Source organism: Pygocentrus nattereri, chromosome 24 (assembly GCF_015220715.1).
Source record: "Pygocentrus nattereri isolate fPygNat1 chromosome 24, fPygNat1.pri, whole genome shotgun sequence".
Lineage (NCBI taxonomy): Eukaryota > Metazoa > Chordata > Actinopteri > Characiformes > Serrasalmidae > Pygocentrus > Pygocentrus nattereri.
In genome coordinates, this window is record NC_051234.1 from 24902579 (window position 1) to 24974667 (window position 72089).

The 72089-nt window shown below is 39.2% G+C and overlaps 2 protein-coding genes across 3 annotated transcripts; one reads left to right on the top strand and one right to left on the bottom strand.

Moving 5' to 3' along the window:
• Positions 1-26691: 26691 nt before the first annotated feature.
• Positions 26692-41659, bottom strand: armc1 (armadillo repeat containing 1). Its single transcript, XM_017716864.2, has 7 exons — positions 41457-41659; positions 40035-40242; positions 37682-37773; positions 34502-34691; positions 34034-34150; positions 33880-33954; positions 26692-30121 (listed from the first exon to the last, which is right to left on the bottom strand). The coding sequence occupies exons 2-7, from the start codon at positions 40194-40196 to the stop codon at positions 29930-29932; spliced, it is 828 nt and encodes a 275-aa protein (XP_017572353.1). The 5' UTR covers positions 40197-40242; positions 41457-41659; the 3' UTR covers positions 26692-29929.
• A 352-nt stretch (positions 41660-42011) lies between these two features.
• Positions 42012-53731, top strand: mtfr1 (mitochondrial fission regulator 1). 2 transcript variants are annotated; one of them, XM_037533819.1, is made up of 9 exons: positions 42012-42138; positions 42604-42708; positions 42841-42939; positions 44707-44740; positions 46204-46334; positions 46464-46690; positions 47869-48124; positions 48831-48999; positions 52169-53731. In XM_037533819.1, exons 3-9 carry the CDS (start codon positions 42863-42865, stop codon positions 52214-52216), a joined length of 942 nt encoding a protein of 313 aa, XP_037389716.1. In that variant the 5' UTR covers positions 42012-42138; positions 42604-42708; positions 42841-42862; the 3' UTR covers positions 52217-53731. The 2 variants fall into 2 exon arrangements, with proteins under 2 accessions (XP_037389716.1, XP_017572341.1); XM_017716852.2 differs by lacking the exon at positions 44707-44740.
• Positions 53732-72089: the final 18358 nt, after the last annotated feature.

Sequence of the window (72089 nt, forward strand, 5' to 3'; positions counted from 1 at the left end):
AGCAAATGTACAAATGTACATGACATGCTGTTATCTATAAAAATGAACAAAAGCCAGCTTTAAGTCTAAATTTTATCTACATTTGCACATTTTTATGTTTTATTGAAACTGATTGTTAAATGAGAAAATGGGATTCCAAAGAACCATGTAGGACCTGGTAGACCACCAACACTGTCCCCTTCAGAAGAAAGAAAATTAGCGTCAAAGAAGCTGCTGGTGTTCTCAAAACAAAGGAACTGACCACTCCAGAGTCCTGACCTCAACATCATTGAATGTATTTGGGACTGCATAAATTGTGAGAAGCAGAAAATGCAACAACTCCTAAGACTGATCTGTGGAGGTGTGGATAAACATCCCTGTAAATGTCTATGAAAATTGAAAGCAAGGGCCAAACCCATTTCACCCCCCTGCCCCTTTCACTTAGCCCTTACTCCTGCATTTTGCGTCCTTATTTTTGTTGGGATAGAGGGGTAGGCGAGGTGTCACTCTACACTTAATAAGTGTTAGGTTTTTCAGAGGCACACACCAAACAGAGTTTTATGAGCCATTGTATTATCTTAGTTTAATGTCTTTTCAATGTTTTATCTTCTTCATTACAAACTTAACAAATCAGTACTATGTGCTATGCTAATGTCTCAGTAGCTAGCTGGCTAAATTTCCTGTTCCACCTTAAATGGTACAGCAGTTACAGTCTCGTGCTTCAGGAATCAGAACTGCTGCACCATTTAAGGTGGAACAGGAGAATTCAAACAAGAAGCTGGCGAATAGTTGACATTAGCTTAAGATCACTGAAGAAATAGGGGTGGGCGATAAATAAATAAATAACAGTCACCTCCCCCTCTTTGAAGGCATAAGATTCCTTAAATGTAACTAAAGCCCAGCAGTGAGGTTGCCAAACTGTACCCTCCTCTGCTATCACTGCAGACTGGCAGGGTCGTCTACAGAGCAGCGCTAGTAGCTGTTAACGAAGTAATGTTCTCCTATACTTTAGGGTCCCACTTCATAGGGAAGGATTTTAACCACTACCCCCTGTAATTTAGTTCCAAGAGGCAAGGTGACACTTGAAAACAAGGGGTAGAGGTACAAATAACAAATGGGAGTGGGCCAGAGTCTTCTGAAAAGAATGGATGCTGTAATAAAGGCAGAGTGGACAACAAATACTGACAAAAACTCACATTATATTTAGCTGTTGAGGCTTTTATGTGATTTTCTGAAGCTAAAAAATGAATAACATGGAAATTACATAAAGAAAGGTGGTCTCTGACTTTACTGCACAGTACAGTACATTAGCCTGGCAGCCCTAGTGAAAAATTAAAGAAGCAAACTTCAGACACCAAACATGTCTTGTCTGTTTGACCACATTTGGGCCGAGGCAAAAATTGCTTCAATTTATTTTCCAAACTAAAGAGGCTTCTTTGCAATGTTTGGGTCCATTTGGTTCACAGGGGGGGAGGCAGCATGACCCCAATGAGACGCCTGCTTTAGCTCAGTGGCATTGACTGATTCCCCTGAGTCCATGAACCGAGCTGTTTAAAGGCTTCTATTCAGTGGATGAGCACGAAGAAACTCACACACAAATGCACCCACTCCCCCCAGGCCCTTAGTAAAATTTGACATGAGCAATTATTGGGACTTTTATGATGACAGGTCTATTCCAGGTCTGAGCCCTGAGAACGGAGAAGAGAAGCGTGCTGACAATCGTGTGGAAAGATGGAATTACTGCTGTTCATGGCTGCTCTCTCTGTCTCTCTCTCTCTCTCTCTGTCTCTCTCTCTCCCTCTCTCTCTCCCCTGAGGGCTGCTCCCCGGATGTTTACACATCATTAATGGCCTCTCCTCGGCTCTCCTTAGGAAATATGGATGTGCATCAGGGGCCGAGAGAAAGAGGCAGCCCCGGCCAAGCGTGAGGGAGCAGGGAGCTAGTGGTGTAACATTTGATTATTGCAGAGATGATACGCTCCCCTGACAGCGCGACAGAGAGAGATCCAATGTCAAAGAGCCATTGCAGTGCAGTTTTACACAAAGCGTTGTGTTTTAGATCAGATGTGTTCATTGGTACATCTCAAAGCAGATAACGTTAAGACACTCATCTTATTGTAAGACTGGCTATTCTATTTTTAGAAAAGAAAACATTTACTGTAGTCGTCGTGGACAGGAACTCCAAACCTGAATGAAGGAACGATGATTAGACTCTGTTTTGCCATAGATGGGAAATGTTTTATCTCTGAATTGAGAAGTAATTGGACAGCTATGTAGATTCTTTCACTGGCTTCTTCCTGCATAACACAAACAATGGATTTAGTGTATTAGCATGTCCAGTGGCAGTGCCATCTTTTATATACAGTCATATGCAAACGTTTGAACACTTTTTGTTGAAACTTAAATATGGCTTTTGTGGCAAACTTTGCTGCACAATCTCTATTTATTTGCTGAGTGTTACACATTGGGAAAAAATGAAACATAAAATATATGCGCCATAACTGTTTCACAGGCCTCATTTTATGCTTTTTTTCCAATATGATCAGCAATAAAGAGTAATTGTGCATTAAAATGAGAAGTGTGTAGAGGGTGTGTTAACTTATTTTCACTTAGAAAATCTCTCAATTGACCAGGGAAACATAAAATTTTGTAGTTTTTTGTAGACAGCATTTTGTCTTCATTCTTGTCTTTTTGTTAATGTTATCAGTTCATTCATTTCTTACACTTACACTTGCCGCCAGCTGAAAGCAGCCTGTAGATTTACCAAAACAGGACATAGTCACTGATTTAGGGGCTAATCTACTAAGAACATCCATGTACATATACCCTTAAATAGATGGTTCTTCAAGGGTTCTTCAGTAAAGAAAATGGTTCTATATGTAATGGGGAGTGATGAGGAGGCGGACGAATGTGCGGAGAAAAGCAAGATTTATTCGGGGCAAACCCATAATCAGGGTCAAAGCCGTCGAGGTTCAGGTAGCCAACATGGACAGATTGGGGTACAGTCATGGCAACACAGGATAAACAGACTACGGAGGCCGGAGGAAACACCAAACGAAACAATTCAAACATAAACCAAACAGCACGGGAATACAATACATCCAACAAAGACCAGCAAACACACAGGGGAAAACACAGGGCTTAAATACAACAGGAATAACAATGGTTCACAAGACACAGGTGGAAAACAGGTGGAACAAGTCAGGGGCGAAGTGAAGAAAACAAGGGGGCCGGACTGGAAGGAATCAAAACAAAGAAGCACATGGACAAGACTGGGAGGTTAACCCAAGCAAGACTGGGAGCCAATCATGACACTATATAGAACCATGAACACTAAAAGAACACTTTGCATGATAAAGGGTTCTTTGCATCATGAAAGTGTTCTTCAGATTGATGAAGAATGTGTTGCATATGTTTCTACATAGCACCAAAAAGGGTTCTGATATTGTTATGATGTCAAGCTTGTAACTCATTTTTTATGCTATTTATATCCATCATAAAGGTTCTATGTAGAATCATATATAACACATTTCAAAATCCAACCTGAAGAACCATTTCACCATTCAAAAACGCATTTATTGGATGAAATAGTTCTGCTTAGAACTTACATGTGTCAGGCTCCAGTCCTTGTGGGCCAAAACACTGCAGACTTCAACACACAAGGTGTTGCTAGGCAGTTGCTATGGTATCCCAGGTGGTAGCTAAGGTGTTGTAAGGTGGTTGCTATGTTATCCCAGATGGTTGCTAAGGTGTTGCTAGGCTGTTGCTACTGTATGTTTTTTAAGCCACTAACAAATCATATGTTGTACAGCCCTAATATTAATATTTTAAACATTTATACTTTATCTTATTGCACAAATAAACAGGAAATTGTATACAAAAAGGATATGTGTGTATGTTGTATAGAATAACATGACAGTCCATGCATAATATTACCTACTAATTCTGTCCCTTCAAAAGAAGAAGAAGGCAGCAGAGTGGGAGAAAGTCTGGTGTGCCATAGCCACATTAGACGACAGTGGTAATGAAGCATTGGCAGAAAGTGATAATTATTTTAATTAATGATAATGGTTTTAATGATTCAACATTTTGGCTAATTGATTATGATTGATTGCACATTACCAAACATGGAAAGTGAATCAGGGGGGTAATCAGGGAGATGACAGCACAGGTCAACACTGCAGCATGACGGAACATACAGTACACATGCAAATCAGGCCCAGAGAGACAGCGGAGAGGGGAGAACTCTGTCTGGTGTGTCTTCAAAACGAACATTTGACCAAATCAGCTTGTGCAAGGCTATCAGTAATTTTATCTGAAATGCAAAGTGTAGGGCTACTTTGCTATAATTGCATTTATATAAATATTATCAGGACTGAAGTAACTCAGTGTTTGGATGTATTTTTAGATGCTAACAACTTGGCTTTACAAATTAGATGCTCAGTATGATAAATGTGATACTGCTGCCAAATATCCTTAGGTGTTAGTATTTGGAAGATTATTACATATTTTTTTGACCAAATGAGTGTGTATAAATACTCCAAAAACATTTTGGCAAATGCTCAACATCACTTTTTTCATCTCCAGTCCTCATTCTCATTCCATTTTTTTTTTGTACAATCACTTGTGGCTAAGACACAAGTTGATGCATCAAACTGAAGGTGCTGAATCAATGGTTTGATTGAAATATAGCATTTAAAACATAAATGTTCAGAGAATGTAAAGCTTAGTGAAGTGTTTTTATTGTCTATATTGTATGTTGTGAGTGAAAGATAGTGAGTGAGTGAATGACTGAGTGAAAGATGTAGGAGGGAAAAAGTGAATGAGTAAAAGAGACAGTAAATGAATGAGTGAAAGAGAAAGTGTGTAAAGAAACAGGGAGTGAAGGAAGTAATGAGTTAGTGAGTGAGTGAAATAGATAATGAGTGAGTAAGTGAATGAGAGTAAAAGAGACTGTAAGCAGTGATTGAAAGAGACAGTGAGTGAATGAATGAAAGAGATAGTGAATTAGTGAGTGAGTGAACGATAGTGAGCGAGTGAGTGAATGAAATGGAGTTTGGGTGGATGAGTGAGTGAAAGTAAACGAGTAAGTGAGAAATAGTGAGTGAGTGAAAGTCATAGCGAGTGAATGACTGACTGACAGAGTGAGTGAAAGAGAGAGTGTTTGTGAGAGCGAGTGAATGAAAAAGATAGCAAGCGATCGAGTGAATGAAATGTGAGTGTTTGAATGAGTGAGTGAAAGAGATAGTAAGTTAGTGAGCGAGTGAAAGAAATAGCAAGTGAGTGAACAAAGTGGAGAGTGGGTGAATGAAAGTGAAATATAGTGAGTGAAAGATAGTAAATGAATGAGTGAACATCATAGTGAGTGAGTGAGTGAGTGAGTGAGTGAGTGAGTGAGTGAGTGAGTGAGTGAGTGAGTGAGTGAGTGAGTGAGTGAGTGAGTGAGTGAACCAAACATGGTTTACAGAAGATAAAGTGATTAGCCTGCATCACAAACACTAATCTTGTAACACACATCCTTGAGCTTTCCTACTCAAAGCAGACACTGGTATAGATTTAAGAGTAAAATGAAAGAGTAATGTTACTCTTTAAGAATAGTATCATATACAATGTTAACTAGATCACTTGAATTAATACCTTTACAGTTGTAAACACACTTCGGCACATTTTTGTGCCTTATGCATCTCATCAAACATTACAGACACAAATGGCACCTGAATCATAGAATGACCCAGAACCCTTTTCACCAAGACCATGTAAACAAGCTGCATAATTACTTGATATGGACTCAATGTTTTTGGTGTTCATCAGTATCAGAGCAGCTTTATTCTACTCTACTAATACACGGCAGCCATGGCCTCTTCAGCGGTTAAGTGAGGTGTTATCTGCTCTTGGTAATTGCTCGTGAGGTAATGGTGGGCTTGTTGCAGTAAGTGGGGGCGCAGTGAGTGCTCCCATTTATGCACACTTTTAAGATTCATCACAAGGGTGTCCATGACAGGCGCCACTCATCTAGGCCACTCCAGTGTTACGTGGCCGGCCAATGAGAAGCAGCGGTGTTTCCGGAGCCTCGTTGGCCTCTGCCACGCCTGACCTGGGATCTAATTGTCCGTTCGCCCTTATTGCCCGCCCAGCGTGTTTACAGCACTAAAAGAACACTCGTCAGCCAATGGGCTCCATCACAGACACCCTGGCCCAAAAACCTCACACATGCAAATCCACTCCTCCTTTTTATTTCACTTTGGAGAGAGATAGGAGAGTGAGTAGAGTGCCCCTGCCCTATGCCCTCCTCTCACAACCACTCATCCCTCCAGCTTTTACCCCCTCAGAGGTGGACCTCCTAGAATAGATTGACTAGGTTAGACTTTAATTAATGAAATGTATGATAATGTGATTTCTTTAATAGAATGACATAGTCTAATGGTGTTGTGTGATTATGATTAATGCAGTGCTTTACAACATGAAAACCCTAGCCAAAGGCTTAATGAAGTCCCTTCCCTCTTTGATTCTCAACCCTGTGCACATTTCATCCTGTCTACAACATGTAGATCCGCTGCCTTTGGGCAAAATATTAAGTGGGTTAATTATAAAGGTCACAATATTCTAGTTAGATCTGTTCAGTTTCACCAGAGCAGTCTTATGGTATTGTCTGTTTACTTAGACCTTAAATCTAAGTACAGTATTGTCTATGTGTGCAATCTTACCTACCTTAAAAAGGTCACAATGTAGACCTAATATATATATAATGTCCTGTCCTGGGTGTATCCTGACTTCCGCCCGATGACCGCTGGGATAGGCTCCAGCACCCCCTCCCGCGACCCTGAGGGAGGAGCGGTTTAGAAAATGGATGGATGGATGGATGGATGGATGGATGGATACATATCTGGATTAATATTAATATACTATATTCATTCCATAAATTTCAGTCAATCACATATGAAATGCTATATATATAAACGTCAAATTACAAGGGTCACAATGCTCTTCTTAGGTTAGGATGCACTGAGTTGCTTCTCACAGAATCATGCTCGAAGTCATTGTGAGGTCAGAGATTCATTAGGCAACTAAATGCCCAAAACTTTTGAGTAATGAAGGCATCGTTCCACAAAGACAGCGCAATTCTGACTCCAGATTTTTGAGGGTCACCTCAAGGAGAACGGCAAGCATCTTCAAGAAGAGCAGGCGGCTTGTACGGAGCGTTAGTCACTCAGATAGCTAGCGAATTTGATAATTAATGCCGTAATTCAACTAAATCCACTCTGTGAGAGCTGTAATGAAAACTGATGTAGCTACTTAGCACACTGAGCATCACAGGTGGGCCCAAATTAATGTGCAAATAGAGCTAAATTGCCTGTGCTCAGTGTTTTCGTCAGCGTCATTTTGGTTCAGGCGAAATATTGGTAATTAATTCTGATATAACAAAGTCGTAAATTTAAGGTTAAACGCGCGTGTTACCTCCAGACATGGTGACGGGGGGAGACCTCATTGAAGAGTCCCAGCTGGGACCCAACTCTCAACTGTTTCAGCAAAGCTCAGCTGAGCCCATGGAGCGACAGAGCTAGCGCCATATAAGCTGTCAACTTCAGTTAGTCCTCCAGCAGAGAAGCCAGGGATACCTATATACCAAAACACTGCTCAGAATCTATTAGCGTTACTTTTGCAGTCATCGTCAGATAAGTGCATATGATTACAAACTTAAAACGAAGTGACACTATCTCTAATTGTGGCATGAACTCTCAAAGTGAGTACAATCAAACTAGACAGTAAGTTTAAGGATGAGGGTATTATGGGGCTCGTGATGAGTAGTCCAAATAGGAACACTGAAAGATATCAATGTGCAGCCATAGTCAGAAGTCAGTCTTTTGTGGTTGTACGGGGTTTCGTGAATTCACAATGATGCTGTTTGGATGCACTCGTTCAACAAAGTAATTCGGAACGTCTCCATTCAGCCTGTTGTGTTTCATTCGCGTCACACACTGTGCAGCTTGGCTTTCCTTTAATGAACACGGTGCTGAGACCAAACCCCAGACAAATCAGAGAAATAATCACACATTTATGAATATTTAATATCATAGTCATGGCAAATAAGGGGAGTAATTAGTGGTTTCCATAAATTTGCAAATTGTTATTTCATGTAAATGAAAGAGCTGCAGTTTCGCTCATAAATTATTCATGTGTCAACAAAAGTTTGACTGAAAGAAGCGGAAAGGAATGAAAAGGGGAAATTGAGTCCACAACATGAGCATGCAGCGGCGCATAAACAAAGTAACGTTTAAATCGATAAACAAATAATCTTTTGGATATTTAGCATGCAAAATAAACATAAATACAAACATAAATAGTATTGGTAAAATTATATAAATGATATTTAAACAATTGGATTGAATGTGGAAGCCATAATACAACCTTATGAACAAAGTATTATGAATCCAATTAGTGTCAGGGCATTTATGCTTTTTCATCAGTTGCTGTAGTGAATGTACAAACATTGCTAAGCATGTATAGACTTATGTTTATTCATGGAGCATTTACATGTGACCAAAAATGGCATGGCTTTAACCCTTAACCTCTGATGTAGTCAGGAATTTTACTGCGCACATCCATAACCTAAGGCTAAACCAGCACTGAAGTCCCTGTAGTTACTGAATAATAAGCCTGAGTACATAATAAGCCTGGGATTTTAAAAGGTTAATTCGTACTGTAAATATTACAACAGAAGATATACGGCAAGTGCACATGTACAGCATACATCATCGCATTATATTTAATATGCAGATATAAGAGCCCAAACAATACATCACTTAGTTGATCATATCAGCCGATATCCATAATCACCAGTTTTATTGCTATTGGAAAAATATCATGTATAATGTGTCAAATGTTAACCCCTTAAAATCACAGGCTTATTAAATACAAAGGCTTATTATTCAGTAACCACAAAGACTTTAATGCAAAATAATTGAGCTATTGTTGTGTTATAGAAGTGTGTAATAAAACTTTGGCCCTGAAGGTGGGTCCTGGACATTTAAGGAGTTAAAAGCTGGTAAAAACAAGAACATAAACTTAAGTGCTGTACTTATTCATTCATTCTCACTTGTAGCTCAAGTGGATAATATAACTTACTATCATTTGGATTTTCATGTCTTGTTTTGTGTTTTATTTAAAACATAAATAAAAACAGAATACAATGATTTGCAAATCCTTTTCAACCTATATTCAATTGAATACACTACAAAGACAAGATATTTGATGTTCAAACGGATAAACTTTATTGTTTTTTGCAAATATTCACTCATTTTGAATTTGATGCCTGCAACACATTCCAAATAAGTTGAGACAGGCATGTTTACCACTGTGTTACATCACCTTTCCTTTTAACATCACTCAATAAGCATTTGGGAACCTAGTATCTAGTACCCGCACTCTTTTACTATGAAACCACACTGTTGTAACATGTGCAGAATGTGGCTTGGCATTGTCTTGCTGAAATAAGCAGGACGTCCCTGAAAAAGACGTTGCTTGGATGGCAGCATATGTTGCTCCAAAAACTGTATATAGCTTTCAGCATTAATGGTGCCTTCACAGATGTGCAAGTTACCCATGCCATGGGCACTAACACACCCCCACACCATCAGAGACGCTGGCTTTTGAACTTTGTGCTGATAACAATCCGGACAGTGCTTTTCCTTTTTGGCCCGGAGGACACGACGTCCATGATTTCCAAAAACAGTTTGAAATGTGGACTCGTCAGACCACAGGACACTTTTCCACTTTGCGTCAGTCCATCTCAGATGAGCTCGCGCCCAGAGAAGATGGTGCCATTTCTGGGTGTTGTTGATATCTGGCTTTCGCTTTGCATGGCAGAGTTTTAACTTGCACTTGTAGATGGAGCGACGAACTGTGTTCACTGACAGTGGTTTTCTGAAGTGTTCCTGAGCCCATGTGGTAATATCCATTACAGAATGATGTCGGCTTTTAATGCAGTGCCGCCTGTTGATGTGTTGCAGGCATCAAATACAAAAAGAGTGAATATTTGCTAAAAAACAATAAAGTTTATCCATTTGAACATTAAATATCTTGTCTTTGTAGTGTATTCAATTGAATATAGGTTGAAAAGGATTTGCAAATCATCGTATTCTGTTTTTATTTATGTTTTACACAACGTCCCAACTTCATTGGAATTGGGGTTGTACATCTGTTGTAGACATGCTTACTGGCCTCTTTCCGTGGTGCCAGTTGTCTCTAAGGCAAGATTTAAAGTCTCTAAAGTGAGACTTTTACAGTTTAAAGACCAGGTAAACCCCTCCAGATGATGCATCTTGAACAGAGAAGTCAATTTTGAAAGGGTGCAAATGTTTTCAGGAGAATTCTTGAGGGATTCTTTATAATTCTCTTCTCAAAGACAAATGACTGAAGACCAGTCGAGGTTAGTGCTATATTAATAATGCTTGCACAATTGATGTGTTTATCAGCCTTTAGATCAGTGGCTAGCAGTCATGAATTGTTGAGCATTATAGGGTTTCACAATAATGGATTTGCGCAATGCATGCTGGGTTTTGTAGTGACAGAACACCAATGGACATGGCCCACAAAAGGATACAAATCTGTGAATCCTGTCAAACTTAGCTGAAGGTTGTAGTGCTGTTCTAGGAAATATTACATGACAACATTAAATGCTAGTTTTAGACTGGAATGAACCGTTAACATAATAATATATTTTATCATTCCAAATCTCACAAACACTACATCTTTTTTATCATACACTCTCAGAAAAAAAGGTGTGAAGCTGTGACTGGGACAGCAGCCCTCTTGTCACTGGGGTGGTACCCATCTCAGTACCTTTAGTCAGGGAACATAATTGTACCATAATCCATTCAAATGATATATTAGTTATACTCCACACATCCCGTCTCATCTCCAGGCTTTTAATTTTATTATTCGGTTTAAACATTAGGTTACGGAAAAGGACAAATATGTACTTTTCACCTGGGAAAAAATATTTAAGGTACACAATTGGAACTTAAAACCGCTGTTGAGCCTTTGGTACATTTACACTGTTTGTAACTTGACAAACAAGAAACATCCCTGCACAGAACCTTTATTTCTAACAGTGTATGCCTTGATTTCTGGTCATAATTCACTTACAACTGGTTGAAGCACCTATTTCTTTTTGTGTTGAGGTAAAATGTGACTTTGGACAGTGAGGCAAATCTAATGCTAAACCCTGCATTTGTCATCATTACCTTCAGTTCTATCTAACGTGCATAGTGGCAGTAACTCACCAGTAAAACACCAGGCACTGCTGAAACCAGGCAGAGTGAGGCTGGAGGGAGGGCTGAGGTGGGGCAAAGGGGGGCCAGTGATGGGGTAGAGAGCAAGGGTTAATGTGTCGGTGAAGGAGGGGGGAGTTAGTGAGTCAGAAAACAGGGCAAAACAAATCTGTGATCTGGAACTTCCTAAGCACCCACTCAGGAGGGATTAATGAGGAGTACACTGGTGTGAAATTATGTGCCCTTTGAGTCAGGAAAATGGTCCTAGTGGTGCATGACCTTGAAATGAGGTGAAACAAACTTCACCTGATCCACAATTAACAACGTTACATGAGGAGGGGGCGACAAGAAAAGGCAGAGAAATTGCAATACTTGGCGTTGCTAATCGGCAGCGGAGAAAAAAATGGCAATTTTTCTCGCAAGGAAAGAAAAAAATGTTTTGTTTTTCATGCATTTTTAAAAAATCTATATGAAAGTACCCCAATACTACACATGATTAAAAGGTATTACAGCCGTGGAACACTTGCTCACCATGCCAATCTTTGTGTGCCTTTGTTGTCTGGTGGCCGCCTTCATCTTTGTGTAATTCTCTGTCTGATGAAATGTGTTTAAAGAGATGAATTGGGATCGGAGGAGCCGTCCTGACATGATTATGAAGGATTCATCGGGAGCCATCTGCCATCGTTATGAAAGGGGGTGAGGGTGGGTTAGCCGAGAGAGCGTACAGAGACAGCAGACCTTCTGTTCAGCAGCCCTGCCACTAGCACACAATAGGCAGGCCTGTAGCACACGGAATTAAAGCGATATTCCAGCAAAAAGTCAAATTTACACAATTCCTCCCCCAAATATAGTCCGTCAGCCAAGACGTGTTTGCTTTCTGAAAGTTTGCTTCTGTAGTTTTACACTGGTGCTATGAAGCTAATGAGGTTAACAAATAATGGATGTTTATATCTACTTGTAATTATGTAAACTGCATATATGGTTTGTAGTTTTAACACAGTGTTAAGTGTTAATAAGCCTGTCATAGTAAACAATGTGAGAAGTATTCCCTCATATTCTGTCATATATAACATACAAACACACACACACACACACACACACACACACACACACATTCTAAGATGCTTATCCTTCTGGGTCGCGGGGTGAGCTGGAGCCTATCCCAGCAGTCACTGGGTGGAAGGCAGGATACACTTTGGACGGGTCACCAGTCCATCACAACATACAAACAATGATTTTTTTATGCACAAATTCATCAAAATGTACTGTAGATGTCAAGTTTATCTGCCATGTTTGACTCACTCTCTTTTCACTAATCCTATTTATTATTATGATGAATATATTCTTATGTGTTTAGGTTGTAAAACCCATTAGGTTCAAACAACAAAGAACTGTACTAAATTAAATGTGTTAGCCCAGGTTATCAGACTTTTCACTGACTGTTAAAACAAGCCCCTCAGTCCGTTACATTTAACCCAATCTATACATGCTTAAACTGATGGTTCTTCATGAGTTCTTCAGTAAAGAAAATGTTTTATATAGAATCATGGGCATTCAAAGACCCCTTGCCATGATTAAAGGGTTTGTTGCATCGTGAAAGGGTTCTTCAGACTGATGGAAAATATGCGTGAATGAGCTAGATGGTTCTATATAGTACCTTTTTTGAAAAGGGTTCTATATAGCACTCAAAAGGGTTCTTATACTGTTACAAATTTGACATCATAACAATAGAAGAACCCCTTTTGGGTGTTATATAGAATGATTTACAAAGAGGTTCTACACAGAACCATCTACAGTACATTCTCCATTAATCTGGAGAACTTTTTAATGACATAAAGAAACCTTTAATGATGCAAAGGATGATTTGAGTGTTCATGATTCTATATAGAACCATTTTCTTCACTAAAGAACCCTTAAAGAGCCATCTAACATTCAAGATATTTAAAAGTGTATGGAGACTTTTTGAAAAGGGTTCTATAAAGCACCAGAAAGGGTTCTTCTATTGTTACAATGTCAGGCCTGTTACAATAGAAGAACCATTTTCAAAAAGGTTCTACACAAAACCATATACAGTACAATCTCCATCAGTCTGAAGAACACTCTCATGATACAAAGACTTTTAATCACGCAAAGGTTTCTTTGAGAGTCCATGGTTCTACATAGGACCATTTACTTTACTAAAGAGCCTTTGCAGAACCGTCATTTTTAGGTGTGTAGGGTAAATCAACCCTTTAAGTCCGACACAAAAAAACTGGCTTTATGTCATTTTATCTACAGTTTTGTGTAAATGATGTGATTTCTGAATGCTGTTGTTGGGTTTATGTAAAGATATACTAACCCGAAAAGAGATCTGTACATCATGACAATAGCAGAACCCTTTTTGGTGCTTTATAGAACCATATACAACACATTTTCCATCAATCTGAAGAACGATTTCTCAGTGCAAAGAATCATTTAGCCATGGAAATGAATCTTTGAGTGTTCATGGTTCTATATGGAACCATTATCTTTACTAAAGAACCCTTGAAAGTGTATAACCAAAAAAAGGAGTGATGCCTTTTCAAACACGAGGTATGTTTCATGTTGTGCTTAAATAAAAGCAGTTTGTGCTTCTTAGTGGGCGGGTTAACACAGTTGATTGACAAGTGGGTAAAGACAAGGCATTGATTTGAGAGAATTAAAGACAGATGACCTGCTAACGTAGAATCTGACATATAATGACCACTTTATTCTGATGTTACTAAAAGACATTACACAAAGAACACAATTGAAATTGGGCAACGTGGCTTAAATGTAATCAAAATACTTGTAAATATCTATATTTAGGTACTGAAGTGTTGAAATAGCTGTAGATCATCTACAGGGCACCATCCAAATAAAATGTGACTTAAAATTCTCTGGGTGGGTCAAGCCCCCCATGGTAAAACCCTAGAATCGCTCCTGCACTCGACGTTAAAATATCATAGGGGAATCTGGAATGAACTGCCTTGTCATGCTGTATCATTTCCTTTCTCACAAAGGCAAACGCTGGTCTCTTTAACGCTGCTTTAAGTGTGAAGTGGTGGAGATTTAGAGCGGAGAGCAGCGCAGGTAGCACCAGGACGAGGACACAAATTGAATATATGCTCTATACGTCATGTTCACACACCAGTTGGAGAAATGTACGCAGCAGATGGGCAACATTGCTCATCAAAATGTCCAGTTGCCATTCGAAGGGAAGGGACCGGAAATGAAGCCAGCATGCTCTGCCTCCGGTGGCACGGACTTCGCTATCATGTGTGAATATCAAACATTGTTTTGCTCACTGTCGTACTTTCAGCACAACAGCGCTCTGCGAGTGTGGGAGTGCTGAGCTACAGCTTCAGCCAGCAAGTTCATCACATAGAGGGATTAATGTATCAGAGGAAAGCATTACACAACAGGAGATCACCCTTTTGATTGCATTAAATCTGTTTAGGAGCAGGATACAAGCAGAGTCATTTTCAGATTGCAGGAGGGGTTTTTTCCCCACTGTTGTGTCTGAGTTGTACAGAAAGAGAAACTGGTGATATCCACAGTTATTATCTGCATTCAAAGACTCCTTAGACTCTTTTACAAAAGCCGTTTTGAAGTAAAAATCATAGATATTGGAAGAAGTGAACCACTAACTGTAGAACCAGAAGTAAAGCCTTATTAACATGAAAAGGCATAACATATTTGCTGCTTTTGCAACAAAGGATGTAAAAAACATGGCTGAGCACATGAGCAAAATGCAAGCTGGCTGTTTTATGATGAAGGCCTCACACATGGGCTTAAATGTCAGTTTAAATAGACTAAGGCTTCATCCACACATATCTGGATATTTCTGTAAATGTTTTTTTTCCTTTTTACATTTAAAAAAAATGTAAAAGTCTTTTGAAAGTCTTTCCGTCTGCACAAAAACGCAAAAGCATTCACATGAGCATGTCAGCCCAATAGAGTGAAATAATGCCTTTATATTCTAAGTGAGCAGGAATGTTGTGCAAAATCTAAGCCCAGTCACAAAGACCACTCGCCATTTATATATTATATACTATATATTACAGCTGTTGGACCAACATGGTGGAATAACATATGTGATAAAAATGCATTTGTTTATTAATTTAACTTGTCACCCAGCTGTTTTACACATGTTATCGGAATTTAGATACTACAGACAAGCAGATTAGCTCATAAAAAAACGAGCATAGTGATATGATGTGTGTGTCACACGAATCTGTACATAGATTCTGTCCCAAATGTACATTTAATCCAAGCACCACTGAAGTCTCCGGCCCTATACAGATTCAAAGTCCGATATCTGCCAGAAAATAAAAGCATAAAGAGCTACACATTGCCATGGGTACGCCACTATCTCTAAAACATCCATTATCAAGGTATGGAGTTTTCTTTTTCTTTTCAAACTTGGGTTAATGATCACGAAATCACATATCTTTATAATCATTTCAGCACTATGATGTAATGAAAAAGTTTGAAATGAATAAGCTAAAGTTAGAACCGTTACAAGCCGGAATTGCCAAGCACACCAGTTGTCAACTGTATTTCATCAGTTTTGTGAAATTTTGTGAAAGAAAATCCTTCAAGAAGTTAAGGGGAATTCCACTGATTTTTAAAATGTCTGCATAGTTCAGCCACTGAGATCTAAACAGAGTCATTAAAAGTGGTTAAGAGAGCCTACTGTTTAAGAGTGAACCTACACATGTCTTCTGAGTCTTTATATGCAATGATGATGGTAAAATAGTGGAAAGGCTGAAAAAGTAGATTTTCTTTAGGTACTATTTTTCCTCATAATACCCTGGATGTATCGATCCGCCATGAATGGACAGTAAGTCTAAAACTACTGTAAAATACTGTTTCACGCATCACACAGTTTCATGCAGCAGCCTCAAAAATCAGACTTCATTATGGAATTCATGCTACTGCTGCAGACGGATCAGCCGACCCATCCGGTGTGATCAGCAAAGCTGGGAGGTGATCTCCTAACCCCCTGAGTGAAATGGTCAGAAATCTCCAGGCCGTCTTCACATCTTTATGACAGGCCGTTACAAAGATAAACCCGGGGAGAGTCTGTGTAAAATAATCCCCGCCGCTCGCAGAGGAACTCCCTTTGCCCCCGCTGCTTCAGCCGAATGCCTGTTCCATTCCCCCCATTACAATCCTGCCATCACTTCCCATTGCAGGTCAAAGTTATGGTGCTTAATTATATGCCGCCTGCTCTCCGCTTCTAATAACCTGTCATTTGGGGGGAATTTGAATGTCACACCATATTGTAGAGCTGTAATGGTGTCCGGCAGATCCACTGATGGGACATTTTAGGACAATTATAGCGGATATTCAAATCGCAGGTGGGATATTGAGTGACCCACAGCTCTCTCACCCCCTCTCTTTCTCTGTGAAATGCACACAGCAGTTCTTGACCCTTTAATCCAGTGTGCTTGACTTTGACAAAATGAACGTCTCCACCGCTGAAATAGTTTAACTGTAGCCTGATCGCTTTTATTATCCGCCTAATCCAGATATCAGCTATTTCATCAGGGCGGAAGATATGCATATCATGAATTATTTTGACACTGGGACCTTTTAATTTTCGCCAGCAATATTTCATCTCACCAATCAGTGCCTAAAGTCAGCAATGCTGCACGGCTGGGCTGCGGAGGTGGCGCAGGACGGCGTTCCCCCGATGGCTCCAAATCATCTGGGAGCTATAATGAGCTACAGCCACAATTATTATCAGCTCCTGTGCTCACGCATTTCATCAGCACAGCCGGGGGGGAGGAGGAGCAGGCCTGTAACACATCCACACCAACACGCAGCATCCTAATAACACAGAGAAACAGCAGGGAGGCGGACAGTCTGGAGAGGAAGAGCCAAAGTGTCCCATGCCATTCACTATGTACTGTGCATCTGCATGAATTAGATGTGTAATATGTATATTTATATCTATATCTATACATTAGATTAAGTTACTATGTTATATATAGTGGTATATAATGTGTATATGTAGTAAAATAGGTATTGTGTTTGTTTGCATGCAGTATTAATTATCCTATATATTATACTGAGATATTATGTTAGTTAGTACATGCTACTCATTTTTCAGTGTCATGGAAAAAGCAGAAAACATATCTAAAAGAAATCTGCACAGATATGTTTCCACACTTCCAAAGTTCAGTCATAAAAGTCGGTTGTATATTTTCTGTTTCTCACAATCCATGAACACATTCAGTGATATTGATGTTGCAGATATTTTCTGTTTGCTTTTCTCAGTAATATTTTCTTGACAACTACACATCCTTTCAGACTCATGGTGTTAAATTGTCTTTTCACAGGAAGGATGGACGGAGGCACCAGTGGATTTGTTCAGATCTGAAATATGAGTAACAATTTACTGTAGGGTGGTGTTCATAAGGTTACTCAATGCCTATGTAAGCTTGTCATGAAAAGTCATATAACCCTACACAAGTTACATCAAAAATTGGAAAACGACAAAAACGGAGAGAACGAGTAGTGAGAACAAGCATATTATATATATATATATACATACATATATACATATTATATATATATATACATACACACACACACATACATACACACATATATATATATATACATGTGTGTTTGTGATGTGTGTGTAACAATACCATACTAACAACTTAAAATGGAAACAGACATTCCCAAAAACTTTTAAACGTTTAAACTCACTACCTATCAACCATTTTAATCACTGTATCCCTTTCAATCATTTTCAATGTCCTCAGTTCTGTAGAGAACATTTCCTCTGGAGTGTCAGATCACATCCCATCTCCACAGCCAGAACATAAGAGCCTGTGACCTTCTCACATCCCAGGTGCTGACCCCACATCTAAAGTGCATCATTAGAGCACATTACACAACAGCACCGCGCTCTATCAGACCATAGGATAAAGAAAAATGTTTCAATTAAATCCCCACCCAGCTCCGCCGCCGCAGAATGATTGCATCCGATCTCGCCACTTTTACGTCCTCAAAAGTTATTTGACATAAATTACAGGTGTCACATCATTTTCCCCTGCACACTGGATGTAATTTACTGCTGATCCCATTGACTGCGAGTTGAACCTCAAATAAAACAGCCCGACTGCCCAAGACGCACCTTTCTCCCCTATCAGCCCACAATCAGCCCTGCTTTCGCCACCACATTAACAAAGCAAATAGTGGCCGCCATACACATGACACATTTATGCACAAATATGCAAGACTGGCTGATATCTCTGAGAGCCAGCGAGGGCTCTTTATCTGTTCATAGGCTCATCTGAGGAGATGGAAGGCAAAACAAGTGGGTATAGCCACAATATACGATAAATTAAAGCAGGTTATTGAGGAATTCAAAGTATTATCAGGGCTGGTTGGTTTTTTATTGTCAGTGCTTTTGTATGCCTGTTGTCTGTGAATTACTAAGAAGTGACTGGGATGGAAAAGTTTGGTGAAGAATGCTAACTTGCTAACAATAAATGCATAAGAAACTTATTAATTGTATAGCTTCACTGCCAGTGCTATTGTAAATCTATAAAAACACTGCAATGTAAATGTGACACAACATGTTAAAGAGAAATTACACCAATTTTTTAAATTTTCTGCATAATTGAATCATTAGGATGTAAACACGGTCATTCAGTGTGGTTTAATGTAAAGTGTTTCATTCTGGAGAAACTTAGAGTTCACAGTTCACAGGAACCAGATGTCTAAAGCAGTTAATGCCTCTAAAAGGTACCTCACAAAAAGTCATTGTTATGCCATATAGTTTTGGTCTAAAACTGTGTTTTTAAAAATGACAGAGAGGTTCATGCAGGGTGAGGCAAAATATAAGGCAAAATATAATATAATAAATCTAATTTTATTTCTTTTATTTACAACCATTTTATACCTTTTTATAAACATTAAATCAGATTAAAACACAGAAGACGTGTAAGTTCACTGCTTTTGACAGTAAATAAAAAAGACATCTGCATTGTATACACCGTGACCCCTTGTTCCTATCCCTGCCACTGTAACTAACAAACAAACAAACAAATAAATTCTAGGTCAGTAAGTTTCTCTACAATGCACCATTTCACATCAAACTCTGAATGACTGTTTATTTGCCAGTGGTGATTGAGTTATGCAGGCATTTTGAAAAAAAAATGAAAGAAATTCCCCTTTATAAATTATACTGTATATTATGCTTTCATTTACATTACATACGATGTAATGTCCTGTGAGCTGAAAGTTAATACAACATTACACAGCTGTTGCACTAAAGCCTTGTATGCTCCCTGTATTAACTATCCATTCTGTTGGTGCAATGTCTTAAAGCTCTCTTCAAGCACCTATTTTGTATAGTTCATTTGGGAATATCATAGCTGACTATCACCCCCTAGTGGTGGAAAGTGTAGAGCATTCACTTTCCAGTTTGCACTGACATCAACCCTGGTTTTGGGATGGGTCTTCACTTGCTTAAAGGAGTACTTCAGCATTTTCAGTCTAACCTCTATCTGCTACATCGGTAATGTACAACTGGTCACCACTGATTAGAATTTTCTTGTACTTAGAAAAGAACAGAAAACCCACTGACTCGAAACTCAGCTTATAACAGAAGCCTTTGGGCAATTGCTGAAACACGTTAAAAATAATGAAAGTTTTAAACTTGAAACAATACACTATAACAGTACAGGTCTTGTGATGCACAAACATGAGAGAATGTCTTACCAAAGCTGTGATTTGGGAATTTTTTGCCCAGATTTCAAGCACTGAAGCAACACAATGAGAAAATACTAGTTACTTTGACTTTCCAAAGGTTTTCTGGTATCTGTGTGCCAGTCAGAAATTCTTCCCCTTGAAAATGTAGCCCCATCTCTGAAAGAATAAATAAGCATAACCTACAGTGCCCTCTATAATGTTTGTGGAAAAAAAGCCTGCTCCAGTTCTGAATGTGCACACAATCAATTCACATGTAGTTAAAATGCACACTCAGATTTTAGTGGTATTTTATATATATATATATATATATTTTTTTTTTTTTTCATTTTACTATGTATGTAGCCTCACCCCTGCACCATAATGTTTGGGACATAGGGCTTCATGGATGTTTGTGTGTTTATTTGCTTAATTTCTGCTGATATTTAGCATCTAGTCTTGATTCTAGGCTTTTAGGTCTTAGCTTTGGAGTCTGCTTTAGGTGTTTGTCAACATGCGGACTACAGTCATAAGAGAAACAAGAATAAAACAGTAAAAGACCTCGGCCAAGCCTTAGGCCCACAAAATCAACTGCTTGGGAACATTATTAAGAAGAAACAAAGAACTGGTGAGATTAGTAACCATAAACAATCTAGTAGGCCAATGATGACCTCCACAGCTGATGACAGAAAAATTCCCACCATAATGAAGAAAAATTCCCACACACCTGTCTGACAGATAAGAAACCCTCTTCAGTAAGCAGGTGTGGATGTGTTAGTGAGTGCTGTCGGCAGAAATCTTCATAAAAACAAATACAGAGGCTACACTGCAAGATGCAAACCACTAACAAAAACAGGATTGCCAGGTTAGAGTTTCCTGAAAAGTACTTAAAAGAATCTGCAGAGTTCTGGAAACAGGTCTTGTGGACACATGAGACTGAGATTAACTAGTATTAGACAAGTGTAAAGTGTGCAGGTGAAAAGGAACTGCTAAAGCTCCAAATCATACCTTATCTGTAAAACATATCTGTGGGAGTATTGTGGCCTGAGCCTGTTTGGCTGCCACAGGTACTGGCTCACACCTCTTCACTGATGATGTAACTGCTGATGTCAGTATCAAAATAAGTTTCTAAAGTGTACAGAAACATCTTATCAGCTCAAGTTCAGGAAAAATGACACCAAACTCCTGGGATGACACATTCCCCTGTTATGCTTCATATGGATAAGAGACCACCCATGGACTACCACCATTTAACTTCTTCACCCATTCAGTTAGTGTCATGTTTTTCAAGTTCAGAAGCCCACTGCCGACCTGTGCCCCAGCATATTTACCTTAAATGAAGCTTCTCTTTGGTTATTTTATCTCCATTACCTCATCATTTACCGCTTAAGCTTCCACAATATTTCTTTTATCTTTTTTCATCATATTTTATCAAGAATGTAGGAAGATCTATAAAAGCAGACAGCTAATCATATAGCTTGGCCAGGCTATTAAAAGTCATATATACATTCTTCTATATAACCGTTATTTGTGCATTTACATGTGGCCTGGCTTGTTTATACTGATTTGATGGACAATAAAAACGTCTGCTTATTTTCCATTGTGAACACAGAAATGTTGATGAATGCTCTTTGCTGTTTGAGCCATGGGGCTCTGGTTGAGCCCAGCCTCTGGAGTGCTGGATAAGAAAAAAAGAGTTTCTAGATCAAAACTCAAGCACATCTGAAGATGCTGAGAAACTCTGGGCACTTTCACTGTATAAATAATATTATATGACCAAAATTCTACTCATTTGTCCAGCAAACTGAATCATCACCAAATACAGTGACCAGCGCTACAAATTACTAGTGTGAAATATTATCTTTAAATACCTTTGAACAATCCATGAAAGCTTTTAAGGAAAATGTACGCTTTGCATGAATGTTCACTGATGGAATTCTGAATCTGCTTAATGGTATATAAGTATGTAAGAAGTGTAAGGATATATTATAACTATGCTTGGTGTCAATAGGTTTTCTGTTCATTTGTAAGTACAGAGAAACGTATGTTGTTAGGAGGAAAATCCTGGAGTATTCCTTTAACACTGACAGCCACACAGAGCCAGTCATTCACCCCTCCTACTGTACTGGGCATATGGGCCCTCGCTCCATATGCGCACAGCATTTCAGCCATGAGCGGGTCTTCCAGGAGGCTGACCTACTTCACTGGCTGCTGGTGGGACCGGTCATGCACTTCCAGTCAGAGTGGAGGTGAAGGTGCAGCTCTGCTGGAGGCCGTGGTGCTGTGGTGCAAGGAGAAGATTGATGAATTTCCCTCTAGCTGCTGGGCTGTTCGAGGTGCACACAGGCCTGTTCTTGGAAGGAGTTCCTCCTGCAGCCTCCCAGCAAACAGGGCAGGACATGAGAGAAGTTGTGTTGGAGGTTTGTGTACATTCATAGCAACTTATAGAATGAAATAAATGAAACACTGACAGCACTTTTTTTTTTAACTAATCTCTACCTGCCACCTCTGCAGCGTACAGCTGATTACTTGTAAAATTATGACATTTTCTTGTGCTTAGAAAACAACAGAAAAACCAACTGATTCAAAACACACTTATTACTAAAAGGCATTGCGCAGTTGCTGTGCAGTTTCAGTCTCCTCTGAAATTATTGGAACAGCAGAGCCAATACTTTTGTTTTTGCTAAATACTGAAGATATTTGGGTTTGGAAATCAAACCAAGGATTAACAGATGAATATAAGACAGATCAGAATTTCAGTTTTAATTTCCTCATTTTTATATCTAGATGTGTTAACCCCTTAAAATCCCAGGTTTCTTACATAATAAGGCTTACTGTTGAGTAACTACAGGGATTCCAGTGCAAACTAGTTAAACTATTCTTAGGTTCTACAAATGTGTAATAAAATATTGGGTGGCCTGGCCTTTTAAGGGGTTAAATTACTTTGCCTCCAACCCCAGGTATAATAATGAGTCTGTCAGCATTTTATTTGTCCACTCTAAATTTGTAATTGAGATTATTTGGATTGTGAGAAACAGGAAAATGCAACTAACTTCTTAGACTCAACTTTGGAGGTGTGAAAAAATATCCCTGCAGATTTCTTTCAAAAACTGAAAGCAAGTCTCCTAAAAAGAGGCAAAGGGTGGGAACAGGTTTGAAAAATGCGATATTCCTTTAACCTACTATTTAATTCTAGGACAAGACAATGAAGTCCTTTGTACTAAGATTGCACTAGTCATTCATGACTAGCGGATGTGCTGTATATTGCATAGTGTGCATGCTGCATGTCATTTTACAATTCACCAACTGTAGTTCACCTGAAGCTACTACAAAACAAATTAAGGCCAACTAGTATGGCATGAAACTGAACAATGACCCAGCCCTGCTCTAATTGTGCTAATGTGGTTAAGCTTGCTTTGCAATTAGATGCCATAAGGCAGATTACAGTTATGTACTCTCAGGCCTGCCTTGACCGCAGCTCCCGGTGGACTCACCAGCCAAAGCCCAGTGATCTAACCATTGCCTCCTGCCACACACACAGCTGGCCTCTTGTCTGGCTATGTGCTAAGTAACTGGGGCTGGATGGGGTGGGTAGTGCCCTATGGCTGTTTACAGTCATCATCATGAGGAAAACACACATTCCCCCTCCCCCTTCTGTGCATGTGCTGCTGCATGCCTCAGTGTTTTGGTTCGTATGGTGATGCTGGCTGGACCAGATGCCACTGCCCCCAGGCCCTGAGCACCGGGCTGGAGATGGTACAGATGCACTCCTCCAACAGAGCATAACGAGGGGTGATGACTGCAGGTCATACAGATCACACTGACTGAATTTAGACACTGCGCAAAGCATTATAGATTAAAAGTCTTGCTTGCTTGTTGCTCAGAAATAGATGAGTGTAACTACTTGAGAAGATCTAAAGCTCTGATGAAATTTAAAGGAATATTCCAGCAATGTCCAGTCTAATTTTTATCTGTCCCATCTGTAGCACATGGTAAATATCATGGAAAATAATTTTAACACGGTCTCTTCCACTTCATAAAGAACAGATTAAACATTCACACAAGCAACTTATAATAGAAGGCTCTGGGCAGTTGCTTTAGCACCAGGAAATCCAGCAAAATCGTCCTTGTTATCATATGGTCAATTACAGATCCAACATTTTGGTGCTTTCCTTTAAAATTGCAGCTCCTAATAAGCATGCAAGACCTGCTAGACCACCACAATTATCAGATAAACAGCACTTAAAGTGTTCATCTTTGAGAAAGAGGAGAAAATCAAGCTGCTTTAGATCTGAAAATGTCCACAGGTGTTTCTCTCCATCCTTCCACTGTAAGAAGACAAGACCCAGCACTCCGGGTCTGAATGATGTGTAGCTGCCAAGAAGCTCTTATTGAAAAAAGGACATTGACCGAAAACCAAAGAAGCTGTTGATGCTCTCAGAACAACAGTCTGACCACCACAGAGTCCATGTTTGTTCAGCATCACTGAACATGTTTGGGAGTTACTTGGATTGTGAGAAGCAGAAAATGAAACCAACTTCTAAGACTGAAATGTAAGGTATGAAAAACAGCCCTGCAGATTTCTTAGAAAAAACTGTGTAATTTTCTGTTAAATGGTAGATTCTGAAAAATGAATACCTTGTGCATCACGGCTATTCTGACTGAAAATAAAATAAATGAAGACTGGTCTCTGACTTTTATAAAATAACTTCATGCCTGATTTCACTTTCCTTCTGTAACTTTTGGGGTGAAATGAGTCCATAAGAAATTAAATCTTTCCCCAGCTCCCCTGCTGTTTACTTAGCCAGCCAAGGGAATGTGTCAGACACTAATTAAGAAATGTATTTTTAACATCAAGACTTCAGTACGCCACACCTTCTGAGCTTTCACACACTGATGGCCTAATCATTGACTGATACGACCTAAGACTTCTGTTTTAAGACTAGCTTCTCTCAGTCAACCCTGATTTAACCTGTTTAAGAAATTGCCAGTGGTCCCAGCACCGCTTTTAAACAGGTGTATGGCAATTCAATAGAAAACAACAGTTTTAAGGAACAATATGTAAAATATTTACTGTACTAAATCATAAAATGACAGACGTCATCAAAAATTAAGGAAACATGCTGAGTTTAAATAATAACTTCTCCGAAAATAGTGCTTCAGTATGTTCTTCTTTGAAATTTCTGTTCCGGAGCAGAGTCTCTGTTTTGGCCTGTGATCCTGCCCACGGTCCATTTCCCAAAACCAATTTGACACCCAAAGTTGCCAGATACAAAAAAAATTGGCAGGCAAATACAGCCATGGAAGCAAGCAAACAAATGGGATTCCAACCTAGAGAGCATCTTTCTAAAAAGCTATATGACCAGAGCTGCACTGAAACATTAGTAAATATTGGCAATGCATTTGAAAGAAAGACAGCCCAGAAGGACTTTAACAGAGTTTGCTAATTTTCTCCTGAACAGGTAATGTAATCACTGAGCTTCAGCTATGGTTAGCTAACTTTAACCAATTCATCACGGCTACTAGTAGGAACGGCCATTTTAAGTAATTTCACCATTTCATGCTCTGTTTTCGGGAAAACAGACTTAGCATTGGCTACCGTACATAGCCAGCCATGCATCTAGCTAACATTGACAGAGTTATAAAAATTTTTTTTAAAAAGCCAATGAGTTGGCTTATAATGTGCAAACCATAAAAACACTGCAAATGTATGCATGTGCTGATCAACCTTTAAGCATATGACACCTGGTCACTTGCTATTGTCAAAGTTTAATGTTGTTAAAGGTAGCCTCTTAAGATCCTTGGAACCACCAGTCATTCCAAAACGCACTTAGTCATATTCTTCAGAACTTTCCTATTTAATAAATGACACTCAAAATGCAGGTGTCATATGAGAGCTGTAAATGTCTTCTTGCGAATCATATATGTAGAAGGGTAATGTAATTTTACACCCTTATAATAGAAGAAGCTGATCTCACTATTTGTTTTTGTCTACTGTCAACCCATTTTTCCACAAGTCTGGGCTATAAACATATATTAACAGCTGGTATCTCTTCAGTGATCTACTCTATAAAATAATACAGAGTATGATTTTTGGCTTTCAGCAGTAAAGTTTAAGCATATAGCAATGTGTGTGACCATAAAACACTCTCCATTAATTTGAGAGAAGCTTTTATTTCATGCAGTTACTGAATAATTTACCTTAAGATTTGGTCCTGTAAATTCAGATGGACAGACCAAAACATGCCCTGGAGCATAAGAGGTTAAATGCTGCACTTGTTTGCTTAGGTCCAGTGGCCTTTAGGTACCAGCGGCCTGGTAACCTGTGTGAGTGTGGGGAGGAGGGGGCGGAGACAGACAATTCTCTCCAGTGTTTTGAATTGGGACTGTAGTGCGCATTTTAAACACTTTAAAGCAAAGGCAGGAAACAATTTCTTACCCGATTGAAAGAATTTAAAGAAGAATCATAGTCCACTTTTCCAGTTCACCAAAGACTTCTTTCTGTAGTTTTGAAGGGCAGCAATTACAGACAGCTGGTGAAAGTTATTTCACTCCAAAAGCGTCTAAATATGCTTAACGCACATCAGGGCAAGTTAAGATCAACATTTCTGTTCAAATAATCACACTTTTGAGTGTGCGGATTTATTATAGGGTTACTTCAAAGGAATTTAAATACAATGTTTAAAAGCTTGAGTGAATCTCCATCATACCTGAAAATAAACCACAACAAAAACATTTTTTAATCTATTTAATAACCGCCATTACTGTGAACAGGCAACAACTCTGTGTGACCTGATATTCTTTACACATATAATAGCAGATATACACTATACATGAGAAGCTACTACATCTATGATTTGCTACAGTCTAACAGCCTTCCTGAAGTCATGGAAGTCACTTGGGGTCAGTCTAAAAGCAAAACACTTTTCACCGGGAAGAAACTAAATGATTTAAAAACATCTCAAGAACAACAGTATGACAGATGCAACAAAATTAGTCGATGTAGGATTTGTGCGCAAGAAAAAAGTGGCCAACAATTTTGCACTTTAATATAATACTGATGACCTTTTTCTTCTCTTTGTTCGTAATTGTAACATTTAAGTGATGACGGTCAAATTTACAGTCACATAATGACTCTGGAACACGAATGCAAATCCAGTGGACAGACTGTAATTTGTAATAGGCAGATTCATCTTAAATTAAGCAAAAAAAATGCAAATAATGTCATTTAAAAGGGGTTTACTGGGAAGACCTGTCTAAGGACATGTCTAAGGACCTGTGGTGCTATACTAAGGAAAGGCCAGACTCTAGTAAAGAATGTATTCTTAAAAATGAAATTGGCAAAAGGGTTTTTTTTCTGGAGAAATGCCAAACAAGAACCAATCGTAGTTACCTAAAGAACCTTTCAGCAGATGGTCCTTTCAAGGAACATTCCAGCATTTTTTAAACCTACTCTCTAGTTGTAGCAGTAGATGACCATGGACAATAATAATCGACGCTGAAGATACTTCCACTGTGATAATTCATGGGAAGGAAAATTAACAGACTAAATAATATTAACATTATGTACATTAATGCTTTATTCCCTTTAACTACCTACGCAATTATTTTGAGGCATTAATAAGTCATTAGACTACATTACAATACACTATCACTGTCCCTACTGGAGGTTTCGCCAAAGTGTGACATATCGTCTCGGCATTCTCAGCATTTTCTGCCGTTTTAGTGTGTCAACGGTTCAGATCAAATGTAAAATTTGCATCCGCTAACAATCTCATTTTGTAATATGTAAAGCCTGTGTATGTAGCATTAAAACCTACTGCTCATGTGTAGCAGTGTGGAGTTTCTCCAGCAGGGGGTTCTAACAGCACAAAACATGTTTTGTGCATCATTTGAAGAGAAACAGCACCCATGACCACACACCAGCAGGTCTGAAGCCAGCTACTACATTTTCACAGTACTATGATATGTAGCAATATTTGACTGTTCAACATGCTTAGAGGAGAACTCTAAGTTCTCCTCTAGTATTGTTCAAGTATTGTTACGTAAGCTTACAGATACCTGCGTTGGATAGCATCGTGCTGAGTTTTGTGGGAAAGGGAGGACCATCCCACCCACTCAGAGAGCAAGGCCAACTGTGCTCTCTTGGCTATGGATAACTGTAGCACCATCGGCTATAGAATTTGTGGTCTCCTCATAACAGGGCCAGTGCTTAGACAGTTGCACCACTTGAGGGTCTGTGGTTATTGAACATATGCTGCAGATACAGCATATAGAGATTAGGTTCAAAAACAGTTGAGTATTACTTTAAAGAACCATCCAATGAAAGGGTCTTTCAGGAACCAGTGGCACCTCCTAGAAGTGTAGAGTAATTTGGAGCTCCTCTTCGTGCAAATACTTAAATAAGGAAGTGATGCAATACCAATAAAGACAATGATAGATATAAATATACTCGGGGCACTATTTTCATGCTGTAATAAGAAGGGGGTACATGACTCAGCCAATTACCACCAATTACCCACCTTCCACAGATCCTGGAGCAGAAACACCTTCTGCTCTTGTGGGAATGCTCGGAGATATGAGTGGCCAGCTGATGGGCTACTTCTAGTTGTAAAAGACACTTATCTGGAGAGATAAATTGAAGATATTGAGCTGCTGTTTGCATGCAGAAATGACAGGCACTGACCGTGCATTTGGCAAGTGGGGTGGCAATGAAGCTCAAAAACGAGCAAGGCCTTGAACAAAGCTTGAAGCTATACTGAATATAATGTTATTTTAAGAATTAAGAGGACTAGAACTGACCAGTATTTATGCTATAGGTAGTCTGTGATGAAGGAAAACATAAGTCATGAGCAACAAGAACGAGCAAGGGATTTAAAAAAAGAAAAAAGTCACACAGAAGAGTTAAGCTGTCCTACTCAAACTTATCAATGGTCAGAAATACAGTACTTGTCTATAGGTTAGTCTTTAGAGAAGTTACTACAGTGCTTGGCACATAGCGTAACCAGAGACGGTTAGTATTCCAAATAGAGCAATGACATGGTGCATTTCCCTTTTTCTGCATGCATTAAGGTTAGTCATTAGGTTACATGGGTTTGCTTAATGATGCACTGTCGCATCCATTGCTGGTGGTTCTCCAGTTCATTCACTCAATCAGTTTTCCATATGACCAAAGATTCAGGAGTACAGAAATGATAGCAAGTGATTTCCCATCTCAGAACATAAAGCGCCAAAAGATTCAAAAAAGAGAAGTTGTTGAAAATGGATCACAAAATGAATCACAAACTGCAATACAAAGGCACACATACCAAAAGGATAAAGACTCAGAGGATGAAAAAGGCATCGAAAGTTTAGCATGCTTCGAAAAGTCCCTAAAAGGGGTAAAGTGAATTCAAAAAGGATTATCAAATTATTGGCAAAAGAGATTAAGGATGATAAAAATACACAAGAGCCGAGATGAAGGGCAAAATACACAAACAAAAAAAAAAATAATAACAAAGCACCCAAACCTCATGCACCAGAAGAGTTCCATCATACAAAATTGACCCATCTTCAGAAAGCTTCTGCAATCTGACCGAGCACCAAGAAATCTCCAAAAACTGCACACAAACTCAATGCTGTTTGGTATTAGAAACATGGACCCATGAGGAGAAACTGGAGCAAACCATCTTAGAAACTGTCTTCTGACCAAGAACAAAAAAATAGCTGGGCAAGAAAGAGCAGCTACAGAGGACACGTTCGTTCTGAAACCCGTCTGTGTTGCTCTATGGCTTAGTGTCTCTTGTGTTGCGTGCGCTAAAGTGAGCTTTAGGAGGACTTCGGTTTTGCAGCAGCCTGCAATAGTGTTTCTGCGTTTCAGAGACAGTTAAGGTTATTGCGAGATACACGTGGCGATCCAGCACATTCAGGGGCAGCAGCAATGGGAGCTGGGCTGGGTTTTTTTTGGGGAGGGTGATGTATGCCCGTGTGTCACCAGTAGAAGGAGCGGGACAAGAAGTTAGCAGCCGTGCTCAGCCAGCCCACACCGTCCTGCATGGATCCCAACCTGGACACTGCCTTGTGCTGCTCCTGAGCTGGACTCTCATCCTCAGGCAAGTAGTCTGGCAAGTCCATATTCTGTTCGACCACCATACTGGAATCTTCTTGGAATGGGATTACCACCTAGACGGGCAGCAGAAAAAAAAAAGAAAAAAAAAAGCACAAGGAATCGGCCAGTGCTGGATGACGTATGATCTACAGCAGTATACCACTATTGGGGTCACACAATTTTTAGATGAGGTCACTTTAAGAGAAGAAAACAGTCCAATCAAAATAAGCTGTCAGATTTGTAAGGCATTCTTTTGGAGCAGCAGCACTGGGGTACAAGCTTGTTAACTTAAGTAAAAAAACATTTTTTCTTTTGTACCATGCAATATAACTGAAGCCCAGTATCATGGAGGGTCTCTGATCCAGCCATGTGTTTTTTTTCTCTCACTGGGGGTGGTAAGAGGGGGACGAAAGAGGGGGGGAGGTGAAACATGACATTACTGGTTAATTTTTTTTTTTGCCCACTGGTGCAGTGACTAAGGCTGGGTAGTGAAATAACTTCATAGTACAGACTGAATTATTTCTATACTACCAAATTGCACTACCCAAGTTGTTGGTATTAGCATATATGACCATGTTTTTCTTCAAAATCTAGAATGCTGATTGGCTACATTATTTCCATTCAGTATGGATCGGACCCAGAGTTACCATTCTGTAAGTCAACTAGTAGTATAAATTGAAAAATAAAATGTGTATTATTGATCAAATCAACAAAAGTCAACCAACTATTTAGGTACAAATAACCTCTTACACTACCTAGCAGCATACAATAAATAAATGAAAGTGCCTCCGCTTCAATACAATAACAATGTTTTCTCATGATGATATGTTAATACTATTGAATTATGAATCACTAGTGTTTATCTATGCACTAGGAGGCTGCCAGTGACAGGTCACATTCTAGTAACCTCCACTAAGAACTGAAAAATCAATACCGAATTTTAATACCCAAGTTGTTGATCTTGGTATCAATGAGCATGATTTTTTTTTCACAATCCAGATTGCTGATTGGCTACAGTAATTATATTTGGTATGCATGAAAGAACTTCTTGTTTAGTCTATATTCTGTTGTGGTTAGTAAATATACTCAATTAATTCACCACACATTAACCCCTAGTGTAAGCCACACTCATTTTGCTTGTAATTTTAAAAGATATGTTATCAAAAATGTATCATTCAGGAATCATTACTGACATGGAAGCATTGCTTTGGATAACAACATCAAATAACATTTTATAATATCTAGCTCTAAAAGTGACGTAATCAAAAGGCAGAAGAGTCTTAAATGTGGGCAAAAATCATTACATTTTGATTAAGGACAGTTAAACTGATTAACAGTATGTAACAGTAAACTGATGAAACAGTATGTTCAGTTACCTTGAAAAACAGACCTGATGTTTTGAGTAGAACTGGCTCATATTAGTATATGTTTACTTCATATAAGACATACGTTTACTTAATCAGGAATTCAAGTAAAGCAATAAATAAAAATGTTTATCTGTACTGTGCTTTGTGTTACTCGACATGGGAACATCAGCACATATAAGCAAAAAAAAAACAAATTTGTATAAAGTTTTCTGACCCAGAGTTAATAATCAATAGTCAACAAGCAGCATGAACTTTAAATTAAATAAATTATGTGTTATTGATCAAATATAAAGACACAAAGTTAAATCACTGAATAAAGTAATTTGTGCAAATTAGCATGCACAACCATAATGAAATCAATGATGCCACCTGCTGTAAAGCAGAGGAACAGCACAGAAAACAGGGGACAGTACTGTCATGTTTATGACCACTGTAGGTCATGACTGTGTAGCTTCAAGTAAAGAATGCCCTTCCAATTCTATTGGAGAGGGCACATCTCTTAATTACCACACAGGGCCTATTTAACTCAGTGTCTCCAGCCCCCTCCCACCCATACTACACTGTTTCAGCGGCAGGCGACCCTGTTAGGAAAAAAGGGGGGGAAACTGAGCAGAACTTGGAAAGGGAGGGCTTGGGTTAGGGTAAGCCCCCCCAGGCATACAGGCATCAGCAGCTCTCCTAATGTCTGCCTGCCTGCTCGCTCAGTCTGTTCACTACAGAGAAGACAGGCCACCAACACTGCAACCTCCACATGCAGCATCCTATAGACATGAAAAATGCCATACTGACAAACCCAGATTAGTATGTTTTGGTGGGATGAATATCCAGGGGCAAAGGGCACAAATGCCCCCTAATCAACATTAATGGCCCATAAAATACAACAACAGGGGGAAAAAATAACCCCCCAAAAATATGTTAAATATAAAAAAATTACACATGTACATTGCAAAGTTATCTATTGGTATTTTGCAAAGTCAACAAAAGCAAAATTGTCCCTTAATTATTATTTAGCAAAAACTGGCAGTATTTAGGCCTTAATTAATATAATCACTTGCAATTGTCTGTTTATAAAATATTTAGCAATTGCCACTGCTAGAAAAAAAAAACCTTAGCTCATATGAATTAGCTGCTATTTAAAGGGAACATTATTCGTTGTATTTTATTCTCCCTCCCCCTGACATTTGCGTGAGGAATAAAGTCATGAGTGTTACTGTTCTGGCCGGCTGCCCTGTGTTTTGGCTCATTTAAAAGGCATTCCAGCATGAAAAGCACCGTATAACAATAAAAATGAGCTGAACTGAATTGATCCAGGTTCGATAAGTGTATATATGTACAAGTGTTGGATTCTGTGACATCACAAAAGCAAAGAAATAAAAACGAGACTGGTTTTACAGCTCAGTTTCCATAGCCAGACTGTATGAACAGGGGAGAGAACAATACACTTAACAATAGCCAGAATGGCTGTACTGTGTCGTTTTGGTGAGGACTGTCCTGTTCTGTTAATTCAACACCAGACATCTGAATGTGCGCTCTCAGGCATAAGTCTTAATGTGTGTTTTTTTAAGCATTGGTAGGCTGGAACCAAGTCTGTACTGGAACAGTAGGCATGATACACTTAGCCTAATGTGCTACAGCTTACAACGATACAGAATAGGTTCGATTTTGACTTTGTCACTCCAACACCAATTAGTTGACCTTACACAGATGTGTTTATCACCTAGATTTGTGAAAGCAGAGCACCAGTTGAAATTAACATTTACAGAGGTGTTTGGATCCCACTAGGTAGCTGGGAGTGAGGAGCCAGCTAGCATTAGCTTAGCTAGGTGCTAATCCAAACACCACAGAACAAGCTTAATATCAGCCATCTGTCCCTCCAACACCAGCTGCTCAACTTCGCTCCCTCAGATTTTAGTCATTATTATCTAAATTTGTCAGTAAAGCTTTCTATTAGTCAGACTTTAAACTGTTCTGTAGTGAGCAGAGCTGGCAGTATGCTAGCCAATACTAACTAGCCACTCTCCTACTAGCTTCACCTGGATGGCAGCAGTTTTAAACATTTATAAACTGTTGTTAGAAGCTTTGGCATTTATTGAATGGTGTATTTAAAATTGTGCACTGCTTTCATTTTCACTGCAACAGTGTGAATTAACTTATTTGATTTATTTTTTTCCGGACTCAAAATAAGTCAGGATGCATTGTGGCACAATACCAACATAAACGTAGAACCAATCAGTGGACAGCTAAGTTTTTATGCAATCCCACCGAATGGGTCTGTAGCCCTGAACACAGTTAGCTAAACATGTCGAGAAACTTGTGCTGAGCACAATGGAACTGCGTCCGTGTGGAAACGCCACTAGAATGGTTAACCTCTGTGCTCCCAACTGTCCGAACTGTGGAAAAGAGGCAAGAGTTTACATGCTACGTCAGAAGTAGCGTGTACTTTTGAAGTTCCTGCGTTCGCTCACCTCAGAACCATCCTCTCCCTTCACCACCTGCTGTGCTTTCATCACTTTGGTTGATGCAATGGCGGAGCCCAGGGCCTGCAGAAGAATAGAAAGGTTTCAGTATGACACTACATCTACAACATTGTCATTGAAAGTTAAAGTACCATGAGCTCACCTCTGCCTTCAAGTCAGAGCGGATCCTGACCACACACCTCTTAACAGCCATCTGGAAGGTAAAGCTGATGACCCCTCGGATTTTCAACAGAGCCTCCTCACAGAGACTCCTCCGACTCTGAAACATACACAAATATTGAAAGTGAGATAATCACAATAAAACACAAATACTAAAACTGAGAATAAAAATGGCGAAATTTGACTGTTCCACAACATGCAATACATATTGCAGTTTGCCCAAAATTCATATAATGCTAAACGCTGTGTAAATGTGATCTTATATAATGTGATCTGTATGGGTGTAGCAGATACGTGGTTTACTCCGTCTCAAACTGAACACCATGCTGTTTGGCTGCTGACATTTTGAGCAGTCTTGCCCTTGCTCGTCTGGCTATGCTAAATGGAGGCAGCTGCCCCAGCGGGAAGGTATCTGTAGAGAGGGCTGTCAGCCACAGCTGCATGTCCTTACCGAGTCATCCAAACCGTCGATCTGCAACACCACAGTTTTGGCCCGCTTGTTGGAGGAGCCCAGGAAGAACTGGGCCTTACGGCGGCATGAGGCAGCTGTTTCTGCCTGCTCAGATTCAGCACTGCTGGAGTTCTGCAGGATCTCATAGATCTCTGAGGCCAACAGCTTGGTCTCTCCCGGTGACGTACCCCTAGTGTGACAGAGAGAGCTGTTTTAAAAGCGAAGACTAACCTTCCCAGACACCAAATAAAATATTTTTCAATATTTAGATTGGCATGATTACTAGATCAAATTTACTCACTGATTAAAATCTAATTTCTTTTTGATTTGACAGTGATTGGACAGAAATTCACAAGACAATGCATATTTTTTAATTTAAATAAACCTGACGCTTTTTTGTTTCTATTTCTATTGTAATGAAGACTATTAAAACTTTCTGTTACTTTTTTTAATAAAGTATTTGAGTTTTAGAAGACTAAGGATGGTTTGTTATGATTCAGTTTAATTTTGTTGTTTGACTTTAAAATAAAAAAGTAATCCCTGATTATTGAATCACTAATATAACTGACGACATTCAATTTAGACACCCTAGCAAAGGCATGGTCACCTAACTTTTAGCATGCACATCTTCACACTTCACACTACAATCAACATGGTTTAATTATCACTCAAATAATATGAGAATAATATGACTTAAGTGGCTCTTGGAAATAAGCACTACTGAACAAAGTCTTGGTCTGGCCAACTGGTCTCTACAGGTAGACTTTTTTGGTTCGTCGATCAAATGAAAATTATATGGACAGTTTAAAACTCAAACTACACGTGCCAAACTCCACAGACAACCACAGCACACAGGCAACCAACTTAGTCAATCTGTCGGGTGAAAAGGATATGCTTAAAGGAGACGTGTTACCAAGCCATTGTTCACGTTAGGCTTTCTGGCTCTGCCAATGGGAGATCTAAATGATCCAATGACATCTAAATGCTTTACCTATACATACCAGACAAATTCAGGTCACATAACCGCAAAAAGACTTTAATCTAGACTCACATCAATCTACAAACCTGAACATGACCGAGATGCAGGAGTGGATATATTTAAAAAGCTGCACTGGCCATTCGGGCCATTGACTATGGCCAAAACAGACAATTTGTGTTTAAATTTATAGAAACGTAAGTCATATGTTCTGTTTACAATTTTCAAACATACTTCAGCACCAAAAACTACTCAGGGGTTGCTCCTCATGCACTCCATTTGTCTGTTAGTATACAAGTCAAGCCAGGGAAAGGTGTAAAAGGATCCTTGTTTTGTTCTGATTTTTTTAAACAATATAGTCAACCAGATTAAAGATTTATCATTCAATAGTGCTTACAAACCTCCATCTTTAGGGTTTGATCAATCAGCCCAACCAGAGTTTGTTGCTGGTTGTTACTGGGATCACACAAGAGAAGTGCATTAAAACAGGGCTCATGTTGAAAACTATTGTCATCCTTGTCAATATTGTGTTTTATAAACAAGTTACCCCTAGTAAACAATAAACTTGTGCCCAACAGAACATCACATCCTTTCAAAAACATTTACAATAGCAAATGGTGCAAAAATCAGATTTTCTGTAAACAGGCTCTGAATCTCACACTGGAGAGTGAAAGGTAGTTTGTAAACATGTGAAAATTCAGTTTATCTTGTGGTTTGCTAAAGTCTTGAGTCTGTGAAACAACAAAAATAAGTTAATGTTACCAACCTGTATAGCAAAAGCAGAGCAACTGTTCCCCGTTAATCACTTTCCATGCCTTTAACTCTCAACAGCTGAAGTCAGATTCTTGTTTGTATTTTCCCATTCCACCTTAAATGGTGCAGCAGCATTATTCTGGCGTCTCATGCTAGCATGACTTTCAAAATAACCAGAGTCAACGAAACTGGCTCAGCTAACGAGACACAGTCCTCCTGCATGAAGGATAAGCAAATGTACTGACATATGATCCCTTTTGTAAACAACGGCCAATCAGCAAACGCATATTTGTGCTGAAAATTGGACAGCTGACCGATCCCGCCATCTCTAGTCATGATGATGTATTTTTCATAGAATGTAAAAGAAATGCCAACATTCATTCACCTTCTTTTTTTGGACAAAGTCCACTTGCCAAAATAAGAGCACAGCACATGGCAAAAGCATAACTAACACAAACCAATTTCCTTGGAAGACCAGAACAGTGGAAAACATTCCAATGCATTGGTTCATGCCATGTATGTGTCTCGCAACCATCAAATCTAACAGATAAAGAAACACAAACAATATTTCGTCCTGTACATAATATACATGTGTGTCTTTCAGACAAATTACCAGCAAAAAAACTCAGCATCTGAGCACTGATTTAAAGCTGAATCGGTAAAACTTCTCAGTGTTGTCCTCTCGCTGACCGGGGCCAGATACGACCTCTAGCGAAAGACGCCTGCCCCCAATATGGTAACATGGAGTTTTGGAACTGCAGGCAGTCCTTGACAAGTTCCACATTAACTGAAGTGACTGGTGGGTCGCAAGGCCGGGAAACGAGGCTCCCTTAGAGCAGGAAAAACGCAGCACTCTGCCAACTGCTGCTACTTGTGTTGGTGAGGCTCTGTGAAAAACAGCAGTCACTAACTGCCAAAGGGCCTACAGACACTCGCACTCGCTCAAAACAACCAGAACACATCACCAATAATACCAGCCTATGGACTTTGCACCTCTTTAGAGCTGAGCCTGTGGTGCCTCATGCTGGATTAAGAATGTGAAAATCCAAAGGCACCCGCCGAGTTCTGATTTTCTTAACACACGCTAATCAAAACAACAGGGACAATATTTCCCACTTGAAACACAAAACGAAAATAATATAAAAATTAAAAAAAAATAATAATAATAAAAAATAAACAAACAGATTGTGCACCTTTGTTCATTAAAGTAGGACAGTATTTTGCACTGCTTTTTTCATTAAGCTTTAACAGCATTTTTTCATCGCCACATTCATTTAGGTTCAAAGCAAATAATGCTCATTATGACAGGGCCACCTTACTTGTGCAGAGAAATTGTGCACAGCTGACAGTTTTTGTCAGAACAAAAGGAGAGGGATCAGGTTTTCTATGGAAAGTGCAAAGTGAGCCAAAGTGCCTTCTCATTTTTTGAGCAGATATAAGGAGGGACTTACTTCTGCATGACATTCTGCAGGCTCAGCATCATGCCCAACTCGCCCTTCAGCTTCTCCCTGTTGGCACGGCATTCTGCCAGGTAGCGTACCGCCTGGTAGGACACAAACATTCAGCAAGGGTCAAACAGAGCCACACCACTGCTGTGCCAGGCACTGCTGCGTTTACATATGCAATAAAAGATTTCTGAAAACTACCTGTGTTTTGGGTGAGCTGTATGTTGATGCTAATACAGTAAAAGTAAGTAATAGGGCAAGAATTAATACTAAACCCTCAATCACATTTTTGCATCAATTTGCGAAATGTACGTGACCAAGTCTGGAGTGAAAGATTGGTGACAAAAACAAACCTACATGTTGGTGCAGTCAGCTGACTATAAACAGTCACTAACCATAAATAGTAACAACACAAACGTCAACAAAATTATAGAAGACAATTACAGACTCATAAGAGTATAGTGCTGCACACTGATCTGTAGCATGAAAATTTAAATAACTGATGAGGTTGCTTGCAGTGGAGTGAAGTGTGTGCAGCTGCAGTTAGCCAAAGAGCTAACACAGCAGTTAGCAAACTGCCTAAATCGCCTACCATGACAAGTAAAAACACCAAAAAAAGATAATAATACAATAATAAAACGCTTATCATACAGTCTCTCTTTTATGTTTACAGCCAGTAGAGCAGAAATGTTCAAAGATTCATACTTTATATATTGGAGGCTCAGGGCTACTCCACGAAGTTCTGCCTTTTCAGAGGTCAATGCAGCCAAAGCAGTAGCACTAGATAAGATAAGGCTTTGTCATTCGCATCACACCTGGTACATGAGGTGGAATGAAACAGTGTACTCAATGTCCCAGTTAACTCCCAAGAACAAAAGTAACAATAAACAAAAAATAGTAAGGTGCAAATAACAGCAGCATGAGTATGAGGTAGAAAGTGTACATCTTAATACTGATAATGTATAAAATGACATGTATAAAGTGATATGTACAGGGATGATATAGTAGAGGCACTGATTCAGTACAGCAGCAGAGATAAATAAGTGGACATGAAGTGCCATTGCAGTGATGTTTATTTGGAATTTAAGAGTCTGTTATAATACAACAGACTCTTGATCAAAGATGTGAATTCATGAAAGAAAATCAAAGGAATTTGAGTATTCATGGTGAATATAAGTTTGGGACAAGAAACTAATCACCAAAGCAAATTCCACTAAAAATTAACATATTTTTCACTGGCAAATGCTAGTTTGACTCGTTAGGAAAGGACTTCCTGTGCATCAAGACACACATTTGTGTTATTGACACAAAATGTAGGGACACTATGGCTGATATTAAACATTTAAATCTCTTGTAAAAGACTCAAGCTGAGAGTGAATTTTTCAGTTTAAAGACTATGAAAAGCCCCTTCAGAGGATGTATCCTAAAAGTGAAAAAACAAAAACAAAAACAAAACAAAACAAAAAAAACATAACAATAAACTTTTAAACGGTCTGCTTTGGGTCAGATACATGGGAATGGGCTGTCTGACAGATAAGCCTGTCTCAGCTGGCTAATGCAGAGAAAGTCAGATAGCCGACAGTACTGCTAGGAAGTTGATCTGCAATAACTGTTTAATGTATTTGTACAATGATCAATAGTTCTATGTTCTACCTCTTTGAAAATACAAAAACAGAAATCTGAAACAACTCAGCAGCATGACAAAGTCTGAAACAATACCTACTTAAACTCACAACATAATGCAGGGTGCAAAACCTATTTAAATCAGTGTGTCCTTGAAGCTGCAACAGCAACACCCAGCCACTGCTTACTTGATAACTCTTTTAAAACCAGGAAATAAAACATTTCCCACAGTAGTATTTTCATGGAACAAGGCAGGATTCACAGGAGTGATGTTTGGCAGCATTAAGGAGATTTAGCGTCAATTAGAAAACAGATCTAACACCATTGTTCACACCGCCTGGACGAAAAGAACACAGCAGACGCCAGCTGTTCCCAGTCTGCTGCTGTCTTATGGAAGTGGCTGGGTAAATGCCACTAGATGGCTGAACTGCACACTCAGAGGGAGGGCTCTCTCCAACAGGAGTCACTGGAAAATGTAAGCTATTCTGACAGCACTAGACAGCAGGACACAACCACGTGACATGAGGACACACTACAGAGGGGAGGTCTTTGAACCCAATGAGCAGAGCTGGGCTGTTTTCAGTATGACAGCATGAACTCAATGCACCTATAGGTCGCATCCAGACTACTTTAACAATAACGTATTAAAATAGGAGCCCTGCCATATTACTTACTGCTGTGTCTTTCTTTTGGCATCATAACACAATAACACAAGTGAAAATTCATATGATCTCACCAATAATGCAGAGTAGACGACTTGTGGGTTGGGGTGGTCAAGAAATAAGATAAGGCCTGGTAAGCAGCCTTGGTCTTCTACAATAGCTCGTCTGTTCAGTGGGTCAGCAGCTAAGTCCCTTAGCTGGTTGACCACAGCCAAGGCATCTGGCTCCCCACTCATGGTGTGACCACACTTAGGGCCATGTACACAAGAGGGCCTCTCGAAACTATGAGGAAGAAAAAAAAACAGACACCAGTCAAATTGCACTCACTTGCAAAACTGGATAATTTAATTGTTGATTATTAGATGTAAAGATACACATCAGGTTCAATGTGATATTTGATTCCAGGGTAAAGTTTCTGTTACATTTACACTGTTTTGTGTATTAATCACAGTTTCTGTTTTGAAGACTTTATTTGACAGATTGGTTTGGCTCTGAAAATATGATTTGTTTTCCAAAAGATTACAAAGTAGTATGTCCTTGTGCAACACACTGATCTTATAAAACAATTCAAAAAACTTAACGGTATGTCCCCATATTCAACCCCCAAAACTGAAATATCATAAACAAAATAACATGCAGTAAAGACACTATAATATGTACAAAATCTGACCCGAAACATTCAAAGTGCTTTTTCATTTTTGTACTTTTCATAAATTTCCACAAAAGCAAATGCGAGGAGATCAAGGGGCGTCTCGGCGGTACGTTTTTAAAAGCCGATATTCGAAAGTGTGTTGAAATCTCTATTGATTACATGGATCTTGCAGCTTACAACAATGCAGCACTCTGCAAAAATAAGAAGTCAGAATCGATTACGTGGCTTGTCAGCAGCCTTGATTCAAAGGCAGACAGACAGCAATGTATGCTAACGTTGATGATAATGCCACGACCAAACAAAGGAGTAAAATAATGATGCTGTATATGGAAAAGGGGGCCTCTGCTGGCAGCCTAGCAGTAACACAGGGACTTGGCCTTCAAAAACATATAAAACAGACCTACTTATGAAAGATAATTTCACGGCTTAGCTTGTGGAAACTAGCTAACGTGTCTTCTTGATTTCTACAGTAGCTGGGCAGCTAGTTGGCCAGCTATTCATTCTTCTGAGTGCTGCTGTCCTTACTTAGCTGGCTAGCTTGAGAATTCGCTACAGCGTAGTGTCATTTAAACTCGGCTTGTCTCCTCATTTCACCGTGTGCAACGTTAAAGAGGTTAAAACAACAAAAAAACGTGTATATTCGGACATATAAACTGAACGACCTGAGAGTTAACCTTGGACACTCCTGTCAGACTTCTGTCCATGAATAACCTCAGAAAACACGCCTAGGACAAGAGCTCTACTTCACAGCAGCTAAGCTAAGGTAAACTAAACATAGATACGCTAAGCTATGCTACGCTAAGCTAACCACCGCTAGCACTTCCTAACAAGTAACGCGCTTTACCTCGCCTTAGATGATCTTCAAGTCTTCGGAGAATCCAGACAATCGTTGAATATGATTTACGTGGACACGTTACTGTATGTCAACAATAAAATACACATAACAACATACGTGTCAATGACAGATAACAAAGATAAGCTAATGTGAAAACGCTCGCTTGACCACTTCCAGTTCCACTTCCATGAAACACCCCAGCGCCCCCGATTTGGTCTTCGCTGATTGGACGTTAACATTACAGCGGATTTCTGATCAATAAGACGCTTTTACTGAAATCGAGAAATTACCTTAATTAATAAATTGGTTGGTAATCATAAAGACATTTTTATTTTTTGTTAATAGTGTAAACAAACGTTTTACACGTCTAGAATATTTGTTCTATCTAATGCACGCATGTGATGTGAGTGCAGCACTATAATTCTGTGATTGGCCCATTTGGCTGTTCGTCACTCCTTCTACACCAATGGTAAGTGTAGATATTCTGTGGCCCGCCCATTTCTGAAGGTTGTCAAATTCTATTGGGTAATGATAGGCGTGTCCTACGTTCCGCCGCCGCCAACGCACAGCTTTGGAAAACTTCGTTAGCAACGTTTACAACACAGCTAACTGGAAAAATCTCGTACGTTGGGGCTAAATGATCAGTAATAGTCTGTCTCCGATTCCACCGACCGGTCCCTATGAAATCCAGGTGAATTATCGTATCAATAAGTTAACTTTATAAGGGAACTGTTTACTGTTAAACTGTGTTTTTAAGTCTCACCATTAGCTGTTATTGCGCTAGCTAGTTAGCTACCTAGCCGGGTTGGGTAGGTTGACGTTCTGAAGTTTGGAGAAATGTCTGTCATTGCTGACCTCATGGAGTTACCAAAAGCTGTTTTGCCTATTTTTAGCCTTCTGTCTTCACGTTATGTTAAATTAACTTGTTGAAAGTCGAGTATAGATTAGTCTCATGCTTTAAGGCAGTTTATATAAGATATAAATACCTTGAAGCGAAGGAAAGAAGAATATTTTGGCAAGTTAGGTTAGGGTGCTGAGGGTGTTAACCTAGCATGTTACCAGTGGCTGTACAGGCTATTAGCTTGTGACTGACTTTCTTTGTGCAAGTTCTGTAATGAAAGCTACCACTGTCTCTCATAAATTACTCTTCCTACAGGTTGTTTAAGTGAAAATGGCCCAAAACAAGAGCACTCCTGAGATCTGTTTCAATTGAGTTGGTCTGAGAATGAGCAAGAATCATGCAAGGATAGAAATGGACCTGGTAGGTAAATCTTAATTCATGAAGTTATGTTGGTGTTGCTTCATGAGTTGGTTCTGCTTTTGGCTTAGTGTCTGTTTTAAATGCTGTGATAAAATGTAATGTGTAGATCTGATCATGACTCCCTTTGTGTAGGCTTTTGGATCAGCCAAGCCTTATGGATCATCTAGGAGTATTGTTAGAAGAATTGCCACAAACCTCCCTCTGGCACCCTGCCCTCGTGTCCACTTTCAGGTATGGTAGAAAAGATTTTCCAGTTCCGTTTCTTTACTTGTTTTTTCTCCCCCATTATTGAATGTCACACAGTGCATGCACATAACCTAGCAAAGCAAGTGCGATGCTGAATTTTCTGTGGCTGTCAAGTTTGTTTACTTTGTAAACACAGGTTTTACAGTAGTTGCATATGTTAACTCTGAGCTCACTCTGTTTTCATATTAAGTTACGGAACCTTGTGATGCATCCATGGCAAACACTTTTTTTTTTTTTGTCATTTTCGTCATTTTCAGAAGGTCTGGTGAAGGAGATTGTAGTTTTTAAAGTGTGTGGTAATAAGAGGGAATTTGTGCACTGATTTGGATGAGAACCTGACTTCTTGAACTTGATATGTGCTGTACATGTTTTAGCACAAACCAAACTAAAACTAACTAATAAAGTTTGTGGGATGCACCTTAGCAGTGAGCAATTTGATATGTCATCATTACCATTATGAATTACATCACAAAGTGCTTAAAGAGCAGCTGCATTTTTATAAAAACATAACATAATTAGTGCACTGCAGTCTGTAAAATGCTGAATAAAAATACTTTTACTTAGTGTTTAACAGCATTTTTAAAATGTGCCACTTCCTGCATTGTGTCTGTTCCAGTTTACCAAGCTTCATTTGATCAAGTGTCTTCAAGTATGATTAGTGCCTGACCAATATATTGACTGGGCAATAATATGGGCCTGTATTAACAGCATGCAGTATTATCGGTATGAGCTGAAAGTGTCATTGATAATGCACAGATCTTTCATATTTTGAAGTCACAGTCTCCACATGATGTATATGAAGATCTTGCTATGAAGTGAACTAATGAAGAATGAGAATAATAAGAGGTGATAGACAGAAAACCAGTGCAGGTCGTTCTGGGTAGCTCCAGCTCAGGGCTACAATGTATTACTTAGAGGTCCCATGTCATGATAAAACAAATTTTTCCTCTCTGCTGCAAAAACTGCCTGTTTTGATTGTTGTTTTTGTGATGTCATAAAATCCAACACATTCACATATATACACGTTTTTAGCCTACAGCAGATTAGCCCTCCCCATTCACACTGAAGTGATAAAGAGTGTTTCAGACGGATGCTTTTTGAATGAGGCACAGTACAGGGCAGCCAATCATAACAGAGATCAGTTGCATATATCAATCTTAAAGGCACAGTTTAAAAAAATGCCTGTTTAGTTCTAAAGGATAAAGAGGGTTATAAAATAATCATGTAAAGATGAGTCATGGCTGTTTTTGGTATATAAAAGTATACAAATGTCATACATGAATCACCCTCATATAAATACTAATTTAGACATTCATAATATCTACATATTTTTGTACAATATTCTATATTGCCTTCCTTATAAATGCCTCCAAAGTACCAATGTTGGCAAACAGGCATGAATTATCAACGCTAATTGTGCTCTCCTTATAATAAAACACAAGTACTGAGAAGTACTGACTACAGTATGTTCAGAGATGTATTGTGACATGATTTATATTGTCACATTTCCCCGTCCCTGTCTACTACTGTCTCTGAGTCTGACTGTCTCCGAGTCTGTCGACTGCATATCCTTATCACTTTTTCCTGTTTTGATGTCATGATCTGTGCTGACCATAAACAAAAGTAAAACATAAGGTTGTGGGGTTTCTTGCATGCTTATAATAGAATCTCTTGATGCCTAACATTTATATGAAATCTGTCATCTTGTTTTCTTACTTTGTTTTTCTCTCCTCTGTTTTGCTACCGTTCCAGCTGTTCTATCTCTAAGGAATGCAACTTTTCTGCTGTAGGTCAGTTTATTGGCTACTGTCTGACATCTTTCTTTGTTTTAACTGAAGCTTTGCAGATATACTAAATGCTTAGGCTGAATGCTCAGAAAACAAAACCTTGTCTTTTGCTTAAAGCCAGTATCTGGAATTTCAGAACAATGTCGCTGCTTCGCTGCGAGTTTTCTTGATGATGGGGTAGATAATGTTTCCCTCCTGGAACCAATAGTCAGCAACATTAACAAACTTAAATGATTTAACAACAGAATGAAAAACACTTCCAGTTTGTCTGTTGGAGATTTGAAGAAGTTACTCTAAGAAAATGGTCTTACAAATGTTATTTTAATGAAAGAATAGAGAAGACCTATATGAAAAAAAAGAATGGCTTGACATTCATGACTGTGGCTTGAACCAGCCCTTGCAGACTAATCTGATAAGCTCTATGTGTCATTCTCTGACACATTCCTATCCAAGGTAAGTTTGCCTAAAAGATCATTTGAAATAGATCATGGCAAAATGGTAGATCACATCACTTTCAGAGTTCTAATGCTCTCTGTTCAAGGCCCTTAAACGTGCTGTCCAGTGTTGAAGATGATGGTAAAGCTCCTGAGAAATCAGGAATTGCCATCCTGGTTTACGTGGCTACGTCTCCTTATAACATTTTTGTTTGGGGTGGGGTTTTACAAAAACATGGGTGTTCATTATTGCAGTGTGCAGCAAATCCTGACGTGAGTCATTTTCCCTTCTCCACTTTGACTGAATGAAAACAGCTATCAATACTACGTTATATTGTTACGTGTTTTTAGTGATATAATAAATGATATACGAAGCAGCGTAACTAATACAGTGGAGTTCCCAGTTCCAGCCGTAGGGGGGCACCATCATAATACTGAATCATAGTTTAAAAACTCTTCTAAAATATCTTATCTTGGTTATTCTGCTATGTGAATTATGTGAGTTAATGAAGGGAAAATACATGATTCCACAGTGCTGTGTTGGAAAACTGTTCAGTGCACATATTACCTAGGCCCGGCCAGGTTTAATGTATGTATATTTAACATTTATTTAGAATACATTATATTAATGCATATGAATATATTAACATGAACTTGTTGTAAAAAGAGCAGCTAAATTATTGTACATTTCATACATACATTTAATTTTCAAGAAGGCAAAGCCTAAGGGTTAGGAATATAATGATTGTGTGGACAATCGTTTTGTTTGCTTAACTTCATCAAGGAAGTTATTTAGACTTCAAAGTGAAGGTGAACCCTTAGCTAATATTACTTGTGTAACATTTGCTTTCGCTTTGCTCACTAAAGGCAAAATTAGTGTCTTGCTTTGCTTTTGTAGTTCTGACTAGGCTAAAGTGCATATGTGCTCTGTCTGCAACCAGGTGCAATATGCATGTGAAGCTTATTATACTGTTATTGTTATCATATATATTTAAAAATGTTATTTTTTTGTGTGTTTGGATCTGTAGCTCCATTCTTTCACTATTGGAGCTGGATCAGGTATCCTAGGCACTCCAGGAGGACAAAGTGGGTTTGTAGCATCATTAGCTGATGTAGGTTTGATTGACCAGGAGGAAAATGATGCGTCTGGCAGAAACAGGTAACTCTTTATTTTAAAGAGAACTAAGTGTTTTGATAGTAGTGAACAATAATAGTAATAATAATAATAATAATAATAATAACAGTAATAAACTTCTTCTCATGTCTGGTGTTTTACTGTACTCTCCAGGTTGGAAGCAGGTTCAGGGTTGGTGTTCCGGATTCAGCAGCGGCCGACACTCCGACGGCAGCGCTCCTTACCCAGCATGCACCGGCCACAGCTTGCCCCACAGAGCCAAACAGTGGTCAATGAGGAGGCCATTCAGAAGATCAGTGCTCTAGAGAGTGAGCTGGCCAAACTGCGAGTCCAGATTGCTCAAATTGTACAGGCCCAGGAGCTGAGCGCACACGCTGGAGGTAAGAGCAGCTTCATGGGGTTAACAGAGTTAAAATATGTTTAGGGCTATCAGTATCAAGTCTATAATATTCGTAATACTAAGTTATTTTGGTGAAGATGTGAGTAACCTGAGGCCATACAATAAAAATGATCCCAGAATATTTTATTGAGAAAAAGATAAACCTTTACAAGATCTTCATTACATTCATTAATACATTATGAGGCAAAAATACATTTTCCTGTAAGAGAGACCAGTAATATAATTTAAAATAGGCATCATCATACAAACAAATCATTTCCAAGTACGGATACAAATTTTGACAGATTCTTTGACTGATAACTATCCATTATTAGTGTGTGATTAATCGTTAACCCATTAAAACATCTCACACAGCACTGTTTTATATACACAAGGATTTAGGCTTTATTGAATGAAGAAACACAGCCTGACGTAACAGATATGACAGTAATGTAATATACTTTCTTACATTTACCTCATAACATTAGTCGAAATTAAAGAACCTATATGACTGAACAAGGCTGACTTGAAGTCCATACGCATATTTTAATCAACCTAAAGTCAGCAGCTCTCAACTTTTAAGCTTTTTCATCATGGGACTAACCACATAGACTTAACTTTAGCTAACAGACACATGTGCAGGCTGTAGCTTAAGGCTACACTCAACAAGCAAAATGAACATGAAAGAAAAAAAAAGTTGCAACCTACCTTGGCACTGTGTCATGTGACTAAATATCCTAGTTGCAGTAGTGCACTAGTCTGTAAAGCCCAGAGTTCACTAAATATGGCTACTGAAGAGTTGTCCTGCACTCTCATGTGTAGAATTAAAAAAGGTTGAAGGAAAAACTGCCTTTTCAAATATCTGTTACCTGAAATTGAATGAACTTTTTAACAGAAAGCATTTATCTCTTTGTTAGTCAACATCCCTGTTTTCATTCCATCAAGATAATAAATTTCAACCCATATTTCTTTTTTAAAAACTGTATAATGAGTTTAACTGAATAATTGTGATGGCCAAAAAAAAAAATAGATGTTTGACCAATGTTTTTCTAATTTGAGGGTCACCTCTGTACTTCGTGAATAATTGTTTTCTTTTGCCAAACAGCTGTGCATAAGTTTTTGACTGTCTCACATGCTTGTCCATACATGAAGTTCTTGTCTATCCTTTAATGACCTCAGCTCCAGCACCAGGTGTTCCTTCTGCACCCTCAGCACCTCCTCCTCCACCCCCACCTCCTCCTCCACCACCACCACCACCACCACCGTGCCCCGGCATGCAGAGGAGCATCTCTGCCATTGACCTCATTAAACAGCGGCGCAGTAAGAAGGCTGACCAGCAGACAGTTGTGGACCTGGGACCAAAGCAGCCAGAGATACCAAATATGTTAGATGTGCTCAAAGACATGGGAAAAGTGAAGCTGCGCTCTGTTAAGAAGTGCGTATGAACATAGTTCATTTACTTTTTATGTGCATCCTGCTGTGACTAAGATAATAGGACTTGCTGAGTCAAACGATGTTGAATCTGATTCATTTTTTGCACCTACACTATAAGCAAGATTTATTTAGTAGAGCATGCCAGTTCAGTCAGTTGACAAAAGGTACAAAAAATTAAATTTTTAGATCAATAGCTGATTTCAGCTTCATGAGCCATCCTTTGACATTGATGGCCCTCTGATTACCTGCCCTAACAATCTCCAAGTAAGCTGTCAGACAATTGTTTATGCTACCTCACGTTCTGATATCTTGAAGATACGCCCACACAACAGTCAAAACAGCGTATCTACAGTTCTTGATGTATTGTCTACACCTTCTTTTTTGTTTTAGTTTCAATACACAGCATGAAATGCTTAATGGTTGCTTTTCAACCTTTTGATAGGTGCTCAAGATGCACACATTGTTTTGAATGTGAAACACTCTATAGAGGTCTTGTATGACAACAGTGAGCATATTTTACATATATCTTCATATATCAAACGGATAAGTTTTACAGTATAGTGGGAACATGTAAGTTGTGCATGACCATGGCCAGTTCAAATGTGCAATGTGAGTTATCACTAAAGTACATAAGTTCAAAAATTGTACAGTGGATGTCTGGCTTCAGAGTCCAGAACCTCATTCATGTGTTTGGTTCTCTGCTGCAGTCGCCCTGAGGAAGGCCACTCTAAAGCCAGTGAACCTGCTGACCCTGCTACTCTCATTGCTGAGGCACTTAAGCGCAAGTTTGCACATCGTTATCGCAGTGACAGTGAGTGCGAAAGCAACTTCAGCTTGCCTTCTCAGGAGTCAAAACCCCACTCAGAGGCTCCAATGGTAAGACCACCTTCCAAATCCTGAGAGATATTGACTAACTGCAAAAAAAAATGTTGATTTCCGAAATAATTCATCAAACACATTTGTGCACATGCAGATGTATGAAATGTATAAGATATCAGATTAATGCTACACATGTGCTGAATAACTTGATTTTTGGATCTCTGTCTTAATTACTGGATTTTTTTGTTGAAATTCAGTAATGCTGATTAGCCCATAGAAGATGTAGTTTTTGAAATTTGATGTAAAAACACAATTCTAACTACAAAGGGCCTGTTCAACTGAATGAACCCAGCGTAACTAAAATTAATTCTTTTTAATATCCATTCAGCAAATTAAGTATACAATGCATGCAAATATTTTGCCACCCCTGGACAAATTACATATTTTGTTAATCTTTGAAGTGAAAACAAGTAAACAACATCTGCAGCAAATTATTACAGAAATACTTTTTTTTCTAAAGATTAATGCACAGTCACTGTTTTTGATGAAATAGAAATTGTGGCATGTGCAAAAGTTTGGATACCCTACTAAGTTAGTACTTAGTAACTTTTTGTGGCCAGCTTGGAGTCTTTCTATTTTTGTTCTACAAATTATTACTCATTACCTCTTAAAACGGTTCTGATATTCTTCTGCCATTTGCATGCAGAGCATGTCAAAGATCAACTCACAATTTTTTTTTTTGTGATCTCTAAGTCGGTTCTGTAACAACCATTCCAAAAACCTCTGCTTGCATTTCTTGAAGTGGTTCATGGTAAATTCTGTCGTATGTTTTGAATCATGGTCTAGTAGAAGCCAACCTCTTTTCACTTCCAGGTTCTTGACTGACTTAATCACATTTATTTCCAGAAAGCCATTCTTCTGTTTACCTGTACAATGTTTCCTGTGCTACAGATTTCATTATAACCCCACAGCATAATGGATCCACCTCCAACAGCTAGCAAGGTGTTCTTTTCATCAGCTGCTGCTTTTTTCCTTCAAACCTATTTTTGGTCATTGTGACAATCTTTTGTGAAGCCTTTAGAATTTTCTATATTTCTGCATAAATATGACCTAAAACATCAGATTGTCACACAAGTCCTGAAACTAGATAAAGAGAACCCAGTTAAAGAAATGATACAAAAATATACTTGGTCATTTGTTTATTGATGAAAATGATTACATATTTTTGTGTGGCAAAAGTATGTGAACCTGTAGGATTAGCAGTTAATTTGAAGGTGAAATTAGAGTCAGGTGTTTTCAGTCAATGGGATGACAATCAGGTGTGAGTGGGCACCCTGTTTTATTTAAAGAACAGGTATCTATCAAAGTCTGCTCTTCACAACACATGTTTATAGAAGTTTATCATGGCCTGAGCAAAGGAGATTTCTGAGAACCTCTGAAAATGAGTTGTTGATGCTCATCAGGCTGGAAAAGGTTACAAAACCATCTCTAAAGAGTTTGGACTCCACCAATCCATAGTCAGACAGATTGTGTACAAATGGAAGAAATTCAAGATCATCATTTCCCTCCCCAGGAGTAGTCAACCAACAAAGATCACTCCAAGAGCAAGGCATGTAATAGTCGTCAAGGTCACAAAGGACCCCAGGGTAACTTCTAAGCAACTGAGGGCCTCTCTCACATTGGCTAATGCTAATGTTCATGAGTCCACCATCAGGAGAACACTGAACAACAATGGTGCGCATGGCAGAGTTGCAAGGAGAAAGCCACTGCTCTCCAAAAAGAACATTGCTGCTCGTCTGCAGTTTGCTAAAGATCACATGGACAAGCCAGAAGGCTATTGGAAGAATGTTTTGTGGACAGATGAGACCAAAATAGAACTTTTTGGTTTAAATGAAAAGCATTATGTTTGGAGAAAGGAAAACACTGCATTCCTGTTTAAGAATCTTATCCCATCTGTGAAACATGGTGGTGGTAGCATCATGGTTTGGGCCTGTTTTGCTGCATCTGGGCCAGAACGGCTTGCCATCATTGATGGAACAATGGATTCTGAATTATATCAGAGAATTCTAAACGAAAATGTCATGAACAGAATCTCAAGAGAATGTGGGTCATGCAGCAAGACAACAACCCTAATCACACAAGTCATTCTACCAAAGAATAGTTAAAGAATAATAAAGATAATGTTTTTGAATGGTCAAGTCAAAGTCCTGACCTTAATCCCACCTGAAGTGAGCAGTTAATGTGAGGAACCCCACCAACATCCCAGAGTTGAAGCTGTTCTGTATGGAGGAATGGGCTAAAATTCCTCCAAGCCGGTGTGCAGGACAGATCAACAATTACTGGAAATGTTTAGTTGCAGTTATTGCTGCACACGGGGGTCACACCAGATACTGAAAGCAAAGGTTCACATACTTTTGCCATTCACAAATATGTAAAATTGGATCATTTTCCTCAATAAACAAACGACTGGGTATAATATTTTTGCGTCATTTATTTAACTGCGTTCTCTTTATCTACTTTTAGGACCGAGGTATGAAAATCTGATGATGTTTTAGGTCATATTTATGCAGAAATATAGAAAATTCTAAAGGCTTCACAAACTTTCAAGCACCACTGTATAAAGCACTGTATAATGTGCTTTAAAATTTGCTAAAATTGTTTACTTCTTTTCACCTCAGAAATAAACAATATGTAATTTGGCCCAAACGTTTACATACAACTATAGGTCTTGCCTAAAGCTAATATGGCTAGGTAAAAGGGCTTGTTCGATGAATGCTTTTCATGTGGTAAAAGACTTATTGCTGACAATTACATTATGATGGAAAGTGATCTGGATATTGTCCGTTTTTACAGAATACTAATCTGCTGCATGTTTCATTACAAAGAAAGCAGAACTGCTTCTGTTTAATTGGATTTAGTGCAGTACAGTATGTGAAATGTTAAATAAAAAGAATTATACCCAGAGTGTTTGACTAGTAGTGCACAGTGCCTGTGTGTCAAAATATTGTGATACATGTTGTGTAATGCTACAACATTAAGTACTGTGAATATTTTCACCACATCACCCAATTCCAAAGGTGTCTTGTGCCGAGACGAATGCGCATGAACATAGTCAATGTGTTGGCTGTAAATAGTTTTTTTTAACCTGTATACCAAAGCTATTCATTTGCCTGAGCACTGTTCGCGTTTCATCTCCTATACAACTCTTGTTCTGTTTGCTCTACAGTTTGGACAGCACATGTTGAAATCGACTGGAAAGAGAAACCTCTTCTGATAGTGAACTTGTAAGCTGCTATACCGGACGCCAGCATTGCTCACCAACAGGCCTTCTCCACTGAACTGTAGGAGTGTCTAGTGTGTAAATAGGAACAGATACATAACTGCAGGAACACTAAGCGGCCAGTCAGGTTTTCTACTGTTGGCACAACCAGCATAGTACATCTGTGTAATCAGTGGGTATTACGCCTTCAAAAAGAAGGTCATGTCTTTGTGTACCAGTTCATTGTTGTACATTTACTTATTTATGCCAAGTCTTTCCAACAATGTAAGCCTAAACCAAGAGTGTTAGATTAAATTTTTGTTTTTATGTACTTTTGTTTTTAAGCTTATTTGTGTCTTAAAATGGATCTGGTCAAATTCACGGATATAATCCAGGTCAGAGGCTATATATGAGAAGTGCTGTCTGTATATATGATTGTGCTGTCAGACATGCTTTATATATATAAATACGCAAAACACTATAGAATATGTTGCCTCTTGATTTAGTTATGTGGCAAAGAATGAGCACTTTTCCCGCTTTTTTGCTTGCTTGCTGTAGTTCAGAGCCATTTGTAAGATCATGTTAGTGTTAATTTATGTTGGGAGGTTTATTTGCATTTTTTTTATAGATATTAGTCCTTAATCTTCTATTAGGATGTCACTTGAATTATGTAGCTGCTTGTTTCAAGAGAAGATTCTCACATGCCGTTACGAATCAGGATGATTCTTTTACTCATCACACGTCTGTAATGTCTGCTTATACCTCAGCAACAATTTGACTTGATAAGACTCTCTTTTTCAGTATAGCTAGCGTGCAAATATTTAAGATGTTCAGGTCTATTGCATTTAGTTTCATTAAAATTGGCTGACATGTTATTGGTCAAGCAGTTCAATTGTTGTGGCTGCTATCATCCCCATCGTATGTACCTCCACGTTTTGTTCAGCTAACCAGTAAACTTGGTAAAGTTATTTATACTATACTGGTATTAGTTAGCATTAACTGTTTTAGCATAACAGTGACAGAATAAACCTCTACACTGAACCTCTTTATGTACACAAAATTCAAGGTTACTAACTGCAGTATAGCTTAATGGAGTGTTAAACTAATTGGTACAAGCTGAATGATTTGTGTAACACTATAAAACATCTTGCTGTAGAATGTGTTTTGTACTTTATTACATTGACCATTCGTTAAGCTAAACTGATAAACACAGAGGAGCATTAAGGGAAATTAATTGTTGGCTTAAATGTATGTCGAATGTGTATAACCAACATTACACTGACAGGTACATTCCATGTTACATAATGCTGTCAGACTGGAAGATTTTTTTTTGTTTCCTGAATAAACTTAATGAATGTTTGTTTGTGAACTGAAACGTTATTTTTAAACCGCTAAGCGAGTGAGAGGCTGTACAGCTGTATCAGTTGCCTATTTTGTTACTCTTATTGTGTGCACATATTGAAGATGTTCAGGTTTATTGTAATCATTGTCATTAAAATTGGCCAACATGTTGTTGGTCAAGCAGTTCAATTGTTGCCTGTGCCCATTTTATGTACCTCAAAGTTTTTGCTGACCAACAAACTAGGTAAAGTTATTTATGCTATGCTGGAGCTGGACTGAAGGCCTGAACTGTCAGATTAACGTGTGTGTGTGTGTGTGTGTGTGTGTGTGAGAACCACTAGCGAACCATCAGGGCCTTCTAGTCTTTCAGAGAAAGCCTTTTGATTTCTGTGAAAAAATGTATTTATTTGCTTAAAAACCTGTATGCTTTTTTTACATTTAATAGAACAATCATGCTTGTGTTTAACTTGCAAGTACTCTAGCAATATCCTTACTTTGTAGTTTTAAAATGTTAAAATATTGAAATGCCCAACAGAAAATGCTAAATTCTGACAATAGTGTGAGTCTTTGTATTTTGTGAAAGATTTGTTAGACTTGGTGAATGTCTGAAGATTTAAGAAAAGCAGGACACTTTAAAAGCGGTTGTATATCAGCCCTTTTAGCTTTTGAATGCGTCCGTGAAGCAAAAGGACTGTTTAGTTCTGCCTGTTAGCTGCGCCTGTTGCATAGGCTCTGGTTATTTCAATGGTTATGCTAGCCTGAGGTGTCAGAATACAACTGCTACACCATTTAAGTTGGAACAGGATAATTCGTATAAGAAGCTGTTGGAAGAAAGAAGCTGATTTCAGCTTCTTTGGGGGGGAAAAAAGGGATTAAAAGAAAACTGCTTGCTCCGTTTCTGCTTGACAGGTGAGTAATGTTAACTTAATTTAAACATATTTTCCACCATTTTTAAAAACTTTCTTCAACATGTAAACAAAGCCACTGCATGATTCCATATGAATTGTGCCCTAAAACATATTTTTTAAACTCCACTCATTGTGGAGAGGTAAATAAAATGTTGACATTTGTGTTGTAGACATTGTGACCCTTGTTTCCCTCTTCTCACTTTCCCTTGATCAGTAGGTTTCTCTATAGTGAGACATTTTCACATTAAACCACTCTGAATGACTCTGTCCTAATGATTGAATTACGCAGGTGGAGTTCCCTGTTAAAGGCCAAGCTAGCAAAGCAATTTGCTGTGTTCAGAATACTTCACTCTACCAGCAACAATCCACACTACACCCTGTCAGCAAAAATCTTTGTAGTTCACTACAGTGAAAATAAAACAACATGGTCATTTCATACACAACACCCCAACCTAACATAGTAACTGCTAAACAGAAGGAAAAACCTCCAGCAGGCAAAGCAGCTAGGACCGTAGGGTAAAGAAATGGACCACAGTTGGACCAATTTTGTCCTAAAAAGTCAGAATAAACAAAATTGCTTGTTCTCCAATACACAGTAAAAATGGTTCGTCAGATCAACCTAAAAATTACTTAATGTGTTAATGAAATTGCTTGTTGCTACATCATTTTACACAGGTAGGTGAATGTAGTGTTAGGAGTATTGCCCAAGGACTCTTAATGGTGTGGTGTAGGGTGCATACCTAGGCAGGGAACTGAACCTCAGTCTGTAGTGTAGAAGGCAGTGGTGTTACCCACTACTCTATACCAACCACTGCCCTTTACATCAATGGGTCAAAAAATTGGGGTGCAACAACCAAACCTGGCTTGCTTTTGGGCCATTATTCCTTGTGTTATGTGGACCACAAGCTGGATGTGGCTCAGGTTTGTGGCCATATCAATGTTGCTGTCTGGCTAGGACCATATTGTATTTTCCAAGCCTCAGTCATAACTGGCTGCTCCAGTGATTCTCAAAACATCTTGAGTACCATATTTTCACATCATTGGTCTTATCTTTGGTTGTTAGAAAGTTTGTAAAATGTAGGGTCACCTCACGGCAGTTCTAGCAGGGTAAGACCAGGAAATGCTCATGAACAGAATGACATGAAAAGAAAGTACTGAAATGAACTAAAAAGCCATGCAATTTTTGGTTAATTTTCTGTTACCAAAAAAAAAAATAATAATAATAATAAACTGGCTCTGAATACACTGAATGATAGTATAAATACTCTAACCAGAACTAAGAATCACAGACAAGGCTAAACATAAAGGATGTTACGCTTCCTTGAATTTATGGTGCCATTCTAGCCACACTATATTTCCAAAAGTATTTCCTCGTCTGCCTCCACACGCATATGAACTTGAGTGACATCCCATTCTTAATCCATAGGGTTTAATATGATGTCGGCACACCCTTTGCATCTATAACAGCTTCAACTCTTCTGGGAAGGCTTTCCACAAACTTTAGGAGCGTGTTTATACAACCCCAATTCCAATGAATTTGGGACGTTGTGTAAAACATAAATAAAAACAGAATACGATGATCTGCAAATCCTTTTCAACCTATATTCAAGTGAATGCACTTCAAAGACAAGATATTTAATGTTCAAACGTGCCTGCAACACGTTCCAAAGAAGTTGGGACAGGGGCAACAAAAGACTGGGAAAGTTGAGGAATGCTCAAAAAACATTCCACAGGTGAACAGGTTAATTGGAAATAGGTGAGTGTCATGATTGGGTATAAAGGGAGCATCCCTGAAAGGCCAAAGAGGAAAAGGACTGTCCGGATTGTTATCAGCGCAAAATTGAAAAGCCAGTGTCTCTGATGGTGTGGGGGTGTGTTAGTGGCCATGGCATGGGTAACTTGCACATCTGTGAAGGCACCATTAATGCTGAAAGGTACATACAGGTTTTGGAGCAACATATGCTGCCATCCAAGCAGCGTCTTTTTCAGGGACGTCCTGCTTATTTCAGCAAGACAATGCCAAGCCACATTCTGCACGTGTTACAACAGCGTGGCTTTGTAGTAAAAGAGTGCAGGTACTAGACTGGCCTGCCTGCAGTCCAGACCTGTCTCCTATTGAAAATGTGTGGTGCATTATGAAGCACAAAATACGACAACGGAGACCCCGGACTGTTGAGCAACTGAAGTTGTACAGCAAACAAGAATGGAAAAGAATTCCACCAACAAAGCTTCAGCAATTAGTGTCTCAGTTCCCAAATGCTTATTGATTGTTGTTAAAAGGAAAGGTGATGTAACACAGTGGTAAACATGCCCCTGTCCCAACTTCTTTGGAATGTATTGCAGGCATCAAATTCAAAATGAGTGAATATTTGCAAAAAACAATAAAGTTTATCCGTTTGAACATTAAATATCTTGTCATTGTAGTGTATTTAATTAAATATAGGTTGAAAATGATTTGCAAATCATCGTATTCTGTTTTTATTTATGTTTTACACAATGTCCCAACTTCATTGGAATTGGGGATGTAGGAATTTTTGACCATTCTTCCAGAAGCGCATTTATGAGGTCAGACATGGTTGTTGGACGAGAAGGCCTGGCTCTGGACTCTGAGCAGGCCAGTCAAGTTCTTCCACACCAAACTCGCTCATCTATGTCTTCATGGAACTTGCTTTGTGCACTGGTGCATAGTCATGTTGGTATAAGAAGGGGCCGTCCCCGAACTGTTCCCACAAAGTTGGGAGCGTGAAATTGTCCAAAATCTCTTGGTCTGCTGAAGCATTAAGAGTTCCTTTCACTGGAACTAAGGGGTGGAGCCCAACTCCTGAAAAACAACCCCACACCATAATCCCCCCTTCTACAAACTTTACACTTGGTACAATGCAGTCGGACAAGTATTGTTCTCCTGGCAACTACCAAACTCAGACTCATCCATCGGATTGCCAGGCGAAGAAGCGTGATTCGTCACTCCAGAGAACACGTTCTCCACTGCTCTAGAGTCCAGTGGCGGCGCTTTACACCACTGCATTCCACGCTTTGCATTGCGCTTGGTGATGTAAGGCTTGGATGCAGCTGCTCAGCCATGGAAACCCATTCCATGAAGCTCTGTATGCTGTTCTTGAGCTGATCTGAAGGCCCATGAAGTTTGGAGGTCGGGAGCGATTGACTTTGCAGAAAGTTGGTGACCTCTACGCGCTATGCGCCTCAGCATCCGCTGGCCTCACCGTACGTGGCCTACCACTTCATGGCTGAGTGTCTGTCGCTCCCAATCACTTCCACTTTGTTATAATACCACTGACAGTTGACTGTAGAATATTTAGTAGCGAGGAAATTTCACAACTGGACTTGATGCACAGGTGGGATCCTATCAAGGTACCACTCTGGAATTCACTGAGCTCCTGAGAGCGACCCATTCTTTCACTAATGTTTGTAGAAGCAGTCTGCATGCCTAGGTGCTTGGTTTATACACCTGTGGCTATGGAAGTGATTGAAACACCTGAATTCAATCATTTGGATTCAATCACAAATGTCTCTGGAAGAAAAACACTTTTACAAAAACATTATAACACAAGCTTCGTTTAAGGTTTATCCTCTAAAAGTGAAAGAGAAATAGGAAGAGTTTTAGACTCATACTGGGGAGCTTAAGCAATGTTGTAGTCTGGTTTACTTTCTGATCAACTGCCTCAGATCTTCACCTTAACAGGATGACGATTGTGAAAGCGTAAGTTACACCATATGCTTACAACCATTTCTGTTAAATCCTATGACTTTCCAGCTTGATTCTCTTGAGTGAAACTGGTTTATCATATTGTGTTCAGCAAGTTCATTTTTGTGGAATATTAATAGATATGTTAAAAACAGGATTACAGTGTGCACACTTCACTGAAACATATATGGATAATACATATACTTATATAATACTTATTTCTAAATAACAGTTCATCTGAAGCATTACAGATTTGGTGCATTACCTTGTTGTTTTCTCTAAAAGTTCCCCTAACTGTATTGCATTTAAAGGTACAAACTAGCGCTAGAAGAAATGTTTCCATCGTATTGTCAAGCACAGAAATTCAAGATGTAATAATAATGTAATAAATGTCTGTGTATCTGATATATCTTCCAGTTTTTTGAAGTTTAACTGCATTGGCTTAGCGTACCTGCATTAGGGTTCTAAGGAAGAACTGGACAGTCAGGAACAGCAAGCTTTTTTCACGCTCCTTTGATCATAAAATAATTTTATGGTACGGATGAAATGAGCAGAGGCCACGTACGTTTAGTTCTTTACTATTTTATTCTCCATTTCCTGTTTATAAATGAAAAGATGCATCATGGAAAGATGCTTACTGCAGATATACGATGCTGTAAAATATTCCCAATAATAAACAAATAGCCTTTAGTTGTGTGTGCAATTTAAGAGTTATTTGAGTATTGTGTAACAGACAGAGACCACCCTCCATTTATTTAATTTCCACTCAAGACAGTCATTAAATACAAGTTATTCATTTTTCAGGACATATTTTTAAAGAGGTTAGATCTAAAATATTTCATTTGCATTATGACAGATAAAGTCCGAGGAAAATAAGTGGAAAAACAGTATACCTGTGTTGAAAAAACGATTAAAAGATGCAAAGAAAATAGGACCCATAGCAACCATGCAAGACCTGGCTGACCACCAAAACTGACACCATCAGATGAACAGCACTTCACTTTTGAGCAAGAGGAGAAAATCAAGCTACTTGACATCTGAAAACATCTATTTTTTCTGTCCATCTTGCCACTGTGAGAAGACAACTCAGGACACTGTGGTGGTCCTGCAGGGGTCTAGAGTACTGAAGAACAGAGTAAAAGGGGGATAACAAAGTGTTCAGGAAAAAAGATGGACTGCAGTCTGTAACTGTAGAACTACAAAGTGCAGCTATATTGTTAGTGGAGATGAAATGGTCAATGAGTGCAGACACAAGGTATGTGTACTTAATGAAGTGGCTGCTCAGTGTATTTAGCACTCAATATTGTAAAACTTGCATGTGACATGAGTGTTTTGGTTCCCTCAATTGCCAGGCCCTCAGATATTTCCCCATCCCTACGCTCCATTTCTGCCTCTACAGTAAAACTATGTGTCCACAGGTCTGGAGTAAACATCAATATGTTTGGTACGACTGTGACCATAGAAAGCATAGCCATCCCTACAACTGCTCTTGCAATACTTGCTGCTGCTGCTGTTATATTCATATTCCTACAGAACAGGACAGGTTAGAATGAAATGTATTATGAAGTTAAACAGTAAATTGTTATATCTTTATTAATATCTATCACTTGAAGTTAGTATGCACCATGTTCATTTTCACCGGCACATCCATCTCCATGTTCAATTTCATCTACAACTTCAGGTCCATCCCCACCTCCAACTATACCTCCACCTCTACCTCCACGTCCACACCCTTTTGCACAGATGCATCCCAGGGCAGCAGATGGGCAAAAGGAGCAGAACCAATGGCCTAAACAACCAGAGGGGCTAACTGGACTCCCAAAAAAGCTGAACCAGTTGGTAGAGAGCACTAGAAGAGCCCGACACTAGACACTAATTTAGTTTTTACATAGACTTTTAATTTAATATTTCATTTCTTCTTTTTTAAATGTATTGTTTGAATCATGTTTAGAAGTTCAATTCTCCATCTTTTGAATTATCTTTGTATTTTCTCATTTGTAAAGCACTTTACCAAAGTGTACGAACGGTGCTATATAAATAAACTTGCAACACACAAAAAACAGACAACCTGTGACAAGAGCGTCCTTATGAATGCTGTAAAAGTGAAATGAAACACAGGAGTAGTTGTGACTTCACATCTTTACGTTAACAGGATGTCTTTGACTACGTAAGTTACACCATATTCTGTTATACTCTATGAAATGGATCAGCTAGATCACTTAAGTTTGAATATTTTGGGTGAAACTGGTTCATTTTAGTGTTCAGGGTAAGTTGAGCTTTTGGATTATAGAAGGGTATGTTAATGATAAGACACTTTAATAACACTTTGGAATTTAAATATGGAATTTATTGATTGAAAGTTCATTTGTTGTCCTTAGCCAGCAGTTAAAAAGACACCTTAAAATATCTTGCAAACACATTTTTATATTACAATTTTGTCTTTTGTTCCCCCTGTCCCAACTTCTTTGGAACGTGTTGCAGGCATCAAATTCAAAATGAGTGAATATTTGCAAAAAACAAAGTTTATCCGTTTGAACATTAAATATCTTGTCTTTGTAGTGTATTCAATTGAATATAGGTTGAAAGGGATTTCAAATCATTGTATTCTGTTCTTATTTATGTTTTACACAACATCCCAACTTCATTGGAATTGGGGTTGTACTGCTACACTTTTTAGTCTGATAGCGTAAGTGTTATGGATGCTACCAGGAAGCCTGAACTGAAAGTTGATAGGTGTACCAATAATAACTAGAGGTGGTGAGACTTTCTCAGAGTTTTGCAAATGGTCAATTCCCACACCTTCATCTTTTATCTCTACACTCTCTGTATTACTGCATGATCAAATCTCCATTTCTCTCTCTACAATAAAACCACGTGTAAAATTCACAGGACTGGAGTTACCTTCACTGGCTCAACTGTGAACATAAGCAGCATATCTCTGTCCAGAACTGCCCTTGCAATGCTTCTTGTTGTCATCACACACAACAGGATGGGTAAGAATGCAGTTTAATATTCAATTAAATATGAATACCTAATGCTGAAATGTAATATCTTCATGATGAATAAGTCATGCTTAAGTAATGCTAAACATAGAACTTAAATGAATGGTTTGGCAAAAAAAACCTCACATCTACACACTTTTCACAGATGTAGTCAATCAACCAAGACATGTCTGGTGTCCAAATTTGCTTCATCAGTTTAGTGCTGGAGCTGTGAGGCTAATGATGCTAACAAACACAAAGGCAATAGTCACTAAACCAATTCATGTTCCTCATGCCAGAAAATTAGAAACGTACTACAATCTGTGCCTTTAGACCTGTGGATTTTGCCAGAGACCCTCTGGCAGTGAATACAGATGGATTTTGCTGGCCCACTGGAGGACAGGATGTTTTTGGTTGTTCATCTGTTTTGGTTTGGTTGTTCACCATTAAAGGCATCTCATGGCCAAGTTCTCTCAGCCAATGTCTGAATAGCCTTTCTGCTTTCACATCAAAAGACCACCACCACACCCACACTGCTTCTATGTGCAGGTGTGAGGCAGGCAAACTTCTCTGTGTGGAGCTGAGTCCGAAGCTTTTCTGTCAACTCGTGTCGAACTGGAGAATCAATTATTTTGGGGAATCGTCTGAAAGACCTGCTAAAATGACTGCCTGCTGCGCTCAGCTACATGGTAAAGTTTTACTGTCTTACTGTTTCCTAAACCACATGGACAAGTGTGACTACATTAAAGACGTGGAAGGGTGTGGAGACACATTTTGGGGACAAATTTACAGAAACGATTTGGGAGATGATTGACCTATTCTATTTTTCAGAAAAATGAGCTAGAATCCTAGTTCCAGTGCTCCTGGAGCAAAATTTGGACACCAAACATAATGCAAATCTATTTTTTTCCCCAACCACCCATTGTTCTAGGAGACCATTCAGTCTTTTTAATCTTCATCTCCACTTTATTACCACATTGCTTTCAAGATCACATGTTGCATCACTGAATGCACAATGCAGTTCGGCATAGTTAAATTCTCCTGTTGAATCATCTACAGTTTTAAAGTACTATTAATCTGATAGAGTGTACTCAGTATCACCCACAATTGTTTCATTATCTCCACAGCTCCAGAGTGAAGTGGCAAGCCTGACCGATCCATATCTTCACCTTCATGTACCTCTGCACCTTCACGTCAAATGTATCCTCATATCAAAATCTAATCTAATCAATCTAAGTGGACTTAGATTAGCTAAAAAAATGCATACTGACTTGTTTAGGACTTGAAGATTAGGACATGGGACTTGAGACTTGCCTATATTGACTTGGGACTCAAGTGTCAAGACTAGAGAATTACTTGTTACGTGCAACCTGACTTGTTCCCATCTCTGCCTCAATCTCCAATTTCACATTGAAAGACACCTCCATGCCAAAATGCACCCCACCTCCACATCAAAATACATCCCACCTCCACACTGAAATGCACCACCATCTTCACCACCACCTCTATATCAAAATTGATCTTCACCTTCACATCAAAACACAACTCTACCTCCATGTTCACATCAAAATAAACCTCCACCTCCATGTTTACATTCATTTTCAGCTCTAACACCTCCTGCCTAAGGTAAAGACAAAACAAGGAGAAGCAGCATTGGGCTACTATGCTAAACTTAAATGGAACCAACTGTGTATGAACGGTGCTATATAAATAAATTTGCTTTGCTTGCCTTTTGGAATGCACACAAGAATAGGTAGCCTTTGACAAGAGCTTCCTTATAAATGCTGTAAAAGTGAAAGGAAAGATAGGAGTGGTTGCGACCAGAGTACTGTGGAGCTTTAGCAGCTTTGCAGTCTTAAGCAATTTAGAGGTTTACTTTCTAAGGGACTGCTTCACATCTTCACCTTAACAGGATGTCTCTTAATGCATAAGTTACACAATATTCTGTTATATTCTATTAAACAGCTCAGCTAGATCACAAAAAATCTTGACTTTCAAATAACTAGGGCCCACTGGCAGGTCTATAACCTAAGAACAGCTCAGCCAACTCCCTGTAATTACTAAATAACTTTTAAAGTGAGTGATTCGGTGCCAAGTTCTTTTTGTTGGCTACTGCATTATTCTGCATTTAACACTAGTGCTGATTATAGCACTAAAACACCCTTTAGTTTAGGTTTTGCTGTTGTTGTTATTGTTTTAATATTGCTCCAATTGACCATTTGTAAAATAATAATTAACACACTTCTCAGCCAATCATAATGCTCTCTAAATGTTTATTCCCCTGTCAATCAAAGGAAAAACTAACAAACATCTCAGAATAAACCTGCAGTGAGAACGGCAGTGGCAGTAAATTATAATCACAGTTATGGAATAGAATTATAACTAGCTTAGTAATGTCAGTTCATTTTTGAATGAAAAATGTTTCAGGCCATTTTTTTTCTCTCTGTGCTACTCATTTTTCATTGTACGACTGCACCTTTTAGTCTGAGTGTTATGGATGCTTCCAGGAAGCCTGAACTGAAAGTTGATGGAGGTAACGATGATAACAAAGGGTTGAGAAAGTTGAGACTTTCGCAGAATTTTGCAAATGGTCAATACCTTTATCTTTTATATCTACACTCTCTGTATTACTGCACGATCAAATCTCCATTTCTCTCTCTACAATAAAAAAATGTGTAAAATTCACAGGACTGGAGTTACCTTCACTCTGTTTGGCTCGGCTGTGACGATAAGCAGCATATCTCTGTCCACATCTGCCCTTGCAATGCTTCTTGGTGTCATAGTACTGTACCTCATCACACACAACAGGATGGGTAAGAATTCAATGTCATATTAAATTAAATATTAATATCTAATGCTGAAATTTAATAATGTCATGAACTCTTAATAAGTCATGCTTAAGTAGTGGCAAAAAATAACCTTTACCCAATTTTCAACTTACCCTATATGTAGTCAAACAACCTGACATGTCTGGTATCCAAATTTTGCTTCTTTAATTTAATTTAGCACTGGAGCTGTGAGGCTAATGTCGCTAACAAACACTAGAAGTCAACAGTCACTCAAATCCTTTCCTTAAATATATCCCAAAACTTCTCATCTCACTCAATCCACACCCATGTCTTCATTAAGGACAGGCAGAGAGGTTGGTGCAGTTTATATTTAAACAGAAATAACAGAAATGACACATGTAATCTTTATGTCTGCATAACATGAGGACTTTGACACATAGCAAAGCCTCAAATGCATCAAAGACCAGTAATACTGTGCGTTCAAAATAATGGGAAATACTGATGATAGTGATTCATTGGCATAAGAACTGACACTTAAGATTCTGGCTGTAAAGGGTGATTTTAAGGTCTAATGGGAAGCATCCCTTTCAGAAAGACCAAGCAGGACAGAATGAGGATGAGCACCTTAGCAAATTTTACCCAACACCGCAACATCTTAAGCACTATGGTCAAAGACTTATAACAAATCTGAGTTTTTCAAACAGTCTCTTGAGTACTTGGGGTTTGTCATCAGTGCCAATGGGCTTCATAAAGCATCCTTGAAGCTGAAAGGCCATTGCAGACACCCCTGCTCCACAGAGTGTCAGTCAACTCCACTCATCCCCTGTGGTTGCTACTTCCCCCCCCAGATGGGGGGCGCCTTGGGGCTTCAGGGCCTGGCCTGGTACTCCGGCGTGACGGTTGGCCCGCTCCCCTGGGTGGTTGGGCTCCGGGGCGGCTCAGGGCCCCTCGGCGGGGATGGGGCCCTGCTGGGTGGTGGCTGGCTCTCGGGCGTATGAGGCGCTGGGTCTTTGCTGCTGCCTTGTGATGGGGAGGGGCATCCTGGGGGCGGCTCTGGTTCCTCTGGTTCCCCTGGACCTGCGCTCCATGGCTGGGGGGGGTGCTGTCCGGAGTCCCCCTCTCCCTTCCGCTGGGGTGGGCATGCAGGGGTCACTGGGAGATACGGCCCAGGGTCTCCACTGCTCCTGGGGGGGCCGCGGCGGGCGGGATTCCCTGGTCTTTCTCTGCCTTCGTCTGGCCTCTGGGGGGATGTTGTCGCAGCTTTCTGCCCTCGATATTGAGTGCATTTTGTGACAAATTTATACTGTACTGCACTCACAAACACACACACTCACATACACATACATCACAGTCATTTGTGCAGTATTTCCAAGTGCTGTATGTCTCAGGTACACTTTCTTCTCTTTTCTCAGGAGCAGCAGTTGGTGAACCATCGCCGTGGCATTCGCGCTGTGTTTTTCTTTTTTTCTGCCCTTTTGTTATTTCCCTCCCTAGAAAGGAGCTATTTCTGGTGGCCTGGCCTCAAGAGGAACACAGACAAAATAACCAAGTGATGTTCATCATGCCAGAAAATCAGAAATGTACCACAGTCTGTGCCTTTATACCTGTGGAATTGGTCAGACACCCTCTGGCAGCAAATACACATGGATTTTACTGGCCCACTGGAGGACAGCATGTTTTTGGTTCTGATGGATGCATACAGTAAATGGCCAGAGTTAGCCTTTGTACAGTCTACTACCAGAGAGAAGACAATAATGAAACTTGGTGAGATTTTCAGCTGGACAACTTATCAGTGACAACAGGAAACAATTTGTTTGTTTCCTTTTTGCAAGCTAATGGCATGAAACACATCAAATCACCACCATACAATCCTTCAACAAACAGCCTCACAGCGAGAATGGTACAAATCATGAAGCAAGCATTAAAGGCACCCCAAGTTCTCTCAGCCAATGTCTGAACAGCCTTTTTTCTGTCGTATCGAAACACCATCCAAGCTACAATTAAAGAGTCTTCAGGTATCCTTATGCTTGAAAAAATGTTATGCACCAATCTTGGCTTACAAAAAATAGTCCCCATGGTTTAGTCAGGGAATGGGCAGTCCACCCTGTAAGTAAGACCTTTTATGTTACACTTTGGCCTGTTTGTTAGAGCCATGTTGGGACTTTGTTTTACAGTATGAGCTAGACTGAAGTGAAGGAACACCAAGAAAAGCGGGTTAATGTTTTAATTAAGGGGGAAGGAATATGATTCATTTTGTAGTGCATTGATCCTAAAGTTATACCATAATTTTAATAATGCAGTGAATTCTGGGATATTTTGTTTTCCCTTCATTGTGTAGCTTGAGAATAAATAGTAAATGCAACCAACTGCGGGGTTACCTAACATCTCCATCTCTCTGATTATTGACTGTATGTCCAGTACCTACACAAATACAGTTTATATACATTTTTCCACATTGTCCAAAACAACATCTCAGAAGATCACAGCAGAATGCAGAACTGCTTATGTGCAGGTGTGAGGTGGGCAAATCTCTCTGTATGGAATTCAGTCCAAAGCTTTGAGATCAGTTCTCGATTCTCAAATGCTTGAAATCGAAGAATCAACTATTTTGGTGAATTGACAGACTTGCTAGTACTTGTTAGCAAAACAAGTTCCACAGTTCCACAGTCACAGTTCCAGTGCTAAACAAAAAAACATCATTTGGACGCCAAACATTTCAGCTGATCAACCACAAAGTCAAATTTTTTTCAAACCACCCTCATCCTACAACACCATTCAGTCTTCAATGTTTAGGCACTGGTTAGTATAAAGACTGACTTGCCACATAGCTTTTTTGATCATATATGTTACATCATTAAAGGCACAACACAGTACAGGTCAGTTTAATGCTGGAAATTCTCCTGCTGAATCATCTTCAGTCCTAAAGTAGAGAATAATCAGCACACTTAATCTGATTTAGTACTCAGTATCACCCACAACTGTTTCATCATCTCCACAGCTCCAGAGCTAAGTGGCAAACCTGACCCATCTCCATCTCCATGTTCATCTTCATCTCCACCTTTACACACATCCTCACCTTCATATACCTCTCCACCTTTACCTCCACGTCAAAGTAGTGCTCCACCTTCACATCAAAATACACCTTCACATCAAAAAACATCTCCACCTCTATATCAAAATACATCTGCACCTTCATCTCCATGTCAAAATACATCTCCACCTTCATATCGATATACCTCTCCATCTTTACCTCCACGTCAAAGTAGTGCTCCACCTTCACATCAAAATACACCTTCACATCAAAAAACATCTCCAACTCCATATCAAAATACATCTGCACCTTCATCTCCATGTCAAAATACATCTCCACCTTCATATCAATATACCTCTCGATCTTTACCTCCACGTCAAAGTAGTGCTCCACCTTCACATCAAAATACACCTTCACATCAAAAAACATCTCCATCTCCATATCAAAATACATCTGCAACTTCATCTCCATGTCAAAATACATCTCCACCTTCATATCGATATACCTCTCCATCTTTACCTCCATGTCAAAGTAGTGCACCACCTTCACATCAAAATATACCTTCACATCAAAAAACATCTCCACCTCCATATCAAAATACATCTGCACCTTCATCTCCATGTCAAAATACATCTCCACCTTCATATCGATATACCTCTCCATCTTTACCTCCACGTCAAAGTAGTGCTCCACCTTCACATCAAAATACACCACATCGAAATACACCACCACCTCCACATCAAAATATACCATCTCCATCTCAAAATAAACCACCGCCTACACCATTTTCTCGACCTCGAAATAAAGCATCACCTCCACCTCGAAATAAACCATCGCCTCCACCACCACCTCCACCACTACCTCCACCTCGAAATAAACCATCGCCTCCACCACCACCTCCACCCCGAGGTGAAAGCACCCGACGACAGCAGGCAAAGCATCCCAGGACAGCACGTGGACAGAAACCTAAACAGCCAGACGGGTGTGTGAGATTATAAATTCTGCTGAATGTCAGTGACGCTCCTTCTGCTCTGACCAAACTTGATAGCCATGTTTTCTTGTATAATCCAGTCCCAAGCAATAACACAGCAGCAAGCTTCAGCAACTACCAGATTCAGATTCATCCACAATTATTGCCATTTTTAATAAAGAAGAGGGAAAAGGGGGCTGTTTATCAGCTTGATTTCACACTGACAGAAATCAAACTTTACCAAAAGTGTAATAATTCTGGAGGAAAGTTTAGAATATAGACATAGGAGAGAACATTGATTAGTACATTATAGCTGTTTGTTGTTGATTTGTGTTATCAAATGTGCGTCTCTCTCTAAATAGTGATGTTATCTTGTATGTTACAGCTGTCCTAGTGATGACATCAAAACCAGTCAACTATTCATGGATGAGCTGAAGAGGAAGCTTGCCTCACTTAACAAAACATAACTATCAACATCACCAACCAGCTTCATTTGCTCCTTTGGGTACCCACAGGGTTATGTATCTTTGTAAAGAATGTGTACTTATGAACATGAATAAAAAAGCATGTATTCTTAAGCACGTAGCAAAAGTATTCAGACAACACAAAGGAATAACATTAGTACTTTGTTGCAAAGCTGTTGCTGCCAATTATAGCTTCAAGAAGACTGTAGTAAATGATTAGCTTTTTGCAGTCAAATTCGGCCCAATTCAAATTGTTCTCAGCAAACCATCTTCAGTACCCCAGTATTAGTCCATTTGACTCTCCGTTTCATAGTCCTCCATAAATTAATAATGGGATTCAAGTCAAGAGATTGGCTAGGCCCAAGCATCTTCAGTCTTGAAACCACTGTGCTGTTCTTGTGATTGTATGTGCTATCCTTCCTCCTTCACCCTTACAAAAAAGTTTTAAACTTAAGTAAACTTCAGGGATGGGGGAGTAACTAAGTATTGCGCTACTTTTTATGGCTAACTGCAAATTTTATAGCTAGAAGCTGTAGCTACTACAGTTGTATGAAATATGAAAATATTTGAAATATGAAAAATGTACAGATTTTTGTGTAGCTATAGCGAAAACCTTCGCTACAATTTCGCTACAGGCTTCAGGCAATCCGAGCAAAACCTGAACCACAGAACACAATCGTTCATTGGGCTGGTGGCCACTGTGCAAACCTGTCTGAGCTGCGGACAGTTTGAGCAAATGGGCACACACGGATCACCCCTTACTAGTAGGCTTAGCTCAGGGTCGCAACCCAAATGTTAAGACCAGCCATTTTGTAATTGCAACAATTGAACCCACCCTGGGAGCCACAATGTTTTATGTCTGTTTTACCATCTTGGCTATAAGTATGTCTCAGTATGTGTTGATGTCCTAGCATAGGCTAAAAATATAATATAAACGCAAACTCAGACTTACTTTGCTCTGCTTTAGCCTTTAGCTCAGCTATAGCCACTTTTCTCACATCTCAGGAAACTTCTCCACGAGTTTCTTGTAAAATGTCTCTTAATGTTCGACTTTTTACAAGGCTGAAGTCGCGTTTCCTCCTCCTCCAGCCTTAAATGGTGCCTGAGGCGCCAGATTGTACAGCCGCGCCATTTAAGGTGGAATGGGAAAATTCAAACGAATTCAAACGAAGATAAATTGTTATCTGCATTGCTGTGTGACCAGCAGTCTGCATGTCAGCCTTCAGCATTTAGCAAATCTAGTTCTGCTGTGGAGCCGAAATATATACTAAATAATACTAAAATGTGTGCTTTCACCCCAGTTAAGCTGATATATGTTCTTTTTGCTGACCAACCGTGTCCACAGAAGAAAGCTCTGAAGGTGTAAGTAACAGATTTCTAGGTGCAACACTTTGCTGTAGTAGACAGGCAACAGAGAAAATTCCATCACAGCAGCTCCATCTTGTAAAAGCATAGATTATCAGATGTGTGTGTCTCGCTCTCTAAATAGAAATATTGTCTTTCCGCATTCGGTCAAGCAGACCTCGGCCTGCAGAAAAAGTTATTAAGGAACTAAAGAGGAGGATCACTCCATATTACAAAATACAGCCTCCTTAACTCTGTCACTCCCTCACTTACCCACACTGTCATTCAGCATTGTTTAGCTACACTGTGTACAGATAATTGGCACTGAATAATACAAACTTCCAGTCATTACAATGTACTTGCCAAGAAATACACTCACTGGCCACTTTATGAGGTACACCTCTTCAATTGCTTGTTAACACAAACAGCTAATCAGCCAATCACATGGCCTCAACTCAATGCATTTAGTCATGTACATGTGGTCAAGACAACTTGCTGAAGCGCAGTCTGAGCATCAGAATGGGAAAGAAAGGTGATTTAAGTGACTTTGAACGTGGCGTGGTTGTTGGTGCCAGTCGGGCTGGTCTGAGTATTTCAGAAACTGCTGATCTACTGGGATTTTCACGCTCAACCATCTCTAGTGTTTACAGAGAACGGTCAGAAAAAGAGAAAATATCCAGTGAGTGGTCAGTTGTGTGGACGAAAATGCCTTGTTGATGTGAGAGGTCAGAGGAGAATGGGCAGACTGGTTCGGGATGATAGAAAGGCAACAGTAACTCAAATAACCAACCAAAATCTCTGAGAAATGTTTCCAGCACCTTGTTGAAAGTATGCCGTGAAGAATTAAGGCAGTTCTGGAGGCAAAAGGGGGTCCAACCTTTAACTAGCAAGTATTTTATTTTTTATTAACTAATAAAGTGGCTGGTGAGTGTATATCGCTGTTGTAAGAACAAAACCTTATATCTCCAGAATGATAACAATGATTTACAGGAGAAGGAAAAGACATGCTTTACTTTTAATGTAAATCTATAGAAACGGATTATATATTGAACATAGACGTTTAGAAACAAGTCATTTTGAATCCAGTCATCATTTTGGCCCAATTTACACTAAACATAAAGAGCAACAGGCATTTTCACATTTTGTCAAAAACTGAAAAAGTACATTTATGACACGAGGTTTCATTCCAACAGCAGCGATATGAAAGACTTCAGTATCATCCACTATTCTTTCGTAGACGCTCCCTTAAAGTCAACTGAATTGCTTGACTTTGACCACATGGTTTAAGAGCGTGTTATCTTTTCTTGACTTTTTTCTTTTTTAGTTTACTCTTCCAGAATGATTGTGTGATTATTATGATTTCTGACTTTGGTATAAAACAACTGTTTTTGACCTGAATAGAGAAACCTGAGACTCTCTCCTCAGTATGAGTATAGCTTACCTTCAGAAGATCTTGGACACCCTGAGGCCTCGTCAGCTGTTCTGATGTTCCTCTAGCACAGAGTTAGCTAAACGCTGCTCTAATATGGTTATGACATCATCTTCAGGTTTACTGCAAAGGTACAGTACAGGATTAATTCTTCAGTCAGGGGGGTAGAGGCTCGAGGCTGGTTGAGAGGTTAAACAGGACAAGTGCACACATCTGTACCCCAAATCTAAAGAAGCTGATGGAGCAGCGAACTGAAGCGAACACACTGAGTGTGAGGAGAAGAGCGAGACTGAGACTTCTCAGATCAACTAGACCAATCAGTTTTAATCCATTGTTTTACTTTAGTTTTTGTTGTTTTTTTCCTTTGTTTTACTCTAGCTTAGCATGCTTTATCATTTATTTTAAGCATTATAAAAACTGATTTTGTTGGAGCAGGTCTTTGAATAAATCTGAGAAAACAAAATACCTTTCTTGAACTCATGAATGGTAGTCATACATTTTACATCAAGCAGTGGAACTTTGTACCTCGTAAGGTGATCTCTCTTATTCCCAAAATCCCATTTAAGTTTGCCTAGGGGTAAAATAAACGGTGGCTTAAGTGGAACAACTAGTGCTAGCAAATCAAATCAAAATGTGGTCACCGCACAGGTGTCAGCCTCTAGAGAAACCTTATATATATACATGGCAACTAAACCTTGAGCCTTCAGTGAAATTAACGGTCAGTGTTATAGGATTAACCTACTATGCCTGTATGTTCACAAATCTAAAGTAAATAACACTATAAACTCATCTAAAGGCAGAGAAATTGTCCCTGATGGTGTGAGTGTGTAGAGGTGCCTTCCATCCATGATTTTCTTTGTTTGGCCTGATACCTCAAGAGTGAAGTAAGGCCATAAGGTGCCATTCCAGTTATATGTCACCAGAGGGA

What these genes read in the sequence shown, in the direction of transcription:
- armc1 (XM_017716864.2), bottom strand. Translation starts at nt 40,196, where the DNA reads ATGAGTGGGGAGCCAGATGCCTTGGCTGTGGTCAACCAGCTAAGGGAC. An exon ending in TCGTCTACTCTGCATTATTG is followed by an intron (nt 37,774 to 40,034) that starts GTGAGATCATAT and finishes GTGTCCTACCAG; the next exon opens with GCGGTACGCTACCTGGCAGA. An exon ending in CTGCAGAATGTCATGCAGAA is followed by an intron (nt 34,692 to 37,681) that starts GTAAGTCCCTCC and finishes CTGTCACACTAG; the next exon opens with GGGTACGTCACCGGGAGAGA.
- mtfr1 (XM_017716852.2), top strand. Translation starts at nt 42,673, where the DNA reads ATGAGCAAGAATCATGCAAGGATAGAAATGGACCTG. An exon ending in GCTGAGCGCACACGCTGGAG is followed by an intron (nt 46,691 to 47,868) that starts GTAAGAGCAGCT and finishes TAATGACCTCAG; the next exon opens with CTCCAGCACCAGGTGTTCCT. An exon ending in CCCACTCAGAGGCTCCAATG is followed by an intron (nt 49,000 to 52,168) that starts GTAAGACCACCT and finishes TTTGCTCTACAG; the next exon opens with TTTGGACAGCACATGTTGAA.